At 35.5% G+C, this 72,089-nt stretch overlaps 1 protein-coding gene across 1 annotated transcript; it reads right to left on the minus strand.

The window, feature by feature from the left end:
• Nucleotides 1-18,887: 18,887 nt before the first annotated feature.
• Nucleotides 18,888-54,259, minus strand: LOC135202544 (MAM and LDL-receptor class A domain-containing protein 1-like). Its single transcript, XM_064232025.1, has 22 exons — nucleotides 54,031-54,259; nucleotides 51,742-51,900; nucleotides 51,219-51,291; nucleotides 50,115-50,263; nucleotides 49,277-49,425; nucleotides 46,841-46,976; nucleotides 46,337-46,612; nucleotides 45,022-45,178; nucleotides 44,680-44,797; nucleotides 43,708-43,951; nucleotides 41,415-41,581; nucleotides 41,056-41,193; nucleotides 40,160-40,276; nucleotides 36,982-37,164; nucleotides 34,845-34,989; nucleotides 34,450-34,620; nucleotides 31,819-31,991; nucleotides 31,432-31,573; nucleotides 26,545-26,676; nucleotides 25,818-26,022; nucleotides 21,648-21,794; nucleotides 18,888-19,114 (listed from the first exon to the last, which is right to left on the minus strand). The coding sequence occupies exons 1-22, from the start codon at nucleotides 54,101-54,103 to the stop codon at nucleotides 19,072-19,074; spliced, it is 3,297 nt and encodes a 1,098-aa protein (XP_064088095.1). The 5' UTR covers nucleotides 54,104-54,259; the 3' UTR covers nucleotides 18,888-19,071.
• Nucleotides 54,260-72,089: the final 17,830 nt, after the last annotated feature.

Here is a 72,089-nt window from a genome sequence, read left to right on the forward strand (position 1 = left end):
AATGACCTTGTTTCTTAGACTCTTAGGTACTAACCTTTTGTGCAGTACACCTAAAAATTGACCAAATGGATCATATTCGTGACACATCCATATTAATACGCCATCTATGTCCGTTAGTGCATCTGTGGGACATCCAACCTTCCTACCTAGTTCGGTTAATTCTTGTTGGCTGTGTTTTCTTTCGTTTCTAACGTATTTGAACAGTTCCCTTATATCTTCATCTCTTTCTTGTTCTTTTATGAAATTTTGCCGGGAAAGCTCCTCTGTATAATGCATGGTGAGTACATTTACGTCACTGCACATTGTTTCATTCTTTTTTTCTTCTTGACTTATCATATTTATACTATCACCTTGTGACACATATCTTGATAATGCATCTGCTACCTTGTTCGTCTTCCCCGGGACATATTTCACCTCTATATCATAATCTTGGGCTGTCATGAACCAACGGGCTCTTCGTCCAGAAAAATATGGGTTCTTTAGCATTTCTACTGCAGCTGAATGATCCGTGAACACGGTTATCTTGTAACCAAAAATGATATATCTGAAATGCTTTAAAGCGTCTATAATAGCTAGAGACTCGAGGTCTGTTACTGAGTAGTTCACTTCTGAGGGCTTTAATTTCCTACTGTAATAAGCTATGGCATTATACTTATTATCTTGTTTTTGCATTAAGCATGCTCCTATACCAATGCGGCTTGCGTCCGTGGCTAAAAAGAATTCTTTGCCAAAGTCTGGGAAGCTAAGTACTGGGGGATGTGTTAATCTTTCTTTCAATTCATCAAATGCTTCTTGCTGCTTGTCTGTCCATGTGATGACGTGTTCCTTTAAAAGTTCAGTTAGTGGAGCTGATATGACTGCAAAGTTCCCTATGAACTTGCGGTAAAAACCTGCTAAACCTAAGAATGACTTTACGTCCTTCTTGCACTGAGGTGTAGGATATTCCTTGATTGATTTAATCTTTAAGTCGTTTACTTCTACGCCCTTTTCACTTAGTGTATGACCAAGGTAGTCTATTTTCCTTTTAAGGAAGTTACATTTCTTCAGTTTAAGCTTCAGGTTGGCTTTTCTTAATCTCTTTAGGACTTCTCTGACTAAGTCTATGTGTTCCTCTATAGTGTCTGTTGCCTAGTAAATCGCCCAAAATTTTATCCATTAATCTTACAAAAGTTACCGGGCTTGACTTTAGACCAAAGGGCATTCTTACATACTGGTATCTGCCGTTACTAGTGGAAAAAGCAGTCAAAGGTTTACTTTCTTCGTCTAGAGGAATTTGCAAGAATCCCTGCAATAAATCTATAGTGGTGAAGTATCTCTTGGACCCTATAGTGGCGATAAGATCTCGCATTGACGGCATTGGATAAGGATCATTTTCAGTAATTTGGTTCAATTTTCTGAAATCCACAACTATTCTATAAGTTTTGTCCCTTTTAGGAACTAGCAAAAGTGGAAAAGACCAGGGGGATTTAGATGGTTCTATTATTCCTTGCCTATTCATTCTTTGTACTTCTCTTTCAATGATCTCCTTCTGGGAATGTGCTACTCTATAGGCTGATATGTAGATTGGCTTTGTGTTTGATGGAATGTCTATCTTGTGCGTTATTTCGCGTGTATTTCCCAAGGTGTCGCCGTCTAGAGCGACTATATCATTATATTCGCACAGTAAGTCTATGAATTCTTCTCTAACATGGTTTTCCTTAATGTCCTTTAAATGAGATTCTATCTTAGCTCTTCTCAGTTTTATGTCCTGAGCATAATTTTCATTTCCTTTACTGATCGCGGCTACTGTTTCCCTTTCTACAACTCGTATAGGTATGGAGTATACTTCTGCTAGGCCTATCTCTGTACCTGGTGTTAATTTCACCTTTCCTCCTCTGTTATTGGTAATCTGTAAAGCTATTTTGCCCTGTCTGACTTCATGTAAACTAGAAGAATAATGTATTCCATTTACTTGCGACTTTTCAGTAAGCGTGAGAATTTCCTTCCCTTCAAAAATCGGATTTACTGTACATTCTACCCACGTACCTTCTCCTGGTTTAAGTCTTAATTCCCTTTCTAACTTTAAATAAGTGCATTGATTTGATTCTAAGAGGTTAATGATCTGTTGTGAACTCGTGATGCATTCTGGATATCTTCCCTTTGTCTTATCCTTCTTTAAGGTACCTTTCAGTGTGGGATTCTCTTGAGTCTGGGTTCGTTTAATTGACTTGCATAATGGTATTCTAGAAATCTCACGACCGTTGTTAATCACTAGTTGTTCTCTAGGGGCATCAATGCTTATCCCTTGTCTAGCCATAGTTGGATAACCTATCAGCAAATGAGCAAAAGCTAATTGTATATCTCTGGCTACCAGAACATTTTCTCTTAGAGCAATTCTTCCTAGCCTAAATGGAAAATCTAACTGTCCAATTACGTGGATATCATTACCCTGGACGTCTGTGATTCTACAATCTACTGCTGGATTCAAACTTAAGTGAGAAAAATACAATCGATACACCTTTTCTGACATTATATTCTTAGGACTTCCTGTATCAAAGAATGTAACAATAGGTTTCTCTAGACCGACATGTGCGGGAAATAATGGTCTATAATTATATTCATTCCCTACATCAACTTTGCTAACCTGTGTAGCTGGGCTTAGCCTTGACATTCCGGACGTTCTCTCTGTTATAGAGGAAGATTCATTGTACCAATAAGCAGAAAATTTCCCATTGCGTCGTCTGACATTGGCTGAACTGATTGATACCCTATACTTGCTGTTTGATTGGAATATCTATTTGGGACGGAATCCCTATTTTCTCTAGCTGGGGGAGATTGACTATTGTTTCTACTTCTGCCTCTCGACTGAGGTCTACCTCTAGGAGCTGAAACAAATTTATTCCTGCATTCTCGAGCACTATGTCCTGTGATCTTATGGAAAGGACAGAAGGCCATCCCTCGGCAGTCACTGGCATAATGTCCTCTCTTCTGACAGTTATAACACGTGACTGTCGAAAATCCTCCTTGAGAAGATTTACCTGGCATCTTATTCTGATTTCTAGATGGTGTCCTAGATCTATTTGGACCTCTTTCCTTTTGTCCTATAGCGACTAAAGGTCTGTATATAGGATTCCCTTCAGGTCTTCTACCTAGGATTTTTGTTTCCTCCTCTTCAATCTCTGTTACATCATCGGATGTCTCCCACTTACGTGTCATCCTTGCAATAACTTCCGTAGGCAGGCTTCCAATCATTATTGCTAGTCTAAATATTTTTTTAACATGACTCATTAGCATTTTTTGCTTGCCTCCTTCTACCTCTATCCAACCTGTGGATTCCATGAAGTTACCCCATTCATTCATATTGTTATACAACTGAGAGCTAAACTCTTGATAACGTCTTTCGTCTAACTTAAATTGACGCACTATCCTTGCCAAGCTAGTAACTGGATCCCTTTCACCAACTGTGGAATAAACCTTCCTAAAATACCGTTTCAGTTCTTCCCAATTCTTAAGATCTCGGTAAGTCTCGGAGTGGACGTAGCGTTCTAAGTCTCCTCCGGCTTCCAAATCAAGATAACTCTTGGCTTCAATAAGCTTTTCTCTATCTGTCCCCGTTATGCTATCTAGGCGTGTCTCCACTTGCTCTATCCAGTTCTCTAAGTTACAAGCTAACTGACCATCCTTTCTTCCGCAAAATTTAGCTATGTGATTAATCACATGTCCCTTATGTGTTCCCATTACTGCTGCGTTCGAATTCGCGGACTGTGTACCTTCCGGCATGGTTAATTTCCTTGTTTGATTCTTCCGTGAGCACAGGCGTTCTTACGTTCTGATAAGGAGTCGGTCTCTCTTTCATGACCATCGACTCCGTTAATGGAAATTTTCTTAAGTACTGAGTATCATTAAAAGTATCAAAGTTATGACAGTAATATCCCGAAAAGAAAATGATAATAACAATGAATTATTTTTACTTAAGTATTCGATCACCAAAAAAAGTAAAAGAATTTTCCCCAGAAATATTCTCAAAGTCTTACGTTACCGGTAAGCGATTCTTAAACAACAACAAAAACCCTCTTAACAGTTCTGGTAAAACGATACTGAAACTGACCGTAAAGTGTACGCTAACGAGAGACCTCCCGTGAATTACCCTTGTTATCCTAAACAAACAAAATAAAAACAAGTAAACATTCACTCGACGTAACAAATAAAAAGCAAACACTAAAGCAAAAAAAAATCAAAGTATAAGAAATCACAAAAAACAACTAAAATCACAAAAAATAACATAAAATGACACAATCAAAATTCAAATTAAAATTTAAAGTTATTGGTTAGTAAATACAAATGTTCGGGAAAAGGTCTTAGTAGCTGATTAGTTATAATTAGTAAAATTAAGAAATATCGTGAGGTTTCGTTGCCAAAAAAAAAGTTCAGGGTGAAAATCTTTTAATCTTGAAATACCAGAAATTGTTTAACTGAAATGTTAATCGCGTAATTTACTTTTAATAAAGTTTAATGTTATGTAAGTGTGGGGACATTTATTTGGACTTAACTTCTTTCGTCGTCTTCGACATCCGGGGTTACGTCTGACCGCTTGCGTTCGCCTACCAGCGCGTTGAATGATGTGTTGGTTCCCCCTCTCTTTCTCTCTCTTCTTCTCTTCGGGAAAGGGGACCTCTCTCTCTCTCTTCTTTCCTCTCAGAGCAGGATTGCGTTGACTGATGCGTTTTCGGGATTGTTTTCTTTCCTCTTGATATTTGCCTTATGCTTTCGACATCTTGTTCTTCTGGTAAAACGCCTGTTCTTGTTCTTCGGAGTGGAGCTTTTCTTCGTGAAGTGTGGGTGCTTTTTTTTTGGAGCGCTTTTATTGTTACGACTCGATAACTGTCTTTGAATTTGGGGAAACACTGGTACTGTCTTAGGGGAGAACTTTCTTTTTCGAGTGGCGTGAATGGATTGAAATCTCTTATGCCGACATTGTTCGTATCACGTCGCTCTGCCACCAATTAATCTTGTTACTATATCAATCTTTATCTCATCGTATCCCATCGCTCTGCCACCAATTAATCTGTGACGGTACTTACTTTCTTCGCACAGATCTAAGGTAACGTGCGCCGTCTGGGAGGCTGTACTTTGGGGAATTTGACTTATATAATTTTTCTTACCTTGCTGAAAGCTCTTGATCTGGAGTTCGTCAAAAGGGTTCTAATTTTGGATGAGAAATTAATTGATATGTTTCTTTGCATTAAGTTTATTCTTCGTTAGGGGTTCTTACAAATGTTTTCCACCTTCTGAGTTACTGGGCTCTTGGTCTGATAAAACTTAATTGGCACTTGTTGCAATTACGAGTCTATAGGCACGAGGGAATTTTACTGAGTATTGATTGTCACTTTCACTGTCTTTGATTGATTCGCACACCACACCTTTGCACCTGTTCTTCTTCTGGGGATTCTTCTGTCTTTCTCTCTCTTCTCTGCCTGTTGCTGCGCCACTGGTTCTCCTCGTTCCCCTCTTTGTCGTTATCTTCTCTCGACTTCTCTGTTCCCCTTTTTTCTCTGCTCTCCTCCTTCTCTCTCTGTCTGCCCTTTTTGTTGGGTTGAAATCTCCTTAGCCCCGCCTTTGGATTTTTGGATTCTGACTGGGTGTGGCATTTTCTGAAAGACTTTTTGTGTCTTAGTGGCTACAGACATTATACAAGACCGCCTTCCTGTCATGCCTTCTACAATGATTCGTAGGCTCTGAATTTGTATACGCCTCCTTCTTCATGTCCTGGCTTCTTGGGGGCGTATCCCTTGGTAACCTCATAGGTCATTCGTTGATACTTCTTTTGGGCTGTCTTATGACCAACACTCATGGCTTTTGATTCGTCGAAGTCCTTAGGTCTATCTCGAGAGGATGGAGCACTTAAGAGTTCGGCACTCCCCTCCTTTGAACAACGGGTCATAGAATTCCTTTTTAACGTATGCCAGATGGCTCTCTCTGACCTGTTCACGAAGGGAACGCCGATTAGTCATAGGCGCTAATGAGAGTAGTTTCCAATTTCTCGAAGATGCCTGGGTGATATCCCTCGTCGGCTATAATCTCTTGTTGGTCACTAATCGCTGGTACGGACAGAGGCTTTTTGGGGGAGATGAAAACCAGATGTCTAATGGCTAAAAGCCTAATGTTTTGAGTAACAAAATCCCTTCTCTAAGAAAAATAATTATCTTATTCCCTTTTCTCGTTTCTTCCTTATCCGTTTTGTGCCTTTTTCTTAATTAGTATTATTAAGTTATTGTCTTTTGGAATAACGACACTGTGCCACACTACTGTTACAGCTATATATATATATATATATATATATAGAAAATATAATATACTATATATATATATATATATATATATATATATATATATATATATATATATATATATTATATATATATATACACACACACACACATATACACATATATATATATATATATATATATATATATATATTATATATATATATATATATATATATATATACTATATATATATATATATACATACATATATATATATATATATATATATATATATACATATAATATATATACATTTATACATATATATATATATATATATATATATCATATAATATACATTTACCATATATAATGTTTAATATATAATATCATTATACATATATAAAATATATATATATATATAATATATATAAAATATATATACATAATATATAAATTATATATAAATATAAAAATTAATATAATATAAATACACACACACACACACACACAACAATAGATATATTAATTTAATATATATATATATATATATATATAGATACATTACATAATATACATATTATATAATTAATACCATATAATATATATATATATAATATAGATATATAATATATATATATTATAATACATATGCATATACATACATATACATACACATATATATATATAGATATCGATATATATATATATATATATTATATTATATGTATATGATATGATATATATTATTATATATATATATATATATATAATATATATATATATATATAATGTGTGTGTGCGGGTGTGTATGATAACTTGTACTTTTTTCAGTTTAATTTTATTTGTCCAAACATTAAATAAAAAAAAAGGAAAGTTACTGTGGTTTCGTAGGGACAATATAAATAAGGAACCAGAAACGCGACTGTACGCGCGGGTTGTCTCGCCTGTCACTTCCGAGTTCCGTCTTCTCTCTCGGCCGGCGGCTAGGTACTGACATGCTCGAGAATTGGACATTCTGGTGTTAATGGAGGAAGTCCTCCTCAGTTTCCAAACGCTCTCGCTTATTTCTGCGTTATTTACACCGTTAGTGTTTCTGTGCACCACAGGTATAAGGTTTTTATGTCGTATTTCCTTTCGTGTGAGCTGATTTGGCGTAAAGTGTTCCAATAGTGGTATTTTAAGTCACTCAACAACTGGGTAGCCTACCAGTACAGCGTTGTGTGATAACGTGCTAAGTAGGTAACTGATTTATGTAGTGACTGCAACTTTCGTTTCTGTATTATCTTAAACACGTGGCAAGAATAAGTAACTGGATTTATATAGTGACTGTAACTTTCGTTTCGGTATTATCTTGCCTTGGATTAGGTAAGTTAACAGGACAACTTGAATGAATGATGGCTTGTTATAAAGAGACATTTATCGCGAAAAGTCTGTGAATGAAATATGACTAAGATAGTTTTAATCAAATATTGTCCACCGAGTTGGTAATATTAAATTACACAAATACCATAAATGTGTGTGTTTGTGTAAATTCCGGTGTTTTATGGACCATTAAGTAGGCCTGCATGGTGTGGTGTTCCCTGGTAAAGTAAAGTGTTCCCTGGAACGTGGTGTGGCCCCTGATAATGTGGGATGTTCCCTGGCAACGTGAAAAAACATGTCATTCAAAAATTACGTTCTGTATTTTCTTACTTGTAATCATCAATAAGAATGCCGTCATGCCGATTTATGTCAGCGGAAGGGAATATTCCGTAATTTGACAATTGGCCAATGACACCGTAGGACCTAGTGAAAATGGGAATTAGCCTAACCTCTTGTCTCAAAGTAACGAAAGGTAATGGTTGAAATTAGTAATTTAACCCTTGGCTTTAACGATTGGAGGTCAGTTGAATCTCTTATACAGTCAGTGATTTGAAGGTCCACTGTGAACCCTTAATGGGATAGTGCCGTCAATGCACCTCCTTTTACTGTACCTCCATTCTTATTCTCCTTGTTCCATCTCTTCACCTTTCCCTAATTTCTTGACCTCCTACTTAAGAAATGAGAGTTAACTAGGCGAATAGAGTAGTATTTGTGCATTGTTAGTAAATGAGTTTCTTCACCCCCTACATATTCAGCCCTTCGAGGACTGTCTAATTTATGAAGGTTTACTTTTGTAATAATTCGGTTTGCCATTTTCTAGCTATTTTTTTTTATCCTTCTTTGAGTGCTCCATCTTGTTCATTTGTGCTGCAGTGATCTAGCTCTTTGTGGCATACTGAAAAACCAGTGTGACCAAGATAATTAAAGTGTGAGAGAACCTGATTTGAATAGTACCAATACGAAATTTTGTAACGGTCGAAGAGTGGTAGTTACAATCAGAGTCAAAGTAATAGGGTCTGCTCAACTCGGCAGTGGGGGCGGAGCTAATACTGTGACGTCAGAAGAGTAACACTACTCGTGCTTCTCCATTGAATTACTTAAAGAAGCTTTAGTTTTTATACATTTAATCCATATCGCATGGTTTTTTTTGATAAAATCTGATAAAACCTGTAAAGAGGTAACATGCTTGATGGGTTTTTAATTAAACCATTCCAAAGTATTATAAGGGTCTGCTCAAATCTACGGCAGTGGGGGGGCGGGGAGCTAATACTGTGACGTCACAAGAGTAACACTCCAGTGTTTCTCCACTGAATTACTTAAAGAACCCTTAGTTTTTATACATATAATCCATGACGTGTGGTGTTTTTCATAAATCTTGATAATAAAATCTGTAGAGGTCACATGTTTGATTTTTTTAATACCCATTCTCTCATTTAGTCACCAAACCTTGTTTTATTGCACAAAATATACCAGTTTGAACACACAGCTACTCCAGCTTTCTTCATATGTTTATTCTTTACTTATTTATTTATTTACCTATATATTGGTTTGCTGTATTCTCTTCAAGTCCATTTCTTTTAACCATGACACCCTCTCTCTCTCTCCTCTCTCTCTCTCTCTCTCGTCTCTCCTCCTCTCTCTCTCTCTCTCTCTCTCTCTCTCTTTCAGGTAGTAATATTATCAAGATTTTAAATAATTCTTAAGAAATGTATTTAGTTCTGTCACTGTGTTCATACCTCACTTTGAAAAGCAACTTTTTTTATGATAAAGGTTAGAATGATAGATTAATTAAATTTTCCAAATCTTATTGTGAATACTTATTGTTATGCAATAAATATAAAGAAAATGTGGTACAGGCAGTGTAAAAAATGGCAGTTGCATTTCCACGACTTGGCCACAAAAAAGAAAACAATATCAAAAGTATAAGAATTACATCATATACGATATAAGGTATCAAAGGAATAAATGATGAAGAAAATGATAAAGGGAACACATTTCCAGCAAATTTCTCATTAGCACTTCATATCACATAAATATACTTCCGAACACATAAGTTTACATATAACACAAACTGTATACATAAAGGTATTAATTATGCATGCCTCAAACGATTATAATATTTTCGAAAAAAGTACAGTAAGTCATTCGTCAGTCTGGCTGGATGTATCTGATGACGTTTCACAAGGGGCGGGGTTAGATTTCAGATCTCCCACGAACGCTTACGTAATAAGATGAAAAATTATGTAAGAAAAATGTGGTAAATATTTACATAAAATTTAAAAATTTTGGTCCGTCTTTGACCTAGAATTCCTCGAAAATTTCTGAGAACACCTATCAATTTTATTTATGCATTATATAGTAAATTTTATCAGCTTATCAGCTTTCTAATCCATTTTTCAGTTTCTTTCTATCATCATCCCTTAGTCAGATAAGCTACGAAACGTGAATGTATGTAGGTTGACGGATGAAGTATTGCACATTTTTGTGTGCGTAGATAATTTTTTCTGTGCGCGTTTGTGGGTTTGAAAGTAATCGTAATTGTAATGTGCTATACATCATTTGAAAGAGCATTCTTTGTACTTTAACGTAGTATACGGCAATATGCATTAAAAGGAAAATTTATATAAAAAAAACACCATCGCAATAATAGTTATATGAAAATGTTATCGTAAATATAGTTTCATAAAGATATGGTCCTTTTGTAACTGATGACGTTTCACAAGGGGCGGGGATAGATTTTAGTACCGCCTCTTGAGCAGACAATGTATATTTTGACTGGTTACAATTGTCGGCCTTACCAGGATCAAGCTGTAGTACAATTGTGATTGAGGAAGAACTCAAAGTGAAGGCATCTTGTTGATTGATTAGTTTGTAGGCAACTAAGACAGGTCCCAAGGGAAAAAAATGTTCCTTGAGGATTAGGATTGAAGGGAGCAGAATGTATATGATCTCAAACGGGATCAGTAATGGTAGATTGCGTAATTTCTAAATTTATAATTATCAACAGAAATAAGGAAGGGACGGCTCTTGTGGGCGGTAAAAGCCTACAAGGAGACTGAATGTCAAAGATAAAGGGGGAAACGAAAATGGAGAGAGTGGGAAAGAACAGGATAATGAAGAGGATATGAAACAGGTAAAATCTAGTGGTGAGGTTGAGGAACTAGTTGTAGGCAGTATTGAAATTGCTAATAGGGCGAGTTACGATTTAATATTTTAATTTAAAGGAGCAAGTCAAAATAAAGGAAGTGGAGTAAAAGGCTTTGATGTTACAGGCAGAAGGAAGAGTAATAGAGACAGAGCACGAAAATCAATTACTGAAGCTGCAATTACCAGCAGTTAATCATAATAGTAGTTATTGTAACAATAGTGGTGAGATAGGTTCAATGAGCTGAACACATTGAAATTAGTTCCTGTGTATATTGAGGAAGGTGTCTTGTGTTTTTCATATCTTTTGAGAGAAAGCGTAAGAAATTGAATTGGCCTAAGGATGTGTTAGGGTTAAATTCACCTAAACTACACTAATGATAAATCTTAAAACGTCCAGAGGCCTAAAACAAGTAATTCATTATGATGAATCACTTGTTTTTAGACCTCTCGACATTTTGACTGACATGTCTCGTCTAGTCCACGACACTGTAACTTCAAGTTTTTTTTTTTTTGGGGGGGGTTTTTTTTTTTAACTATATCATCATATGGTCAGAAACTCCAAATGCTTATCAATTTTTCCCACATTCACTGCCAAAGACGCGCATGGATTATGTATAATGTATACAAGAAAATAGCTAAGATACAAACGAATGTGGTTCAAATTTTGATCGCCGATATAGATTTCAGTAAAATGAAGCATAATGTCTCCATAATAAAACTTAGGGATTGCACAAGATTAAATAAACACTAGTCTGTTGCACGAATCCTCCAAGCTTTCATGGATAGATGGAAATAGTTTGTCCTTTTCACTATTTCAGCCAAATGTTAGTTTTCTCAAGATTTCCTGAATGAAAATTATTCCAAACAGCATTGCTCTTTTGATTTTTGTTTCTTATGACTAATTTGGAGAGAATAATCGCAATAAACAATTTGTTTCAAAGCTTTCTATAACCAACAGACATTCAAAGTAACAAGTTTTTGCGTAACAGTACAGTACAGTACAGTAATTGTATTTAGAACCGTAATTTAGTAATCCTTTAACTGTACTAGGCCAACTATTGCACATTTTAGGTAGCCAAGTTCAAACTCTTAGGAAACTGAGTAGTATTAAACCTGAAGATACAAAACTGTATTAAGTATTTGGGTGTACTAGTTTTAGGTACATGATGTTATTTTGTTAGGAAAATGCAATTGCTTTCCCCATTCAAGGGGCCTTGAGTTCTGGTGCGTAGCCATCTCATTCCTGAGAATACAATCTAAGGAATTACTAATAATGCATTTCATTTTACTCGAGACAGCTTACAAAAGAGGAGGAGTTTTGTTTTATCTTGAATCAGAGGCAGACAATTACTAGTTTTAATCTCTTGTTAAAAAAACTACAGTAGGAAAAAAGTTTGTAGCTATTTTAGTGTGAAGTTAAGGGCAACTGTCAGATTCCTGTGCATGCAAAGCTCACTCTTATTTTAGAGGCGTTAGATGTAACAACCCATGAGATGCAGACGTAATGTAGATAGTAAAGATAGCCTTTGCAAGTGTGACTGATAGATTCAATGGAATAAATTATATTTATTCCATTGCATCTTGTAGCTAATTCGTACAGCTTCAAAAAGCCTACTAGTTAAGTTATACGCCTGTGATATTATACATTATATATATATATATATATATATATATATATATATATATATATATATATATATATATAAAATTATAATGATGCTTGTTAGAGGAGTTGACATGGTAATGGTGGTATCATCTGAAAGTTTTATCAATTTTCCTTACTTGATGTGTATTGGGGAGACATTGCTCAAGAACTTTAGATGGAAATTGCTAAATACAAGAATTTCTGTACCATCTTGTCAGTATCTGATTAAATGTTTTCTTTTAGGCTGAGAACGGGTCACAATGAGCAATGAAGGTTGAGGAGTGGACTAAAGGTTTGTCACCTGGATCCAAGGCCTGTAAAGGTAAGACACGAATAAAACTAGAAATGTTCTGACTACCTTTGACCGACTGCATAAAGTTGATGTATTATTTTACTTTAAACCATTATTTGACATGAAAGCTTTTATGCTGCTATCGTAAGTCTCCCAAAAATGATTAGTACGAAACGCACGCTGAAAATGATCGTATATTTACTGTTACTGAGATATTTACCGTCATGTGTTTGCTTTACCGTTCGTTCCGATGGGGCGGGTACTGAAAGCGGCACTATAGGGACTTGTGCTGGTCGAGGTCTAAAGATTGCTATACAGATCTTTGGTGCTGGTATTCTATTAAACTTGACAACGAACGAAACGAACGCTAGAAACGTTTAAAGCACGCATTAACTGAAAATTATATTTTCAAGACCAAAATGTGGTAATGGTTAATTACAAAAGTTGAATTTGACGCCGTATGTAACACCTTTGTTTTCCACGAACACCAATGGAAAAACTGCAAACTATGTTGCACAATAGATAAAACATCACAGAATTTAGTTAATGGGTCTTTAGAAGTATTTGGAACCCAATAATGTGCTGTAAAGTCTACAGTAATGTGTACTAGTAATGAGACGTCTTGATAAACATTTCGTCAAATTAAGTACAGTCCCAAGAACTAAATGGATTTAGAACGAAAATAATCATTTACGTAAAATAAATTGCAGAGGGTAAAGTTGATAAATTGAGCGTAAATATGGGGAAAAATAGTTTGCGCATTGAAGTTTGAAACTGACAGATTCTGGACGTAAAATCGAGCCTCGTAGAAGAAGAAGAGTGTGGTTAACGAAATTAAGAATATTTATTATAGTTCTTTTATTTCTCAATAATATAAAGGATATTATTCCCGTATTTTTCTTGCGTATTTGATTCGTGTCCATAGTCTATAAATTTAGAGGTGTTTATTTGTATGTGAATATTGGTACACGTATTCCCAATGAGCGGCGCACACATCTTGATATAGATAATTAGATTTCGCTTGTGGCATTTAATGTTCAACGAATTAGTTTTATCAACTCATCAAAATACAGGAGTAGTGTGAAATTCTAAAAAAAAAAAAAAAAAGCACCAAATTAAGTGAGTCTACACTAGGTCCGTTATCCCATTTTTAAGTTGACACTGGCGTAGGTACGCCAATAACTTGCAAGGCAAAACTTGATATGATTATTTATATTTTTTAAATATTTAAACCACTTTTGTTTCCTAGATAGTAGAGACAGGGTTAGTTTAAACTTCCTAAGTACCCTTAAACCTTATCTAGTTTTTTCTTTCAAGTTAATGAAGAATGTCTTCAAAAGCTTAAAGAAAACGAGGGTAGACAGACAATAATAGAAAATAGACTACGAGGCCAAACTATCGTAATCCGTACTTAAACTTGTGTAAAAGTTTAGTTGAATAAGAGGGATATGGCATCGTAAAGTGCGTAGATGTTTCCATTTAATGATGGATTTTTTAGGTTAATTTATTAGTTTTTAATCTTTATTTGTTGATAAACAGAACTTTTCGGCTCTTGCATTCCACTTTTTGATAGTAAATCCGAAAAAATTACCTATTCATCTGCCTACAGAAGCAGAGATTTACGAATTTTGAAAATTCTTTGGGTCCGTATCCCCTAAGACATGTTGTTTAGGCCTATTTGCGTTTCCCCTTCATTTTTCTTGTTGGTTTGATCGATTGTTTGTATTTATACAATCTTTGCCTCTGTAAGCAAATAAAATGTAAAATTTTTCTTTATTTTCCACTATTCATTAAATATTTGATAAATGCGTGTGCAGATCTGGACTTTATGTAACAGTGTACGTAGACTCCTAAACTGTAGGCTTATCCGCCATGTGTTTTTGTTATGTTAATGGTATTTATTGCTATTACTCCATGTTTTAGGTTCACACCCCAAGGGGCTCGGACTGTAGATTTAAGTTTTACATTCATCCAGAAGGGGCTGGTACTGTAGTTTCAAGTTTTACCGTTTGAATATGTGCTTTGAATGTTTGATGCTTGCTTCTTTGGCATTCTAACCTAACCTATTTTAGGGTAAAACTGTGCTTTGAATGCTTCTGATGTTTCATTTAGCATTGTGACATTGGGTAATTGATCTCATTCTTATGAAGTTCTTGGCCAAGGTTAAATATGGTTGGCATTATATTCAGACCATCCACATTCACCGCCTTGAGAGGCAGATTGGATATGTTACTCACCAATGCCATTTTTCCGTTTTAATGTGCACTTTGAACATTTATGATGTTCACTTCTATAGCAAATGACCTGCCCAATCATACCTAACCTAGAAAACCAGATCGTTACCAGAGTACATTTGTTTGAAAATTTTCCATTAACATACCTGAACTTGAATAAAAATTGTCCTTGAGATAAGCATCCTTGTGTTCCACTAGTTTTGTCTATTCCCAACTCTAAAACCCTATTTTCCCACAGGCCCCAAAATTTTAGGATATAAGAGTATGGTTCACTATCTAAAATGATTTATTTGCAAATGAAAGGAATGTCTAGTGTCCAAAGAACTCATTAAAACAGGAAAAGTTTATTTTGAAGTTCAAAATACCACAGTGGCTTTAAGTAGAATATTCCAAAATTTATCAAAATTCACCAAGGTTGCCTAGGCATAGGTTATAGTGAGGTATATTCTAAACTAACCTAACTTAGGGTGTCCCCATTATTATTGAGTTCTTGGCCAAGGCTGAGTATGCTCGGCATTGTCTTCAAAGGATCCCCTCGTCATTGCGACACCAGGAAGAACCAATCAATCAATCAGAGGATCATCAGTCACCTTTTTGAGGGGGGGGCAGGATGTGTGTCTCACCAATGTATGTAGCCTAAGTTTACAGTCCAAGTGCAGAAGAGCTGTGCAAGTTTTTTTCCCCAAGTTGCATCCTGCATAAAAACTCTGCCCTGAGCTGGTTTGGGGCTCACTCCCCCCCCCTGGTTCCCCAAAATGCGATATGAGGCTTAGCTAAACTATATACAGTATTACCAAGTCTGAGCCAGGTTTATTCCCCAGACCCCTATCGCAGAAAACCTGGAACTCCTGGAACCTCAGTAACTTTATTAGTAAAGATATTTTTGATACTAAAGCATCATTGTGAAAGTAAAGTTCACAGCTTTAATTCGATGCATCATTTATTGGCTCTTATATGCAAGTGGTATTTGCACCCCCAATAATACTAATTAGTGCATGCGTACAGGCATGTAAACTGATATTTGAAGTAAACTCAAAACTCATGAAACCATTATTTATTTCGTCTGAATGGGTTTGTTGAAATGTGGTCTTAATTTTGAGGAGGTATTTATGTCAAAGTGGTCTTTAAGGGAGGTTTTACTGTATATGTATGTACATATATATATTAGAAGCAATGACAGTTAGAGAGTGGACCAAGAGAGCATGTCAAACAGAGCACGCTTGGAGATCAATTACTACACACAAGTACTACACTGAGTATAGACAACAGTTTTGCATGGGTAAATGATGGTAAAGTGCAACACGTAACAAAAACCAAAATGTATTTTAAACTGATTGATGTGCCACAGGTTGCTATGTGATTTATTTTTCCTGATTCTTTACCAAGTACAAAATTTGCATAACCATATGAATGAAGATTCATGTACATTTACGCGGTTTTTTGAAGCCATTTTATTTTACATTTTTTGTCAGTAAATCTGCAGGTGCAATAAACTTTTAACTCTATTATTTTCCAGCTCTTCTATTGGCATATTTGGCATTTTTTCTATTTTTAGGAAAAAGTTAAAATTTTTTGTTTACAAAAAAGTTATCAAAAGTTTCCGCAACAACGGTATATCATACCATATTTTAGAAAAGTTTACTTTAAAGTTTTATATATTAATTCAGTTAATTCGCAGTTGTAAACACTCCACAACTGGAACCATTCGTTTGACTAACGGTATACATCTAGAATCTGAACATCTAACTGATCTGCTTGATTTCATATTGTCAACAATATAGATTGCACCATTTGCCTCACAATGAAACGATAATAACTAGTGATTAGCCTTTTATGATGAATTTGTGCTGTTGGTGACCCTTGTAAATTTGAATTAGCATTTATTTTCCAGTAGCCCTTGTGTTTTATGAAATGCGATGTGTGTATATTTTGCATTTGGGAGGCCAAAAATTGTTGGGACCAAGGCTGCTGGTAAATTTTGAGCTGCATTTATTATAGTTTTATCGTTTATCCACTTCTCGTTATATTTGTAACAAGTTTGTTGTCTGTTTCAGTAAGATTTAAAGATTCCAGCCATAGAGCAGACTTATATGTTGGGGTTAAACTTTCATCTGATAAGATTACCTCGTCCCTGATTGGACTTAAATTTACTGAAAACGGTAAATCATAGAAAAAAAAAAGCTGGTAAGATAAATAATGGGCATTTTTTCTACAAATTGACGACACAGAAAGAAAAAGAAACTCACCGATAACCAAGTCAAACACTTTATATCCAAAATATCTTAAACTAACAATTCTGTCATTGGTTAAGTACTCACTAAAGTACTTAACCTGTGAGTTTTATTCAAATAGCAGTTTACATGGTTCTAGAGATGCGCTAATTATTATTGGGGTTTTTAGATGCCATTTGCAAGTAAAAACCAACAAATGATATATCAGATTAAAGCTGAGAACTTTACCTTCAAAACTGTCTTATTATAAAAATATTTTTACAAATAAAAGTTATTGTGGTTTCCGTGAGTTCCAAGTTTTTCGTGATAGGGTTCCAAGGATTAAACCTGGCCCAAGTTTGGTGCATAAAGGTAGAATTAGTGAGCCCCTTACAATTGGCTGAATAGCCAATGATTGGCGGATTTATTCCCATGCACGTAGTACAGGTTAATTAGGGTTAGGAACTTGAAGAATTATGGTTTGCCGTAAGTTATCTAGAAAATATTCAAGTGCAGGATATAATATAGTTTGTTCTTATTTAATGGATTTTTTTTTTACTTATTAGAAAGCCAGGTCCCTGAAGTATCTGTCAAGCAAACCAAGACCTTTTGTGTCTGGAATTCCACAGGATAGTGTTCTTGGTCCACTGTTATTTTTAGTATATACAAGTGATATGTTTGTTGACCTGGAAAACATGATTGTTCAGTATGTCAATGATGCAACACTTGTGGGTGTAATCAAGTATCCTCTTATGAAAATTGAAGCTACTATTAGTCTCAGTCATGACATGGAGTGGATTAGTGAATGGTGTAGTCAGTGGGGTATGAGGCTGAACACTAAAATTGAAACATTGATTAGCAGATCTTGTTCAGATTTTCCACCTCATCCTCCCCTTCAGGTGGATGATAGACTGCTGAATGAGTCTGAGACTTGAACTATTCTTGGTGTGATTTATGAATCATCATACGTTTGAAAGACTTATAATGAAAGTGTCAGCAAACGCCGCATGGAACTTAGGTATTGTATGCAAGGCATCATATATTTGTAACAGTGAAAAAATCAGTGGAAAATGTTTTAAGTCATTTGTCTCTCTTATACTAGAATACTGTTGGGCAGTGTGGATGTCTGCTTCCACCAGGGATTTATCTCATTTAGACAGTGGTTTGTGGTGGTAGGTTTCTGTATCCCAACATTAGCAATTACGACTTGAATCATCAACAGATGGTCTCTTGTTAGTTAATTTTTCGCAAGTTTTATTTTAACAGAGGTTTTTTACATTCTCAATTAATCCCTGATCCTCATTTCCTTACGAGAGTGACCAGATTTATTTTCCAAACAGCAGCACCAATATGTAGTGAATGTATTACCAAACCAAATGAGTCCGCATTCAACCAATCTAAAAGTGGTGATACATCCAAAGCAGACCAATGTCCACTCCCATTATCTGGTTGAATAAAGACATAGATAATCAAAGCAGTGTTAATTGAATCAGTTTCACATTAAGATTGTACAACAATTCAAAAACAAAGATAAAAATTTCAACACTGTAATTACATGACAAGGAATGTACTGTGGAACATTTACTGGAGATTATTTGAATTTTTTGTATAAGTAGTACATATTTTTATATCACTTGTTTCCCAGAGCATAATCTTAATTTAGACTGAAAAGCTGTTAAATAAAATAACAATGCTGCCACCTTCTAAACTTTCAGTATATACATATAAGGTGTAGTACTATACCAATTCTGAATTAAAAACTTTTTATTAACAAAAACAATATAATCTCATATCAGAAAATACTATTATCCACAAAAATACAAATGAAAGGAAGCTGTAAGTAACAAATGAAAAGTTTTGCTTCAACAGTAGTCATAAGGGTGCCATCTTGGGAGCTAGCTTACTTCCTTAAGTAGCTGTAGAAATGCACCTACTTCAGTTGATTTAGGATATATCCAGGAGAATTTGATATCCTGTAAATTAAAAGTTAATACCATTTACTGAGCAACCTGTGACAAATCGGGAGGAGATATTTAATTTCTAACCAGTTATCAAAAGTGACCCAAGTTCAATTTCGGAAACAATTTTTGCTAAACTCACTATTATCTCCCACTGTAGAGGTAAACAGAGCTCTCAACAGAGAAAAAGTTACATCAAGGTAATGAAACCATTGAAAATGATGGATACACCAATGTTTTCCTTTTATGGCTTGTTTTAGAAGCTTTCAGAAAGGAAGATTTTATCCTTGTGCTAGAGACTTGATTTAATGTGGAAACAACTTGTTCCAAGTTGGATTTCATTGCAGATAGTAACAATGCTTTTGGAGGATCTGAAGGATGCACATTTTTGGATGCTCATCTATCAGTCTTCCAGGAAGTACTAATGGTTTGTTTGCAATGGACTGTCTACCAGTTTAAAGCCCTGTGCTTTGGACTAGCAACCAAGTGTTCACTTTGGTGTCAGCTCAGCTCTAGCCATCTTGCTCAGGATGTCTTAAGGATTATGTTGATGACTGGCTGGTTCCAGTGTCACCAGATGCAGTTGGTCCCTAACAGACATACAGTACTTACCTTTTGTCATGATCTGGGGTTGCAGTAACCAAGGAGACACTGTGCCTTGGACGTCCAAACAGTAGGTAAATACAGGACAGGTTGCAAGAGACAGTAGCAGCAAGGAGTTTTGGTAAGCTCCTACTTCAGCAAGTTCAGGGAAATGGCAGCACAGTTCCTGTAGTGACACAAACAACCAGCTTGGCCTTGGCAGATTATCCTTGGTCACCTGTTGTCCTTGAAGACGCTCATGCCTCTCAAGGTACCGCCACTGATGTGCACTTCATTGGTAATTGAAGCAGCATTGGTTGGCCTCAAGCAACTCTTCCTCTTACCTTGTTCCCTTGAGTCACGAGTGAGTGAAGATCTTCCTTGGTGACAGGGTGATGGGAACCTCCTAGTGGGAGTTCTTTTAACTCCTCACATTTAAGAGATGGTTTTGTTGTCAGACACATCAAGAATGGTTGTGGCAAACATCTGCAACCTTCATCTGCATATTGACAACTTGTGAATGCTTGCAGCTTGGATAGTAGTAGTATTCTGAGATTGTATGATGATAATTGCAATGTCATTGAGCAACAGATGGCAATGCAGTTGCATAAGTGGGTTTTCCATGCTGTTGAGCCATTAGCCAGGGACATATGGCTAGGACCTTGTATTTCATCTCTTTCATTTTCTAGATCTCTATCTTGCTGTTCAGCCACTCCAATTCCCTCTTTACACTGCCTTAAGTGCTGAACAGCCGAAAGTGCCCCCAGACTGCCTTGGAAAATGCTTTCCAGGTGCTCCTAGGACAGCCTGGATATTTCTGCCTTACCTCCTGGTTTTATTTTCCAGGTCAGGTCTCTACCTTCTGGTTGGACCAATGCTGAGTGATATCCTGATTTACTAACTCTTCTGGTTGAGGCTTGGGTCTGCTGCATATTCCTCAATAACAGAAAACTGAAGCATTCCCCAAATGAAGCATGAGGCACTGAAGGGAAATTCATCAGACCCAAGACAAGGGAACACCTTATGGTAAGGTCCTTGAGCTGGGTGAGTATGAAAGACAGCCAGTCAATCAAGAGAGTGCAGATAAGGAGGTCAATGATTCTCTTAATAAATATATGTATCAAAGGTGAGCATGTAGATACTAATGCAGAGGGCTGCAACACTGTACACAAAAAAGTGACTGAAATTAAAAGTATACAAAAATGTACATGACCAGTACTGTATTTAAGTACACAAAAATATAAAAGTTGCAGCTACTGAACAGTCAGAGGAATGCTTACACCAACCGAGAAAATAAAGAAAAAAAATGAACAGAAAAGTTGTTCTGAAAAGAATATAAAAATTACAATAGCTGAGAGCAGAAGAGGGCAGGGTGCTTAGTGATATGTAACTATCCCAGACAATGGTTCAATGGTATGTAGTAGTAAAAAAGTTTATTACATTTATTAAATACTTCACCATTAAAGAATGAGCTTATATACTCTGCACAACTGAAAACTAGAGTGAAATATGATTGAGATGACAAGGATTGCAGAAAGCAATATATATATATTTGAAGAGAAGATTGCAGGCTTTGTACAAGACTAGACACTATAAAATGACAAAGTTTGTCAACACGGCCTATGAAGAACTTGGATGCATTTTCAGCTAGTTAGAACTGGAAGGATTTTTCTGTAGTGTGTCTGGAAGGGGTGTGGTAACACAAAAGGCAAATGTAAAGTTTAGGTTTGTAATGAAACAAATATATTTGGTTAACAAAAATATGGATAGTAGATAGTTATGTTTTACAAATTACTGATGTATTAATATAGTTCAGAGTATATATCAAACTATTAAAGCTTTATCATTCGTTGTCTCAAAATAAATTTGTATTTTTAGATATTTTTTATCGAAGTGGGATTCCAATTTGTGAAGTACAGTATGTTAATTATACCATGGTTATGAAATTCTAAACCAAAAAAATTACCTTGTTTTCTGTATGTAATAATAACTTATAACAGCTACAAGAGCAACAAAACCAAGACATCCAACAACTATTCCAGTAATCGCGCCAGCACTCAGACCTCCATCAGGCTCTATTTCACATCGGTTTCCTTTGTAGTCATCAACACATCTGCATCGAAATAAGTAGTTAAAAAGCTATGAAATTGCGGTGACAGACAAGTAGTATATATATAAAAAGTTCCCTTTACATATTTTTATCTTTTATTTTTCTTATCTTTTACTTAAAGGTAATAAGGCAGACAAACATACCAATTATATTTCAATGACTCATAAAAGCAAAAACCTCTACATAAATACTGATAAGCTTGCAAGTAAAGATTATAGAATGGTTTCCCTAATCTTTTTCCCCACCAGCACCCCTGAGTTATCAGGCAATAGTCCTGTGACCCCATGGAACCAGACAATGAATACATATGCGGTTTTATATTAAAAATAATTTCATGTAAAATGGTTTGATATACCTAACTTGTTAAATCAAAGATAAAAACTAATTTTCTTAATTACATAAATGTTGTATGCAGTCATTTTAAAGGTGTCACAACTGACCCCTAAGGGTTTTGCTAATCACAGGTTGAAAACAGTCTGGATTGGTTCATGGGAAAGGCAGAGTTTATTTGACAGGTTTCAGTCAATTTTAACATGAAAGCAACATTTTTAATAAACTGGGATGTAGCCCATAGGCATCAAATCAGGTTAAAATTGTTGGGAAATAAGCAGCTTCGAATAATGGTCATGCAGTGCAGATATTCATTTGCATAGGAATGACATCTGTTGGTAAGCTTTTGATTTATATTGCTTTCTGGTTCATATTCACTTCTAGCTCTGATATTGGAGGCCTATAATTCTAATGCTCCTCATTATGATATAGCTATGAAGGGAACTATGATTACAAAGAAATGGAGAGGTACATTTTCTGTTGTCAGAAATGGTATTAGTCCTTTGAGAATCCAGGTGAGAGGTGACCATAACTCATCTGTGGTAAAACTCATTAAGGTTTGGCTTTCAAGTTATATGCTTCTGAATAATTTTCTTTGTTTCCAGACATCAATTTTTCTTGATATAATGCTTGTGTTCATTTTTCCTAAATATGTAAACTTAATGTTATTACATATATGGAATACCTTCAGTGATAGCTTGTCTGATCAGTGAAATTTGGTAACAAGGTTGTTAAATGGTGCAACAAGTGAGAAGATGGGGGCACCCACCCACTGAACTCAGAAGTGTCACTTTCTTCATGCAGCAGGGTAATTGCTTTCTTAATGCAGCAGGGTAATTGCAGGGTTGGTTAGAGGTGGGCTTATGTGAAAAGATCACAGGTTTGTTTATCAAATGGAGCTTTGGTAACTGCACAACATGATGAGCAGTCACCACAGGTGCTAAGGTAAATTTGCCCCACCACACATCTGCTGCCCACATTACCATTGACAATGAGAAATTCTCCATGAATGCCATGGATGGAAAAGTGCCCCTGATTTCGTGAACTCCCATTGGGAGTATAGAGTCTGCTCCCTCACAGAGAATTTGTGCACCTATCTGATGACCTCCCAAAACCGGAATGAAATTTTATTCCTGGATATTTATTTCTTGTGCTTGTCAATACTACCAAGCAGTTGACATGTGGACCTGAGGTGTCAAATCCTGTAAAACTCACACTGAATGCACCACAATCTTATTTTGATTACCATCTACAAAGTCTTAAATGGATGGGACTGAGAAAGACTTTTATTTCTTCTCAGGAACTGATGGTTTTGAGTTTTTACCATGAACTCAGGAATGTACAAAGTAAGAGGATCCCCACCCATCTGAATGGCACATGGATTATGATAAACTTTAGTTTTTCTAGCCTTTTTGCCAATGCTAGTGTTTTCAAGTGTTGCATCTCTGGCTGTAACCTCCCTCAAGGACTTCTAAAGCTCTAGTTGAGACTGTAGGACGAGCTATGTCCCACTCTAGTAGACTTAGTTCTCAATAGCATGGACACCTTAACGAAAGCAGAGATGCCTATATCATTATACAGTATAACCTGGGAGGGAAAGGGGTAAGTGGTAGCCCTTGACCACAGACACAAAGAGAAGCTTATAGCAGAGCTTGACTAGAAACTGTGATCTGCTGAATAGTGACTCCAACCAGAGAAATAGTACCTCTTAGACAACACCAATCACAAAAAATGGTCCACTATGCCTCCTGGTCAACACTACCTTACATTTAACAGTACCAGATACCTCGTGTGTAACCTTGTTGTGAGTAAAGCCTCTATCTTACAAAAAATGCTTGATAGTCTCCAGACATGAAGTGGAAGATAAAGTACAACCATTTTTCCTCAACCTATCCCAAACACAAGTTTCTATATACTTTCCCATGTCTGCAGACATCCCAAAGGGACAGAAGTAGGAGCTGCCAGAACAGCTACAGCAGGAGTCATCACACATGGGCGAAGTGATGGGATCCTTAAGCACAGGCCCATGCAGGAAACTTTTAGCTGAAGTCAAATATTGCATGAAGGTACACAGGGAAGGTGCTCCCCTGGAATACCAAAGGAAGGCCATAGTGACTTCGGTAGCTCCTCTGTCTCTTAGGGATGTCTCGGAGTCAAACTATCAGAGGCCTGGAAGGTAGGCAAATTAGCAGGATGGAGGCAAGTAAGCTTCCCAGAACAGCACCATGCACAGGGTGAGCTTCTTGGTTGTCACCTGTCTGTGCATGTCCTCCAAGGACTAATATTGGTGGGGTGTTGCCCTTGGAAGACACTTAATGGAGTCACTTCTTCCACCTCCAAGCATATTTCTCCCACTGGGCAGGTGACCAAGATACACACTCACTATAATTAAATAGATGACAAACATTCACAGATTTTGTGGTATGAACACACAGATTATGGACTGATGGCATTTGCAGACATGAATCACACATGCACTCAACATGTCCAAGACCTACACAGATCATTATTACAAGGAGGAAAATTATTAACAGGCACCATCACTCCAAAAACCGTAAGAATAATTCACAAACAAGCCACCTTTAACAGCAGTAGTGGGTGAGTGTGCGTGCAATACGTACGCAGTAAGCTGGCTAAAGAAAAAGTGATGCTGACACTACCCAACCGAGTGAATGAACGGGTATCCCACACCCTCAATTACTGCTGCAAGTTAACCAAGTTGTTACTGAGCTTCAATGATAAGAAAAATTTTCACTGGAGGTACTCATTTGAAGATGGTTTGCATTTTCATAGGAATAGAGTACATACTACTGTAACAGTAAATTTACTTTGTTTTTTAAGGTTGCTATTATAAAAGTAAGCCAAGCAAATATGAAAAATTTGTTATGGCTATTTAGAACTACGTAAATTAGTAATAAATCCTCTATGAATTCCACTTACTTTTGATATGATTAAGTTAAATCATGCCTGCACCCTACATGTTCATCCATCGTTAAATGATTTTTAAAGATGTCAGACTCATGAAATTTGCATGATGTTATTGAATCTCCAGTTAGCCTTGTTAATCAGGATTGGGTAATGCAAAAACTTTGACATGTACCATAAATATACTGTAATACTACATAATGGTACATTATTACAGTAGCAGGAATATATTTATTACAATCCTCTTTGTAATCCATGATTTATCACTACATTTTTGTACCCCATGATTTTGTTATTCAATGAATGTTTCCTATCAGTACTATATAATATCTTAAGAAATGTATTTGCAAATGTATTTGCATATGCAGCTGGTACTTTATTAGCATAAGATGGATGGGTTATCTTATAAAAGGAAATATATTTTACCATTGCTTTATTGATGGAAAAATATTTTGTATATGAATTTTGAATGGCTGAATTTATAGTAAAGACTTCAAAACTAGTCTTTTATTGAAGCAAAGCCATGAAATGAATAGTAATTACTAAGCTTATGAAATTACATCTTATATTTAACTGATGCTAATTGTCCATTATATATGACAGTTTTTTTTTTTAGAAAAATAACTGTGTTCATTAATATAAACTATTGAGTAAATATAATTTCCAGTATTTTGCAACTCGCCTTGAATTTTTCCTAAACAACTCTTGCAATGAATACAGTATACCTAAATAGTAATGAAGGTACAATAATTCTGAACATGTATTACTCACCGACAAGAGGGTACATTATTTTCTTCAAGGACACATTCTGCTTTATTAAGGCACAGGTTTTCTGGACACACACCACACAAAGATTCATCTGCTTGGTAGGACTGGCAACTCACATTCTTATCACACATGTATTTAGCTACAAGGCAAGGTGGATTTAAATCTGGATCACCACAATAAATAGATCCAGGATTACAAGGCGTTCCATCTGAAATAAAATATGTACATATTCATGGTAATGTTTTTTTGAAGTTATGAAGTAATCTAAACTACAAATAACCAATCTCTAATACTTTCATAATAAAAAAATTTGGTTGTAGTTATCTTCATGGAATCAATTTTAAATGCATGGTCATACAACAGTTTATTTTAAAGAGTACTGCATGTCCACTGCATCATAATTTTCTCTTATTGAAGAAAGTGTTGGCTGATGCTGGCACACAGTGATTGAGGTAGACTTATGAAGAAAATAATTAAGAACATAGTCATAAGCAGGTTAGCAGAATCAAAATATTACCTTAAAATATATTTCAGAGCATTCACCAAAACAAGTCTAACCTTGCACTATGGCATTTTGATAGATATAAATGTATTATGTCATCTGCTTCTAGTTTCTGCCAGATGAATATGTGTGTGTACATCTTAACTAAGTGATAGGTCTCTCTCTCTCTCTCTCTTTCTCTCTCTCTCTCTCACACTACCAGTTCAAGAAAAACCTAGTTTCACATACCTGGACAGTTCTCTTCATCGGAGTTGCCTGGGCAATCATCAATGCCATCACACAGTAGGGCAGCAGGTATACACGTCTTATCTACGTCTCCACAATTAAATTCTGTCTCTTTACAAGTAGGAGGTGGATCAGCTGTTTGAAAAAAAATACCTTGATAGTATTATGTTATGTTGGAAATAGTCATATGTTAAAGCCAAATAACATGAACTATATTCTCTGCCAAGAAAGTAAAAAAAAAATAGTACATATACAATAATGTCAGATATTAACTAAGATGCGTTGGTAACTGCCATGGCAAAAATGAATCTTTATTTGTACAACATAATTTATTGTCTTTTTTTTTTTAAATAATTGATCTCTTCTTTCTGTATTTCCAGTTGTCTTTGTAATTTCTGACAGATTGTAATTTCTTTCAGATGAACACCATATTCCTTGTAAGCTTGAATTTCAAGTCAATGGCCCCTGGCAGGCTTGATCTATATGAATAAATAGGGTTTATTCTGTGAATGATAATAATAATAATAATAATAATAATAATAATAATAATAATAATAATAATAATAATAATATAATAATAATAATAATACTGTAACAGCAAACCACATTACAGTATTTAAAGAAATAACGCTGCTGTAGATATTGTGCACCTTCCCAAGATTATGGGCAACTACAATGTTGACAACATCTATGGCAGCTTAAAAGCTCACAAAGCCAACAATCATTTACACCCCACAATTAGCCAGTGCCCAACACCACCTCACCAACTGGCTAACATTAAATTCATTTTAACACCATACATCCAGAATGAACTTTGCATTGTACAGTAGAGAGTTTCTTCAACGTTCTTATCAACAAGACCATATAGATGATCCTCGACAAGGTCTATAGGGATTAATCATCCCCAATTTTAAATAATAGTAATATAATGTCTTTTATCTTTATGATAAAATGTCTTACCTCTGACCATGGAATTTTTTTTAAAATTCTCATACCTCACTCAACTGATATAATAATATTCTGACTAAATTGTATATTTTGGTTACTGTTAGACGAATGCTATCATAAGAATTTTGCTTAGTGTACATCCTCACCAATCTAATCTTGAATTACTTTTAATTAAAATTCCTTTGGGTAAAAATGGCTGAAATTTCTTCATAAGTACATAAAATAAATTAATTCTTTCCAAACTAATTAAAAATGTCTGAAATAGCCAATTTTCAATTATAAACAAAATTTTTCAATAGTATATTGCAAGTAACTTATAAGCATAAATGAGATTCTAGCATGAACTATTTTTGGCATGACTACCTACTAACTTGTCAAACAATCAAATATTTTGTCCAGGTCAAGTAGTACTGAATGACACACGACGTCTGTTTCTTACTTATGCCTGACAGGAGTTCACCATAGCCTATTTTATGACTTAGCCTCATTTGCATTTTAAAATGTGCCCACCTATGTCAGAGCCTTAATGGTGCAAAGTCTGGATAATATGGATAATGGGAATAATAATGTATGCAGTAGTCCAAATCATAAAATACTATTCCTCAATAGCTGAAATTATGACAGCTGGGTACTTTACGTGTATACATACCCCAAATCCTCTATATTTTTACTCAGCTTCTAGTGGGAAAGCACTGGTACTAGGAAATATATCATGCCAGAAAAGAAGGACTTTCAATTGCATATCACTATAAAGTCATATAACTTAAAACTGTGAAAAGGATGATGTGGGAGTTATGGAGAGGCAATAGAAAAATTATATTTTGCCTGGGAGGATGTAAAGGCAGGTGTGCTGGAGAGTCTCATAATTGCAAACTTGTAAAATTTCTTATCCAGACAAATTCAACTTGGACAAAATTATAGTAATCATTGTATACAGAAGGCTGCTATACAAAGGGAGCAGTTGGACTGTAACCTGTTATATAAGGTTATCCTCCCCAACTAACGAAATGGAAGATAAATCACACTGGTTTATCAAAAGACAGGCTTGTTGAGAGCCTTCAATATTTTAAATGTCAGACTTGTGACTAAAGGCCAACTCTAGTGGCATTGCCAGTCCCTATTACGGAGTGGTGTGTGTATAGGAAGAACCTTTAAATGCCTATTACGTACATATGGACGACTTGGGAAAAATCTCTCACAAGGGCCTGTGCCTGACAGAAAGTAGCAAAGGACTGCCAAAGAACAATTTATATTAAAATATGTAAGTGTACCAGAATTGTAAGCTGGCAGTCGTTAATAAGAGATCTCAAATTCCAAACGACGAAGTAGTTTGTCACTGGGGAGCCTTAAAAATTCCAGTTAAAGTTTTGAAATAGTTTTAGGTCATGTGAAATTATGAATTCCTCATTTAGACAGGAGACTGCATTATCTATTCTGGGACAACTTGCTAGGTATGCCTTTAAAATCATTCAGTCCACAAGAATATTTTTTGGCTGGTGTTGGAAGAAAGCACTGTCTCAAAGCCTTTGGAAGAAGAAATTGGAAGGCCATGAAAAGCTGACAGGCAAGGAAAAAAAAGCCCAAAGACATGAGGAAAACAAATGCTTGTAGAATTTTTTCTACATAATTTTCTATACCCTTAAGAAAAAATCCTTCAGAAATTAAAATTACTTTATATATAATAAAGTGTGGAGTAAAGGTGACCAACAACACTACACCTTTTCACCCTCGGTTTAAAAAAAATTAACATTTAAAAAAAATTGAACTTCAAATTAAAAAGTTGAAAGTTCAACCTAAAAAAAATTTACCCTCAATTTAAAAAAGCTGGATTTCAAATTAAAAAAAATTTACTTTCAATTTAAAACAAAAGGAAACTTGCAATCATGTGCAAAAACATTTTCCTGGTGTGATGTAGATGAAAGACAGACATGGGTGATAACTGACTGAATGCAGTAATTTTAAGTAGGCCTACATTTATATCTGTACCATTGTGAGGTACTTTTTTAATTTCAATTTAGTATAAGGAATTGCCATACTACGTTAACTTTCTGATTTTCATTTAATAGCATAATTCATATTTATTTTTAGTAATTATAACTAGACATTGTTTTTATTTCCCTTTGTAAATAATAACGGACTTGATTACCATGGAATGCCTTACAATGAAAAAGGGTACAAATATTGCCTTTTTTTTATCTGCAAAGATGATACCTGACAATACTAAAAGCTTCAAATTAAAATTTTTATGCAATTGTAAGTTTGTAAGTAGTAATGCTAATTTATACTGTCTGCTAAGGAATGCAGCTAGCTCCAAAAATGAGCTTGGGACATTCTATTAGACATTTATTTTTTTATAATTGGGAGTCATTTAGACTTCTCATCAGCTTACTTGGTAAAGCGTCACTTTGCCAGCTGACAGATCATGGGTTCAATCCCGACACCCGTCACAGACCCCACTAACCCTTGTGCAAGGATGCAGTTAACTGTGGGAAAACGCAGGTCACTCCATAGCACTTAATAAAAGCACTCCATAGTAGGGTTGGAAAACCTTTCTTCCTGGAGTTGTACCTTTTGATTCCTCAGCGCTTTCAGTGCAAATACAGTACAGAGACAGTGCTCACCACCTCCAGGTCGCAACGCTTGGAGAAGGGAGGCAAGGAACGACCTTACAGCACATGGCCAACCAAAGTGTAAACATTGGGCTTTGAAAGGGCTTAATGGCTCACAAGAGCCTCAGCTCAACTCCGTACCCAAGTGCGGACGGATCGAGCTTAAATAGGGTTACCCCAAGGCGGGTGAAATGTAAACTTACCAACATAGTACTTTCAAGTCGACTTTTTAAAATTGATTCACACTTTCAAGTCGACTTTTTAAAATTGATAGTAAATTTTGAAATTTGAAATCTATCTTTTTTTTTAAATTGAAGGTCAACATATTTATTTTGAACTTCAACTTTTAATTTGTAAGTCACTTTTTTTATATGAGCGTCAACTTTTTTAAATTTTAATTTGAAGTTCAACTTTTTTAAAATAGTTAATTTTTTATATGGAATTCAATTTCTTAAAATATAAAAGTCCACTTTCTAATAATGAACTTCAATTTTTTGCACTGGAAGGTGAAAAGGTGTAGAGACAACAGTGGCTTGTTTGCACAGGCTTTAGGTCTTTTCAAGTCGCGTCCATCTCTTATGTGGTGGTTGTTAATTATTTTAGCAGCCTACTGTATTTGTGCTTAAAGCACATCACGAGGGTTGCTTCAACAGAATTTAGCACAATGTGTTGTTCTAGCAAGGCATTTTCAGACCCTACAATCACCTATTAATGGGCAATTATTTTTGTTTTTGCTTTATATGTAAGAATTTTACTCAGGATGATTCAGTAGTTTTTATGAATTCAGATGCAAATTATACTTAAAAGCCATCTAAAATAATAAAATATCTTACAAATACAGCAGTTTGTGGGAACGCATTTAGCCTAGGCTCGTCCAATCTTCATTTTCCGGCGAAAAATCTAAGTTACCTGATAAAATCATGTAAAATCATGCAATTATAAGTGTAATCATTGCTCTCTTCAAGAAAACTCTTAACTATTCCACATTAAATACCTGAAGACCCCCATCTCATCTCTCAAACTGAATTGTCTGTGCTGTTTGTTTGCTCTGTCCTAAACTCATGACAACACTACACCCTGATGGAGCATCCCATGTAATGCTGCTTTTAGTATATATTACAAGTGACTTGAATGATAAATAATTGTGGTTAAAATTTAGTTTAAACACAGCAAAACAAAAAGACCAACAAAAACAGATGAAAAGTAAGACAGAAAAAATAATGCAGCTGAGGACCACAGTAATGCTGCAAAGAACAATTTAGTACCAGCAACGATGTATTAGTATAGTACAAGGCACACTGTAAGAGGTGATAAGAATAAAGAAAGAACTTACGACAGTCTATTTCATCGCTTCCATCCTTACAGTCATTGAAGAAATTACAGTGGAGCCTTTGAGGAATGCACTGGCTATCTTCACATTCAAATTCATGAGGTAGGCAGGTTGAGTTAGGTGGAGGAACTCCTGTTACACATTCCTGACAAAAATTAACAAGATACTTCATACTACAATTACAAGTACTACAAATATTTACACTATAACATACTACACAGGTAGTTATATATACAAAGCAGTGTATGTATATTCTTTACTAATATAGCTGTCCACATTCTCGTGCGGAAAAAGAGAAATTTTTGATTGTATTTACAGTTAATAGGAAAATCTCGGGGCTTACTTCGCTACACAAAGGTGTTATGAGAATTTGTACCTTTTATCACTCACCCGGGTAAAGGAGACATCATCAAGAGCAATATATGTATGTTCACGGTCACCAGTTTCTGCTTCAAATAAAACCTTAAAATTCTTGTCTGACGACAACTGCAATATGTCCTCTTGCCATTTAGGAGGTCGCCTTGCCTTATGAGATGACACCAGTGATTTGAGTCCACTTTCATCTGGAGATTATAGTGTATACCATGCTCTGAATATACTAAACAAAAGTACTGATTAAAGTATTAATTTTTCAAAACTGAAACTTTACTTTAGTAGATTACAAAATTTTGCTACAAGAAAAATTTGGTAATCTTTGAACTAAACATTGAGTTGTTTGCGATTGATATACAGTATTTGTTATTGGTTCCTCAAATACAGAAATCAAATCCTGTCATATCTGCTTCATATGCATCACAATTCTATTGTATTAAGATAAGGCATCATGCAGGCAATACTTTGTACACAAATTAGATGCATGTCTTAAAAACTTCCTGAAAAAGAAAGAGGTCTGACTTGGTAAAATATTTGAAGTAAGTGTACTAGACAAATTTGTCTGTTAAACCTGAAAAATTTGTCTAATATTTCAGATAATTTGTTCTGTTAAAAGTTGTTACATCTCTATGGCTGTCTAACATCCATATGAGAAAAATGGTAAATGTCTGCAAAGGAACAGCGAATAGATGTGGTAAAAATTTTGATGGTTAATTCTTGTAGATGAGACAAGGCCGAGTGTGATAATTGAAATAAATTGCAGGGGCTATTGAAAGTAACATGAGTAAATGAGGACTGACATCAAAGGCCTTTAAGCAAAAGTTGAACATGTCACATTAATACGTAGTCATCTTTACAGATGTAAAACGACAAATTTTCTAAGACAATTTGTATTTTTCATAGCTACAAACCTGAGGTCTTAACAACAGGATAATTTTCTAGCGCCTAGCTGGATCCGGTTAAAAATCGGAGATGAAAAAGCAAGGAATCTTGTGAGATCTAGCAGCCTGGGTAAGAGTCGAGGTTGCCCTCTCTCGGCCTTTTACCCAGTTCTTTGCCCGTTCTCGCTATTTTGATTGTTTGTGTGTGTGTTTGCTTGTGTTATGGCTTCGTCTCGGCCTTGCCAACGTATGTGCCCGGGAACTCGCGGTTTCCCGTGTTCTTGTTTCCTGGCTTCTTCAGCTACAGACCCACACTCCACATGCAGTAGGTGTCGTGCTAATGTTTGTACCATAACGAATCCCTACCCGGAAGTTGTTTTATAGTACGAGGGAGCATCTTTCCTTTACATTAGTAGTTGATTAATACAGTCCTCTGAAATTTCAAAATTTATTTCATGCCTTCAATTACCCAGCACCTCACTTGCAATAAGCTTTTACTTCAGGATAAGCTCTACTTTGTCTGGCTGGCACATTTTTCTGTGCAATGAGGCTTGTGAGTTTGGGCTGCTGGGGAGATCCAAAGCACCACCTCACTTCTTCTGTTATTGACCAGATCGCTTAATGGCGCTGCTTTACCTTCCCCATAACTTGTCACAGTGTTCAACACTGATGGCATATCATCTATGTTTTTCCAATTCAGTTAACAGTGTGGTAACTTATGAACATAAATAATTTTAGGGACAAGCCCATTAATTAAAAGCCTCAACTTAGAAGTATGACAGAGAGTGAACTTCTTCCATTAACTCAACACTTCATGATTAGCCTGGCACAGGAGAACTGTGGTCCACATCTGTGGCATTTAAAGGACTCAACAAGAGAATGTTGCATGAGTGATTAATTGCAATCACTTTAGATACATTGCAATGTTTTTCTGTAGGTACTAATTCCCATTTATAAATCAGGAGTAGTACACTGGTTTAACACAAGATAATTGACAAAGTGAGAAAATCTGTTCATTCTGGGGGGTTAAAATTCTCATGCATATAGCAATGGACGGGTATGGAGACTAAGAATTGATTAATTTACTAATCTGATTAACTGGCAACACAACTCCAATTGTTATTAATGCTGATACCATCATCAAGGGAAATGGTTTACATAATTATTTTAAAACCATCCACTCATAAATAATGTTAAAATGTCCAAACAAATTCCCATATATGTAGTAACCAGCAAAACTGTTTAACCATACATAACTCAGTTTACCGATTCATGAAACTACAAATAAAAAATTATAAAAAACATTGAGAGAATATTGAATTTGAAATACTGTAATAGGACTGTCATAGACATTAAGAAAAATTGCCAGCAATATGGAGGTGAATGATGGACTGAATGTGAATCAGAGATGTGCTGCTGATAAGTCTTTGTCTAAATGTGCAAAGTGGTTTTGCTTGTTGAAGTTTTCTCTGAATGATTTTCATCTTTCATTTGGCAGCTGAATGATAAATGAGGCAATCATTGCTACTGTGTGTTTTTACAAAGCTTCATGGTTAGAAGGAAAATTATCCTTTTCTGATAAGACAGGTCAAGGATATCTTGAATAAAATTTTTTTAACTCAAGTCCAACAGGAAATTAACATTTTTATACATAAAATGAGTGCTGTACATGAGATTAAATAACACATGATAGCCATTGCCTTTATGTAACTTAATAAAGTACTGACTAAATGTGCATAGCAAAATCATAACAAATTAAATAATGTACCTTGTAAGTAGACTCTAAGAGCTCCCAAGTTGAAATCTTCTTCGGATGTGTCACTTAGGTAATACCAATATCTGATGTAACATATCAAATTTGATGGTGGATACATAAAAACAGGACCAACTGTTGCTACCTTCCCTGGCTCTCCTGAATCACCTACGTAGATGTAATATCCTGGAAAATTAAAATATTAATCTTTTATACTGTTCCCAAATTTTGATACTAAAGAGGAATGTGTACGTATGTTCATTTTTATTTCATAAACAGTAAAATCAAGAAAAACATGAAGAAAGAACCTTTTAGCTTCCTTTTGTTAGAAAAACATGAAGAAAGAACCTTTTAGCTTCCTTTTGTTAATCAATTTACTACTTCAAATCATTAAAAAGATATCTTCAAACCTCCATCTCCAAATGTATGATCTTCAGAAGGTCCAACTATTGTAGCATTTGTCCGATTTGCTCGATTCCAATTAATGTCGTCATCTTCAGACTGTTCCCACTCACACAACAACAACCAGTCTTCATGGTCAAAATCACAGTCTCCCTAACAGGTGAGCAATATATACAGCATTTTTAATAAGACTACCATGGCAGTAGTACATCAACAAATACTATAATTGCAATAATCAACTTACATCAGCTGCTGCCACTCGAATGGTTTCACTAAAAATATATTCATACTCATTTAGCTAACGAAGAAGTAATGATCTCTAAGCAGAGCTCAGTTAAATTTGCAAAAAGTCTATACGTAGTTAATTTAATCTGTTCTTATACTTCAACAACATAATCCTTGTTCAAACACAAGGCATACACATTGTAAAAAGAATGCTTCAAATATCACATATATCCTTATCAATATTAACATTAGAAATTCTATAAAGCAATCTGAATAACATCTGAGAATTGAATGTCAGGGATTTGTAATATGCATAAGCTATTGTTCCACATTAACTCAAATTTGTGACAGAAATCTTTTCAATAACCATTACCAAATACTGTCATAAAAACTATACCAGTGCCATGAGGGAATTCACTGTACCCATTGAAAGAATGCGGAATACAGTTTTAGAATAAAATACCAAGAATCCAAAAATATTGAACACAGCACTAAAATATGAAAATCAAAACCTTTTCAATACCTGAAATACCAAATTTTTCAAATTGTCTTTTCTTAGGCACACAAACATCTTGGAAAACAGTCCACATAATTCATCCTAGCCTACTACTCCATTGTCCTTTGCTGATCTCCATACCTGCATGATGCATTAGACTTGTCCTAGCATCCATAGTTTGAACTACAGCACCTACGCTCATTAACTTCATTACCTCGAAAAATGTACCTTTGGCATAAGTTTGAATAATATGGCTCCAAAGTATATACAAGATGCTTAGTAATGTTGGTAATTCTACCAAACCCAAGAGAGCCCATAAGCACGTTCTTTAAACCCAAAATAAAAAATGCAAAATGGAAAAATCTTATATCTGAAATAATCAGACTTTTTATTAAGAATGAGCCCAGCACATGAGAGAGAGAGAGAGAGAGAGAGAGAGAGAGAGAGAGAGAGAGAGAGAGAATGCTGCCTTTGCCTTTTCAGCAACCAAAGTTATGTCCATGTGAGAGAGAAATGTTTAGTGAAGACGTAAGGGGCATTAAACTTGCAGTTGAAAGACGAACGGAAAACATGTTCTGGTGGACTTGCGGTGAGTCACGGGAATTTGTCACAGGAAACAGAATATGGCAAGTAAAGGATTGCAAATATAGTTCATCAAGGAAAAGAAAATAAACCACTTCCAACTATGAACACACACATGGTCTTAACTTGGAGGAGAGTTACAAAACTTGCATCCATACTATACTATCATTTACAATAGTTCCTCAGCCACCTGCTGTGAATCATTTAGTAAGAATGCAATCCCATTTTTTTTTTTACTAAAAACTTAAGTTACATTACAAGACTAGGATTAATTACATAAATTTCCAGTAGTAGACAGTGAAGTAATACTCTTTTTGACAGTGCATAAAAGTTGATAACACTACGCATACTAAAGGAAAAAAGTATCAATTGAATTATTAATTTCTACAAACAGAAAATGCATACCTGGTTTCTTTTCATTCAATTAATTTCTACAAACAGAAAATGCATACCTGGTTTCTTTTCATTCAATTAATTTCTACAAACAGAAAATGCATACCTGGTTTCTTTTTTTTTCATTCATTAATTTCTACAAACAGAATATGCATATCTGGTTTTCTTTTCATTTCATTTAATTAATTTCTACAAACAGAAAATGCATTATCTGGGGTTTCTTTTCAGTTCAATTAATTTCTACAAACAGAAAATGCATATCTGGTTTCTTTTCATTCAATTAATTTCTACAAACAGAAAATGCATATCTGGTTTCTTTTCATTCAATTAATTTCTACAAACAGAAAATGCATACCTGGTTTCTTTTCATTCAATTAATTTCTACAAACAGAAAATGCATACCTGGTTTCTTTTCATTCAATTAATTTCTACAAACAGAAAATGCATACCTGGTTTCTTTTCAAGTTGCAAGATTCTTCATCCGTTTTATCATGGCAATCATACTTTCCATCACAGACTACATAATAAGGTACACAGTTTTCTTCGTCGATACACTGAAACTCAGTGCGAGTACATTTCTTAGTCTCGGTTGAACAGTTTTTGAAATTTATGTCATCCAAAGCAGTATAGACCTAGAATAAAAAAATTATAAGTCCTCCAATAAAAAGTTAGTAATTCTTATGTCAAGCCATTTTACATATCATTAGGGCAATGAAATAAATACAATAACCAATGCAGTAACGGAGCGTAGTCCCTATACTGCCCCTTGTGGGACAACTTTCATCAGTACTACTAAGAATCTCTGCAGGGTTCTCCATGTTCCTAGTTGCTTTACTTTGTCTTATGCTTTTTGTGTGTTTACTTTTCTCTTTTCACAATTGGCTATATAATTACTACAACTTTTGCCTATTTTTTCTAAATTTTGCCACTAGCCACAGAACCAATCTTTCTTACTAGCCCTCTTATGTATGTTTAAAAATTTGAATCTTTGAATCAATAGCCTGGTTAACCTACGTACATTAATCCCTCTCCCGACTAGTTATTTGAACAAAACATTTAATTTGTGGGAATTAGATTAAATTTTGATAACTTAAGTTCAAGCTGTATGGGAACAGGAATAACAGATATCTTTGATTCAAATTTCTCTACATTAAAATCTCGGATTAACTTATGTTAACTTGAGCTCTGCAGTGCTAATAAATAGTAAAAAATAAAATAAGCATGATACAAGAAATTTATCACTAATGTCAATCAAATTTTCACTCCCTATTTTAGGAAATACATATGTTAAAACTGTAGCACCTCAACTTTAACAGACAGCCAGGGGGTCTGGCCTACTAATAAGTAGAATCCGCTAAATAATAAAGACCCAGTAGTACTGCCTATGCAATACCCAAGAGTCTGTGTAGACATCAGGTGAAAATACCCCATTCATGCCTTCTTCTCTGGTTCTCCATTGTTATTTCACTATATGTTTGAATAAAGGTAACACTTTACAGTATGCTGTTGTCAAATTTATATGTAGCTACACTATACGTACGACCTTCCAAAAGCAATCATATATGAATGCTTGTATGTCTCTTTACTCTTCCTTCCTTGTATTTTGTACGTATTGTTATTTTATTCCAAGTTTTGTTACAGTTAATATGTATCACTTAATGAAATATGATTAATATTACTGTTTATCAGAAATAGTATTGTGCATTACAAATTTAAACAATGTTTCAACACTTATACTCTGTTTTTTCCATCTGTCCATCCGCTTGTGGTGTTTGCACATGGTAACACTGCGTCCCGGGCTTTAAATAGTTGCGCTATGTGTAACTTTTAGGTAAATAAAAGGAGATCTGGGTGTACATTTGCAACTGAAAAGTGTTTTAATAATTTAATGTATGCGGATTACACTGTTAATATTTGAAATAGGATATTGTTATTATTGTTAAATGCAAGCTGACTTTTCGGGGTGGTGAATGGGACAGCCAGAGGCAGTGGCGGGAAAATGGCTTATCTCAATGTTCATTACAGCAAGATGTCAACTGTATTGGACCACACCTACTCTGCTACTGAGCTACGTGTTACTTCATTACACGTAAGTATCTCAGTATATACTTTTAATTTTTATAAAGTGTGTTTTAGCCAGATACGATATGACATAACTTGGTTTAGCATCTGTTTAATGGAATTTGCGTCTGGATGTTCCATTTGCCACCCCAAAAAGGCAGCTTGCATTCAACAATAATAACAATATCCTATTTCGAATATTAACGGTGTAATTCGCATACATTAAATTATTAAAACACTTTTCAGTTGCAAATGTACACCCAGATATCCTTTTATTTACCTAAAACTTACACAGCGTAACTATTTAAAGCCTGGGACGCAGTGTTACCATGCACAAACACCACAGGCGGATGGACAGATGAAAAAAAAAAACAGAGTAGTATAGGTTACATGATGTAAGGGTTTCAGAAATTTTTGTATGCCATATCACATAAACATAATAATTTTACTACGCCTGCAGACACAATAACACAAAAAAAATCTAACAAAATATTTTTCATATTTTTTATAAGAGATACTAAAGTTTGAGTACAACAGTCACTAATAACTCAGCACAACAGCAACACACGAATGTACATACACATTCACAAGTGAAGCATATGGCATTTTTCGCATTGCCATTATCATTATTGTTGCAATCAATACAGTACTGTATTTAATGGCTTGCAAGACACCTCCCTTCTTTAAACATTGTTATTACGTACTACCACCTAAACGGAAGACTAATTATAAAAAAAATGGATAACATAAAACAGTGGTTACTGTGCTTGTGGATAGATCAGTCAGTCAGAACATTTCGGCTTACTCTTTCTTCCAACTGTAACTTTTAGAAAATAGTGCATATGTTCTGAACTACACCGACTCTTGATTTACTGAATATTTCTAATTATTATTACTGATAGGTAATTTAACCAGTGCATTGTTAACTCTCACTGGGCTGGCAAAAAGGATCTGTTCTTGATGAACAATACATATTAGATCTTATTTAATATATACCAGCAATTCCTTAAAAAGTTAATGACTGGATAATGTTGAATATTCCAAACAAATTTCCTTGCAAAGACTTGTTTTAAATACCTCATGTACACTGTTGGTTGAAAATTGTACAATCATTAAAAATATGTTTAACTGTAAGTGTTAATCTGCATTTTCTGACTCAGGGATTGGGTTGTGTAAGTTATTCATCAAATACAGTACTTATGGGTCAGATGACTAAATAACTCAACTGTCTTTCCGATGCTCTTCATTTTGGAGATAAAGTATCAAGGACACTGTGTTTTGTTTCTGTAAAATTCCCACATCATCGACTGTTCAGGTTATGTGTTTTTAATTTGTCTTACAAACATGCCTATAATGCAATGGAGGCTCTTGATACTTATTGCTTTGAGGCCTGTACGTACTGGCCTTTAACAGCCTTGCTAGTTGGATGCTCCTTGTATTAATTTAAAATTTGCAAGGTAAACATATTCTAAAGTGACCAGTTAGCCAATTATTTGACTAAGCAAATGTTATATACACCAAATACGACTGGGTAAATACTAGACTATTAACAGGTATTGCACTTACTTTGTTTCCTCCCATTATAGCTTGGAAGTACAAAAGGAAATTCATTTCCGAGGATATGCTGACACTCATCAAGTCCCACTGTGATTTCACATCGGCTTCAAATATATGTTTTGAAACCTTTATTTTCAAAGAAAGAACAATTTTATTTCAGAAATAGTATTGCACTACATGTGTATACGGTTTTTGACTTATTCTAAAATGACATAAGAATATTAAACTTGGACAGAATTCTTAACTAGTAAATCTTCCAATTACTCTTCCAGTAGACAGCAAAAGCTTTTGCATCAAATTGCTGAATAAAGTTGGTGGTATGCCCAAGATGAATTCTTAGTTTATAAATTAAACATACAAAAACAACAGATTAAATCATGCCGGCCATGAAGGATTCCAAATTCAAAGGTTACTAACATGCAAAAATGAAGATATAACAAGTACTGATGCTTTGGGATGCAAGGCAACAGTGATTATAGTTGATGGTTTTAACTCCTCATAGCAGTGGCTCCTAACCCAAGGTCTTTACTCAAAGTTGTAATGCCAAATACTTGAGAAGGTCACCAGTGTTTAATGTATAGCAGTATTTCTATAATTGTTTCATTTATACTATTGCACGATAATTCATGTGCCAACCTTATTCATAGTTACTCTTACCATTTAATTTAGCTAACAAAACTTTAACACATCATTATCATTATACCAGGACGCATTTGAAAGAAATGAATACATGAAATTTTATATGAGTATTTTTGTGATGCAATACTCAAGCTTTACTGACATTTCATGGCATTTCAAGAACATTACATTACACCATTTCTCACTGACCATTTTGTATGAATCAAATAATTAAACTGTTTGATATACTTGTTTAAGTAAATCATGAATGTTCTGCTAATAATTACCTGCTCATCTTGCATGTAGAGAGAAAGGGAGCTGTCATCACCATCACTTGCCATATAATACCAGGCTTCCAATATACAATTCTTACTCACACCAGAATATGTACCAGACTGTAAAACTGCTTCTCGACCTTTTCCTCCCTGTTAAGGGTTTGATAACAAAGCTTTCATATCTAAACATAAAAGTAAGACTAAGATCTTAATCTGATATAACAATTGAAGTAACAACAACTACAAGAATTTATGCTATTTTTACTATTTCTAGCAGTAAGCTAGAACAATGTTTTACACAGGAAGAGTTTTGGACACCAATGAAATCTCAAGAAGGTTAACCCAAACTTCCTAGAAATCCTTTTACTTACAGTTTGCAATGAGACTGAAAGAGCATGAGCAGAACTATCTCCTTTATGATCTGCTGCTGGACCTGGTTCCTCAGCAGGAAATCCCTTTACAGCCCAGTGTACTGAGCTACCAGAATTTTCATACCATCCACAAAAGTCTCCCTCTGTCTCGAAGTCACAATTTTTAGCTGAAAATTAAATATAAAAATTTATGGATTCCATTTTTTTTGTTTTCTTAAATGCAACCTAGAGGCATTAAGACAGTCCTCAATAGGTAATGCAGAAAATATGATATGCAAACTATGAATCAGTCTCTCAAAACACACTAAACACAAGTATTTTGAGAGTTTCCAACAAAAACTAAAAAACAATTAGGTATATTAAGTATATGATATCTGATATAACTATGTAATACTATTCAACCAAAGGGTGGTGTGAGCATACTGCTCTGGAAATATGATTTCACTTCAATGGCATTACTCTCTCCTCCCCATAAACAATTGCATTTGAAGGACAAAGTAAGGAAAAAGTAAAAATTGTTTTGATCAGCAACTCCTTTTCTTACTGAAATTTTTGTCCACTTATGTCTGGAAGCCTCATATTCTCAACCTGTTCTCATTTTGCTGCAAATATTCATTTTTCCTTCTATCTTCAACTAAAGCCAATACTACAAATAACTCTCCTCTAAGATGTGTTGTATTCTCATTTTCTAATAGTTTTATAGAGTACGTATTACTACTCATGGTGTTAACACAATAAACTGCCTTACATTGATTAACTTTTCATCTACCCCACCTGTTTCCACCAACACTATTGCCCTCTGTCTTTTTAAGAAATTGCTAATTATCCCCATTTTCTTGCTACTAATTATGTATCATCTGCTAAATGTAAATACCATACCTGGTCCTGTCTTTACTCTCTTTCATTCGTCAGACTCATTGTAGCAGTTGCCTCTAGTGCCTGGGGAATCAGTGTTTCAATATGTTACTGCACAGTTTCTTTAGACTGAAATGCTCTAAAATTTCTACAAAACTTATATACATATTGTGAAAATTGCTTCAGAAACCAAACTTCACTGATGGGCATTGGGGGTTTTACAGGAACTTCAGGGACGATAATCTTCAGTAATTTTGTATAGGAATGAGGAGAGAGAGAGAGAGGGAGACAGACTGTAATGCGTCTACCAACCGTGTCTACATTAAACTGCCAAGTAGGCAGTGATAACTGTTAAGCTGCACTGCTTTCTGACTTTTACTTTTCACTTGTTATTCCCGGTCTCTTGTATTATATTGTATTACTTCTTTAACTATTTTTTTTTTGCTTTGATATTTACTCCATATTTAACACAAAACTCATACTAACCACCTTACTGAGTATAGAAATGACAGTGATAAAGTACGTATACTTTTCCTCAATAATAATTACCGTAACATAAAGTGAAAATGGCAATTTTATTGTATTCCATTATGCCTAGAACTTAATCTGCCACAAATTCTCTGTGGTGACAGCCTAGTACTCTAGACAGGATTCTCCTACTTAGAGGTCATTATGGATGGTACATTTGCTAATAGCAAAGACACCCAAATGGAAATCAGTCTCTACATACATATAACAAAGAGATAGTTCAAGCTTCAACATTTCGGATAAGGTTTTGCCTATCCACCATTAATGGCTTTGGAGACATCCTATTAATTTTAACTTTTATCTAACTGTATATCCCTGTCAAAATTCTTGTAACTGTCACTTTGTCTAAGAAAGGCAAACACTGAAAATCTTAATTAACATGTCTATGGAAGGCAATTACCACTGAAAATCTGTCATTATGTACTAAACAAGAACAAGTAAATTATGGTCACTTAAAATTAAAGATGCATGTTTTTGTTTTCAGCATATTACGCGTCATATTTATGTCAAATAGCATAACAAAATATATTACAGTGGTACCCCGTATTTGCGGGGGATGTGTACCAGACGCCCCGTGAATAGTTAGAACCCGCAAATAGTTGGAACCTTTATAAAGACGCTGAAAAAAGCCTATTTTGTTAGTTAAAACTCAAGAAAAACCCACTAAAAATTGTTATACTTGGTTTTTTAATAGTTTTATCACAAAAAGTGCGTTTTATGATGAAATTGATAAAAAAACCAGGAATTTGAGGATATTTCTCATAGAAAAATACCGCGAATATGCAAATTTTCTGCGAATAATGCGTGGAAACGTTCCTGAGAGAAATCCGTGAATGTGTAAGTCCACGAACCCGGAGAACGCGAATACAGGGGATCCACTGTACTTAATGCAATGAAAAAATGTGCTTACCACAACCCTGTTCATCAGTACCATCAGAACAGTCATTTTTGAAATTGCACCTGTCACTTGGATAGTAGCATTCACCGCTGTTACATGTCAACTGACCGGGAGGACAGACTGGCACAGGTGTTGAAATTGTGTCCTGACCTGGCAAAGTTTGGTCATCTGATACTTCACAACTAGGCGTCATTGACAGATCATCTATGACTAAGTTACCTTTACCAAATTTGTCATTTATACCTTCAATTACTACCTGCAAAGGAAAGGGGAAGTGACATTTCCTGGTAATAGGCAGCTAGCTCAAAGGATTAAAGAAAATTATAGTCCAGTGACACCGATTAATTTAACACTTTAGATTAAATACTGTTCAATTTCAACTTCCCTTTGATTCCTAGTTAGGAAAATCATATCAAGAACATTCTTACAAGCAAAAATTGCTTTGGAACTAATACAAAAGTATACTGAATACCAACACAAAAACCTGAAAACACAAAGTAGCCATAAAAGATATTGTACTACAGTGTAGTACTAAATGGTTTTTCAATACAAATCTACAATCATCACGATTTTATATTCTAAGAACATCTATCATTCTTCAGTTGAAAAATATATAGCACACCCAACTTCTCACTTCTGGTAATTTTGATAATAAATGTTTTCTGAACTTAACCAAAACTCAACGATGTGGCATCACAGGGGTTATCAATTTGTAAAAGTTAAAGCATATACTGTAGCTACATAATTTTCATATAAACTATAATTTCTTCTTTTCTAATATTAAAACCAGTACAGTACTGTAATCTTGAATTCCTTATTACTGTAATCCCAAATAGTTAAAATGTTGATACGCACTTAGATATCAAATGCCTATAAAATAGCTCTATTTTGATCCAGTCTAGTTCTTCTACTAACACCCACATAATATTATCTAAGCTACTTTGCTAATGATAAAAAGTTGATTAGGATCGCTGGAATGCTTACCCGGTAATTCTTTCCTTCAACATATGGACTAAAAGTAACAGTCTCTTTGATCCAAACATTCTTTGGTAAAGTGCGTTTAACCACTAGTCGCAAACCATCCTCATAATATGACACACGTCTGTAAAAAAAAAAATCCATCTGTCAGTAACTAAAGTAAAATGAAGTGAGCAATGGTTGGGTTCATATTTACCAGCAAATATCAGAGGGAGTTGTAATATGAAATTATTTTAATTTCCACCTACTTTAGTCAGCTCAGCGTGCCAGCGACAAAACTGTATTCATTTTCCAAATGAAAACAAATAAAATAGTACACAGTGCAACTGCAATAAAGAAAAAACCTACACATATATGTTCAAAGTTCCAGATTCCTCTCCAGTAAACTGATACCACAGCCTTAAGGCACACTCCATGCTACTATCCAGAAGAACAGGGGAAGAAATTCTACCATTTGCAATAACATGTTCTACTACTGGAACAGTATTTAGGAGAATATAATGACCTGGAAAATATATTAAATAGTAATTAGAAAATGAAGGTTACCCAATAATAAAAATGACTATAAATGAAAAAAATATATTTGAATGTTTAACACACCTTTAAGAAATACAGCAAATTAAAAAATTTCCTAAATATTCCCAAGAGGGAATGCATCACATAAGTGAAAGCACAAATAAAATACTTTCCTATCTATTTTCTTGTTTTCCTTAACATAAACATATATGTTCTAACCTTTACACAGATATAACTGTGGAAGTTCAACTGAAGGCAGAACGGTCAATGGATTTTGTCAAGTTAACAGAAATCCTTATCAAATTCAGGTACTAAGGTTGACATGACATAAAAGCAACTGCACTTAAATCAGATTACTGTAGTACTACATCCTATCATTATTATTACTGTATTATCACTATTAATATTATTATTCATAAGATGAACCCTATTCATATGGAACAAGGCCACAGGGGTTACTAACTTGAAATTCAAGCTTCCAAAGAAAATAAGGTGTTCTTTCGAAAGAGGTAACTGGGAATGTGAGAGTATCTACAGCCATCCTCTTAAAGAAACCACAGACATTAAACAAATCAAAGAAAATGTTAACCTCGAAAATTACCTCTAACTTTAGAAAATTAATGTACAAGAAATTCGGGGAAAATAATTACCAACCATAATAGTATGTACATAACTTGAAAGTTCATCAAAATCAGGCAAAAATAACATTTTGACCTTCAAACTCACTTGTGACCTTAAAGGACAAGGTTAATTACGCAAACATAATCAGCATGTTTGCTCTTAAAATTCATCTTTGTTAAAGAAAAATCGTTGACCTTTACATTTACCTTTGATGTTGGAAAATAGTTAAGGGTAAGAAATCATTAGGGATATATTCACCCTACCCCAAAAAGGTACCTGCCTACCAAGGTTCATAAATGTCAGAGAAAACTCACGTCTTAATGAGAAAAAATTTCAATCTTGACAGTGAAATTGACTCATGATCTTGAAAAATGCACCATGTAAAATAATAATAAATATAATATCTTTGACTCAGCTGGCAAGAGACAAATAATAATAAAATTGAACATTGTTCATTGGAAATTAAACAAAGGTAATTTTTTTGCTTTTCCTGCACATTCTCTGTTAAAGATTATCCTTCACTAACCGTCTCCTGTTAGTTCAGTATGATCGTTCTCGGGTGAAGTCCCCTCTACTTCAGCAGAAGCTTGCAAGTGAATCCAGTTTGTGGTGTCATCAGTATCCTGCTGCCAGTCATCACAGAATCCAATCTCAAAATCACAGCTGAATTTGTAATTGAGGCATGTAACTGGGTTCTCATCACTGAAGTCTGGACAATCCATACCATAATCACAGACAGCAGACTGCAAAGCACACATCCCATTTTTGCACTGGAACTGCTCAAAATCCATGCAGGTTTTGTCTTATGCCAAGAGAGAATAAATTGTGGTCAGATTTGGTTGAAGCCTTTACGATAAAAAGTTGGTGCGTAAATCATAAAACATGCTACACTCTTATGCAACACATTATACCATTACAAAACACAAATGCTTCCATCAAGAAATAAGAACAAAACACAAATACACATTGTTTTCATCAAGAAATCAGAACAAACACACTTTTAAGACTATTCTATTAATGCTGTACTCACTAGCAGGAGGATAAAAAGGGGTTTGACAGTCTACAAACATGAAGTCATCTAAGGCACCAACCCCACTGTAAGTCTCGCCCCTTCTTGCATTTATCGTCATGTTTTGGTTGACCATATTTCCTACGGCAGCCAAGTCCTACACAGAGAGGAATCAAGGTGTGAAATGTTGAAGTTGATAAGTATAACAGCAAATAGTGTATGGTCTTTCCCTCATTCTCAATTTTTAGTTTGCAAGTTAAATTTTGTAAGATTCAAGTAGAAGAGTTTTCCAAATGCATAAAGCTCATCAGCACTCAAATGGTATTTCTACATACAGTATGTATTACAATCACTACACAGCAATGGAACTTACGAGCAAAAAACCGATGAATGAAAATTAATAGTATACAGAATTTAGCAAATGAAGAGGAAGGCCTAACAAACCTGTCTTGAATTCTCCATCTTTCTTTCACAAACATAAATTCACAGATTACCTTTTCAATTCAACTAGAAGACACAAACCTGGTCAAAATTCATGTTAGGTTACATTACACATATTCACAAAAATCAATTGAAATTCTCATGCTCTTGCTGAAAGGATATATCCCTTCAATATATGAGAATCTGGATTTTAAATATCTGTGTCATAATAGGAAACATGACAGCTATCAGTGTGGGAAAATCAGAACCTATACTCGGTTTTTTTCCATCTGTCCATCCGCCTGTGGTGTTTTCGTATGGTAACACTGCATCCCGGGCTTTAAATAGTTACTCTATGTGTAAGTTTTAGGTAAATAAAAGGATATCTGGGTGTACATTTGCAACTGAAAAGTGTTTTAATAATTTACTGTATACGAATTACACCGTTAATACCATTAATATTGGAAATAAGATATTATTTAAAGCCCGGGACGCAGTGTTACCATGCGCAAACACCACAGGCAGATGGACAGATGGAAAAAAAAGAGTATAGATAATTTATTGAATGAATTTTACTCTCTACATCTTGGGTTATTCTGAGTTCCTGTCAACTTTTACTCAGTGTTCCTTTCTTTGCATGAGCTGTATAACCATATTCTATAAGCAGTTACTCGATTTTTCAACAAAATCATGGTGTGCCTCAATAAAATGGATATCAATAAATTCTAAATGTTGAATTGCCTAAAATCATGTTCTGGAACAGGCCATCCTATGTAAATTCCAACTACTTCAATATATTTGATATGTACTTCTGGATTATTGAGGACTTCCCTACTTTATAACCCAAGATTATATTATATAATATATAATATATATATAATATATAATTACTATATAATAATATATATATAATATAATATATATGATAATTATTAGATATATTATTATTATATATATATATTAAATATATACATACATATATATTATATATTATATATATATATATTATTATTAAAGATTAAATACATACTACATATTATATATATATATCTATATAACATTAATTATAAATATATATATATATATATAATTATATATCATATATTATATATATATATATATCATATAAAAAAAAATATACATATATATATGTTATTATTTAATATAATTATTCTATTTATACTATATATAATATATATATATCTATATATATATATATATATATATCTATATCTGGTTATAAAGTAGGGAAGTCCTCAATAATCCAGAAGTACATATCAAATATATTAAAGTAGTTGGAATTTACATAGGATGGCCTGTTCCAGAACATGATTTTAGGCAATTCAACATTTAGAATTTATTGATATCCAATTTTTCCATTTGTATTATACCATCTTTCATGGCCATTGTTCTATATTTGTAAGCATTTTATTTAGCTCTTCCCTTTGAAAGAATAATTTGGAATGTTTAATTTAATCATGTAAATTTGTAAACATTAATCCATATACTATGTATATGTAAATTAATATAATAATATAATAATAATATATATATATATATATATAGATATAATTTAGATATATATATATAGATATATATACAAAATATATTATATATATATATATATATTTACATATACATAGTATATGGATTAATGTTTACAAATTTACATGATTATTAAATTAAACATTCCAAATTATTCTTTCAAAGGGAAGAGCTAAATAAAATGCTTACAAAATATAGAACAATGGCCATGAAAGATGGTATAATACAAATGGAAAATTGGCTACTGGAAAACAAAGGATATGAAAGATGGTATTAAAAATGTAAAAATTATTGATGGTTATATATAAAATGGTATAAAAATTGACTGTTTGACTGATTAGTTGCATCCTCCTGGCATAGACATGAATGAGAGAGTGGAACATGTATAGTATGTCATTCAACCTGAAAAAAAAAAAGTCAAGTTACAATGTTATGTTTATCAGAGAGAGAGAGAGAGAGAGAGAGAGAGAGAGAGAGAGAGAGTGTCTCTACCGAATGCCATTCTTCTCCTTGGTTTCCATCAGCCATCCATATTTCGCGGCTTTCTCCTTTCTCATCTGTTTTCACCAAGTGGAGAGATCCAGGACTGTCACCAGCGAGCCAGTACCAGAACTTGAGTTGGCAGCTGTCAGAAGTTCGCCCTGTCACAAAAGAATTTGGGTGAACAAAGCGTTTGGCTGTGTCAATTAATTTTTTTTTTCTTTTACCTATCCAAGAATTTGTATTTTGGGTATCAGAAAAGTTTAATTTTTCCTAGATCGTTGACCCCAAGGGTTTTTTGGGTCGTTATCTAGGGCTAACATTGCTTAGGGGTAATTAAATGATATTTAGTCTTTTGTTTATGTTTTTACATAGTTTTGCTAAACACGTCGCAAAGGTGGATACTACATGCATAACCTTGGGGGTCACTATCTAGGAAAGATTCGAAAAGTTGTAGTGTTTACTTTAAGATACTCTCGTTGTAAGAATTGACATTTTTTTCGCTGAAATTCAAATTTAACATTCAACATCTGTCCTTTTTCCTTGGGATAGGTAAAGGTAATTTCCTCATTACGGAAACTAATATCATAATACTTTTATCCTTTATCATTTTTTTATTTATTTGATTACTGCTTTTATCACTATAAAAATATTTCCTCCGAGCAAATAATGATCAGATATACTTCTAAAGGAACCTCTGCCTTCATAAAATCCTCTAATGTAATCTGAAAGGCTCTAAACTAACTCGCTGTATAATCCATCAAAACCACAAATCCTTTAATTAAGAACCGATACCAACAACGCATTTGCCAACATATCTGAAATACATATATCTTCTTTGCGTATTTACCCGGTGGGATCTCTGGGTAAAGCCACGTTTCTGCTTCCTGCGATACTCCAGATTTTGCGAGAAGATACCAACCAGATTCATCTCCCAACGTATGATCCACAGGAGGGGATTTCTCGACAGGCTTGTCTTTAGCTTGAGTATCATTCCATCTGCAAATATATACATCTTGATTAGTTCGCAGACTTAGTGAAAGACCATGGTTATCATTTTCCAGTTCTGAATGAACATTCACCACGTCAAACAGAAAGTCTATCAAAGGTAGTTAGGCTCCAAAATATACTTTGCTAATTGCATAAATATTTTCATTCGCCTACTTCTATTTTTACTGAAAACTAATAACTACTATCCCTCACCTCAGACATTCTCTACCTCTCTGACTCTATATACGTCAATTACTGCTTAGCACAAGCACTAGAGATTTATTCTCCGGTAAAGAGAAATGACCTCAGGTCTGTCATTGGTGAAGCTTTGATGTAACCAGAATCATTGATAAGTACCTCAGGCAACAATATCTGACGGAGGCTATACCTTTCGACATGCAGTGCAGCTATGAGTGAGTCTATAGTCCATGCCGTAAACCAAATGTTTTTATAAAACTTAAAAAATGAATATATGCAGCACTTGACACTCTCATATAGAAGCACACGTTGCGGTTGAGTGGCCTCCCATTGGACTAAAGAAAAGCTCATATTCATATGCGATACGTTTTTTTATATATATATTTTTTTTTTAGCGCACTACGTAATGCTGATCACTGCTGAAGTCTCTGAAACTTCTTGAACGTGCAGTCGTGATTTTATCGATGCACTGCACAACAAATGAAGTCACATTTCCCGACACTTCTCCACTATAGCTGGTTCACTTAAGGTAGATTCTTGGGTGAGCCCTATGCCTACGAGACGTTTGTTTGGCGGCCGCTGATTGGCTGGGAGCTGCCTACCTCCCGGTACCAGCTAATCAGCGGCCACCAAACAAATGTCTCGTAAGCATACGGCTCATCCAAGAATCTACCTTAAGTGAACCAGTTATAGTGAAGTTCGTTGAAAGAAGAGAGAGAGAGAGAGAGAGAGAGAGAGAGAGAGAGAGAGAGAGAGAGAGACTTACGCGAATCCTCCTGTATCGGCGTGCACGCTCCATCCACAGTAGTGTCCGTTTTCAAAGGAACACGAAATTTCCACTGGAAGACATTGACAGCATTACATTGAAATATGGAATATAAGATTTACTTTTATCCTCCAAAGTTCACTTCAAACGAAAGAACGCTCATATGATTCAAACAAAGAACCTATCTTTATGGGAGAATGTTGCTTAAACTAAAAATAAAATAGCTTTTGAAATAGTTGTCATTAAATTAAGATACAGCGCATATTTAACGGTGATAACATACTGAGCAGTTATAATAATTTACTAAAGTCAACAATAATAATAATAATAAGTACTCACACGGGACCAAACATGAAGAAAAAATATTAAAATTGCAAGGTTAATCTAATCGACAATTTTTACATGGCTAGAACAAATATGCCATACACACAAAGCATAACGCACACGTAGGTACACACACAGAGCAAGCAGGCTTGCATACACATACCACACACACACACACACACACGCGCGCACAACTTACAGCATCCAGTTTCGTCGCCTCGGAGAAATTCGCCAAAATGCGGACAGTCCTGGAAGAAGTTGCAACGTTGTTCCAAGGGAATGCAGGTTCCATCGGGACACTCAAACTCCTGCTCTGAGCAGTTACCAGATGTTGCTGCTTTGGTGGTAGTCGTTTCACCTACACCGAAACATGAATGTGTTTATTTAAAATATACACGAGACCTCACGAAACGTATACAGTGCTTAGTTTATGGGTGGGACATAACGTAGCCTATAGTCAAACTTGAAATGGCGGGCACCGTCCCCTCCCCCCCCAAAAAACGGCAACGTTACGAGTACATATAATGATAATTGTCACACAATTACAGTAACTAATCCTCACTAGATTCGCAGATTCTGTATCGATACAGAATTAGATATTAAATCACTCTGCATTACTATTAGGCCTACTTCTCTGACCACTGAAACAACACCTTAGGATTCTCCACAAACAGACTTTTTGTAGTGTTGAATAGCATAGTTTCTGAAGTGTTAATAAAAAAAAATCATAAATCCTAGACTCTTCAAAGTCAAAAGGTCAGTCCCACATCATCGAATAGCGTGGTTGGGGTATCAATTCCTTTGGAGTAGGGCGGCCGATTCCTTTCTCCAATACCCCCCCACCCCCCCACAACACCCTCTTTGACTCCTACATTTACATTTGGACGGACTAACTGTGTTTGTATGTTTTTATGGTATTTTTACGTTGTATGGAACCAGTGGTTATTCATCAACGGGACCAACGTGACTTCCGAACCACGTCGAGAGTGAACTTCCATCAACATAAATACACATCTCTCACACCTCAATGGAATGCCCGAGAATCGACCTCGCGGCCACCGAGGTGGCAGGCCAAGACCATACCGATCACACCACTGAGGCGCTATCGGACTAGGTGTGGTGATAGCGATCCCCAAACATTATAAGTGTCAGCTCAGAGATCTGGCAAGAGAGCCTCCCTGAGCCTCACTTTTCACAAAAAAGCAATAACATCCCACCTCCCAAATTATAAAATGTTTGCAAGTCAAATCATGGTAGTACAAAATGAAGTGGCATAGAATACGTTGTCACCTGGCATAAAAACACTTTGACCTTGAAAAGTAGGTCAAGGTCACTCAAACTGGATGGCTGAAGTCATGGGTCCCTACTTCTCAATGATAATCGAGATCTGAAGAAAAGAATGGGATGAGGGAAGTAGTACCATTAGAGTACCTCATAAAACTAGGAGCTTCTAAGATGCTTAAGAAGAATTCCATTATGGATTCTGCTATAAAGAAAAAAAAAGTTTAAAAAACCCAGCGGAAGGTGTAGTGTAGAAATCCAGCTCAGCTTCTATTATCTATCATCGACAACTGATGTAATCCGATTGAGTTAGCAGTGCTACATTTGCAAAACATGAAATCCATCTTTTACCATGTAAAATGTTTAATGAGCTTTCAATATTAAATTTGAAAACAATAGTTGAGAAATGTGCTTATTCAATCCTTCAATACTTGCTAATTCCCTTAAGCTTCCCGCAACACCTGACGCGTACACACACACACACACACAGAGGCACTTCAATTTACAACGCAAAGTGAATATCGAAAACTTTCCCATTTTTTTTTAATAATACGAAAACGACTACATCACGTAAAAACCGAGACGACTGTTAGGGGGCGGGGAGAACAGGGTAACTGGAAAACTAAAAATAAACTGACATTATCAGAAGTAGAAGCGCGGCCCATTTGCAAAGATTTCCCGTCCTCTAGTTTAAGTGCACAAAAAAAAAAAAAAAAAAAAAAAAAAAAAAATTTAGTAGTTTCCAAGGCAACACGGAAAAAGAAAGTAAGGAAATCAGTGAATGTTTTTGGAATTCGGAAGCCTGAGAATCAATAAAACATTAGGCGAGTCTTGTTTTCATTACCCTCGTTTCAGAGTGCACAAACAACATTCATCTCTTGACATGACTGATCTTGTGTGTTATAAAGCCAGTTTTATTTACTTCGGGACATTATATATATATATATATATATATGATATATATATATATATATATATATATATATATATATATATATATATATATATACGTGTATGTGTGAACAACAACGAAGGAAAAAATGGCTCCACCAACCGAATAACGAAAATTCATTGCAAAACTCACAGCACCAGACGAAAGTTCAGGTAAATCATATTAACAATGATACTTGAATGTTTAAGCACATGATATGAAATATATTAATAAATGAAAAAAATGTACCTTCAAATGGTCGTTATTTAAACTTACCTACATCAATGACTCCTCCACAAAAGAAGTACCCAAGCACCAAGCATATTACCACTGGATCAAAACGACTCATGATTTAAAAAGATATGAACAGAGCTTCTCTGATGCTCCAAGGCTGACAAGAAATCAAGCATTAACGATAATGAACAGCACAATGCAACACCACCAATGCGAGATAAAACTGTTGTAACCCAGATCCAAATCAGCAAAGGTGACATCTGTTGGCAACAGGTACCAAGTTAATTCAAGTTTTCGTGGTGATGAAACACCCAAATGAATATTATCTTTACGGAGGTGGATCCTACAATGTTGACAGTGGCCTGACCTCAACCACATTCGTGTCATTATCTTCAAAACAATCACTTCCACCAAACATATCTGACTTCACACAACAATACGCATTTGTGTGCTCACCCTACCCCACCTGCAAACAGAAACGCACGAACGTATGTACTCGGCACTAAAATCCTTTCCCGTGTTATTAGCTTCTCTAGGAGCAAGACTTCGCGCCTACACAAGGCTGGCCTAAACTTAAACAACAGCATTTTCCGTCCAAACGACAACGGGTCGATCAGGGGGTTTCTAATGGTTGAGTTGAGTTGAATATAAAATTGAGGCCAAAGGCCAAGCACTGGGGCCTATGAGGTCATTCAGCGCTGAAATGGAAATTGACAGTAAAAGGTTTGAAAGGCGTAACAGGAGGAAAACCTCAAAGCAGTTGCACTATGAATCAAGTGTTAGGAGAGGGTGGAAAGTAAGATGAAGGAAGAGAATATGAAAAAAGGTACATTACATGAAACGAAAGTGGTTGCAGCTAGGTGCCGAAGGCACGCTGCAAAGAACCTTAAGTAATGCCTACAGTGCACCGCATGAGTTCCACTGACGGTACTAATCCCCTACGGAGAGGATTTATAATGGTTCCATGCAGTGTTAACAAGGAAATTTTAACTGCTATGGGTCCTTCAGTAGATTTTCACCAGTCCTAATAATATTGCAGTTATTGGCCATTACAGTTGCAGCTACGGCTACTTGTTTTTTACGACAAAAGACAGAAAGCAGTTGTCTAGAAGCCCCTTTGAGCTGATGGACTCTAAGGTCATGACGTCAACTTGCATGTAGTCAAATAAATGGCGATAGAATAAGAGCTTGGCAAAAGGGGAAATGATTCTTCATCCAGGGTTGATACGAACGCTGCTGTATCAGTTAAAAAAGACGGGTCTGCATATGTTTCTTACTTCTAGTTTCGTTCATAAATGTTACCCCATTCGATACAGTAACTGAAGAAACTGACTGACTCCATCTTTAGGCAATGTCCCTAAGTGAAAATATAACTCATATAGCAAAATAATTGTGAAAGTTAATAAACTTCCTAAGTGTGTTTATGTATGTTGTATGATATATATATATAATATATATAATATAATATATATATATATATATATATATATATATATATATATATACACTTAAACCACAAAATTGTTTTGTTGTTGCAGGTCACCACTCCACCTTATCATCCTTTTAGTACAATAGTATCTAAACACGCTTCTACGATAACGGCATCCACTAAATTCTTCTCTATCTATGTGGCTTTTTTGCTCTAGTTTGGTACTTATCAAAAAAGCCGAGTAAGGCTTCATACATCATACATACATACATGATTATTTATATAAATCAACTATATACATATACCATATACCATATATATATAAATATATATATATATATATATATATATATATATATATATATAAATGTATATAGTACACACACATACAGCAGTTACTACCACACTCTCACTTAAATTGCTGGATCGTGGCTGAAATCCTAAGCAATAATTTCAGTATGAATATGGCAACGAACGCTAAACATACTTTGGAGCCGCCGCCTGTTCAGGAAAATAGTTTACGTATATATATTATTATATATATATATATATATATATATATATATATATATATATATATATATATATATATAATATCTCATGACAGACAGCCCCACTGTACAAACACGATATAAATATTCTGAGCCAGCGTCCGGCAATCCCACTGAGATGCGCTGACCTGCGTTTCAATTTCCTTAATCGAATAAGCATTATTTTGACTTCATCGCCGCCAACACACAGGGGAACTTCTTTTGTATTCACTGTCCCCCACTGCTGGGAATTGCTTTTCCTCGGAATCACATCGGCGGGAAATGTTATTGGTGAGCCGCGACGGAATTAAGTTTCCGCGGTGTTTTGTCTTACTGAGGTGGTAAGGGGAAAGCGGGAGGGAGGGGGGAGGAAGGGGAATCAAGGGGAGAGGGAGGCGGAAGATTTACACTCTCTTAGACCCGCTTAAATGCGCCATGTTGACAAATCGCGAGCGAATCTTGGCGGACTTTATCGTCAAACGCGCGAAATATTACGTTAGGAATACGGAAACGCGCCAAAGCAGTCCGTCTTAACGGCATTACAACTTCTTGTTTTTAAATACTGTTACACAAGGCAAATAAATGAAGTTGGTGCCGCTTTAGCCAGAGGGCGAAGAATTCTCTTGGGGAATCTTTCCTTCTTATTTTTTGCGAGCTGATCAAATCACTTGTAATTCTAGCTGACAATACAAACTTTACGTGTAAAGGGTCGGTATTGGGAGAGTCAGGTGTGAAGACCAAAGACGAATCTTTTGGGACGGAGGTTTTAAGTTTGGATGCTCTCTCTCTCTCTCTCTCTCTCTCTCTCTCTCTCTCTCTCTCTCTCTCGTACAAAAAGAACATGAACACAATACTGCAGATCCAATATTAAATTAAATACCACTATAACTACTATCAACAAAGTTGATAACTGGTTTTGGCTAATTGTGCCACAAAAGAGGAGCACTTTCATTGCGCCTAGCTTTCATAAAGGACGCTTTCAATTAATCAACGATCGTAAGTTTATTTTCTTATTTTTTACTACTTCAGCACGCACTGCGTACATTTAGCGATTACCAGCTAAGACTGGTAACGATAGTGAAACTGCGAATGGAAGAATGAAGTAAGCGAGGTCAATAAAAAGACACAAAAAGAATCAGAATCCTCAAGACAGCAAAGGGGGTGACGACGACCAAGTCTGACATGATCCTCATATCTAGTAACCGAATATCGGCCTAATTGTTGCCACTCCCACGGCCCCTAACCCCTTCTCTCCCTCATTCCCCCCCTCTCTCTCTCCTCTCCCATAAGTGCATTGGCTTGCGTGTGTGTAGGTTTCCACCTAATGTTAGTCGCCCCCACCCTCTCTCTCTCTCTCTCTCTCTCTCTCTCCAAGAAGTGCATTGGCTTGTGTGTGTTGGTTTCCTCTTTATACGTATTTATAGTTTCATCTCTCTCTCTCTCTCTCTCTCTCTCTCTCCAAGAAGTGCATGAGCTCTCGGTGTGTACGTAGGTTTCCATCTCATCTTCGTTTCCTCTTTCTCGCTCTCTTTCTCTCTAGGTTTCCATCTCATATTAGTCTCTCTCTCTCTCTCTCTCTGCAATGAATCACATAAGCATGAGCATCCCCTGCTTACACAACTCTCACGACATGTGTTGACAACTCATATAATTTTGAATGACACGTCGAGGTTGGGGGGATGAAGAGTGGCTCACCAGTATTTATGTTCGTTTGGAGACACTAATCTCTCTCTCTCTACACACACACACACAACCACACACACATAATACATATGTAATATAATTATATCAGCAACAATAACAAATGAGCAACACTACTAAGGATGGTACTAATGAGAAATATTTACCGGTAAACCTTACGAAACACAAGACCCAACCCACAAACACATGAGGTTACACACGAAAGCATTTCACCAAATTATTCAGCCACTTTCGAAATCAAATAAGAGCAACTTCACCATTTTCCTTAAGGATGTTGACATCGGAAGTTCCTAATGAAGTTTTCAAAAGTCGAGACTTCAAAGTAAAGGACCCTGTGCCATCGTGGGAAGAAATAGAAGAAAAACGTTCGCTTCATTACATCCAAGCGTCGAGTCATCATTGCTTCTCGGTCGCGTTCGTAGTCATTACCCCCAACAGACAAATCTGGGCCCAACAGCTAGAAGATGATCTCCTGTTTATTGTTTTAAGGAGTGTACGAGGCAAAAGGATTTCTCTCTCTCTCTCTCTCTCTCTCTCGCTCTCTCTCTCTCTCTTCTCTCTCTCTCTCTCTATATATATATATATAAAAATATATTGATATACACATATACATATCATATACTATAAATAATATATATATCTAATACATTTATAGATATAAACATATATCTATTATATGTATAATGCATGTCATCAGCTAGGAATTGGAAGCCTTGGCTACTCTTCAGTGTTGACATTTTTAAGTCATAAAATGATGCGCGGCGAATGATCCGAGCATTTAAAAAAATACAGGGTACAAAAGTTTCGTTGTCAATACTTCCGATCTTCTAACACTTGAATGCTGCCTTGCATGCATTCCTCTTTATCAAAAACATTGAAATACGGATAGTATATTACGAATAGCAGAAGAGAGTGGAAATATTTTTATCCATTCTGTGTGGGTTTGAAAAGTTTTTTTTGTGTGGGGGGGGGGGGGGTGGGGGGGGGGGGGGGGGGGGCGGGGGTGGGTGTATCGAACCTGTTACTTTGACGGGTTCTTATAATTATAGCTGGAAACCATAATAAGAATAAGAATACGTTTGACATGGCACAATTTATTATAAAAAAATCATTCTACAATTGTTTTTGTTTGTTTGTTTGTATAGTGTTTTACGTTGCATGGAACCAGTGGTTATTCAGCAACGGGACCAACGGCTTTACGTGACTTCCGAACCACGTCGAGAGTGAACTTCTATCACCAGAAATACACATCCCTAACCCCTCACTGGAATGCCCGAGAATCGAACTCGCGGCCACCGAGGTGGCAGGCTTCTAAAATTGTTGGACAGTGATTACCTCTACGCAATTGATGCCTTCAAACGCCCAGCACTGAACCTGCGAATACAATATCTTTCAATTGTAAAATTTCAATATTACTGCAGGGAACACAAATGGTTTCTTACAACCCACGTCCGTTACCAAAATATAAAAGGGAGCAAACATCTCGCAAACATCCCAAGTTATGAAATGAAACCGTTCAACTATAATCTGTTTTTTTTTCATCTGTCCATCCGCCTGTGGTGTTTTTGTATGGTAACGCTGCGATCCCGGGCTTTTGATAGTTACATTCAACGATTATAATAATATCCTATTTCGAATATTAACGGTGTAATTCGCATATAGTAAATTACTAAAACACTTTTCAGTTACAAATCTACACCCAGATATCCTTTTATTTACCTAAAACTTACAATTAGCATAACTATCTAAAGCCCGGGACGCAGTGTTACCATACAAAAACACCACAGGCGGATGGACAGATTAAAAAAAAAAAACAGAGTATAGTTATCTTTAAATCTGGCTACCTACAAATCACGATTTAGCAACCAAGGCAACTAACTGCACCATTTATTTCAACAAGCAATAGTAGATTCAACCTAACTAGACTGCAAACATTGCAACAATTCTCTCAGCTTATGGTACATTCAGTGTCAATTTACAAATTGCATGGTTCATCTCTAAATTCCAAAGAGGCAATATCAATAAAAAAAAAAGTTGCCAAAAAAGCAGGGTAATCTTGGTGGATTAAAGAATTATTTGATAAACCACCGACAATTCCTATTTTCTCTTTTATAAATTCATTATTACCAACCAAACATCTTATTGGTTCCCATCACCACAAGTCTGAATTTGATATTGGCATACAAAGTGTGTTAGTATTACTTTCCCTTGAAACTTTATGTACCAATGAGCATATATGTAAAGAAGTACCTATTAATATATAATTTGAAGTTGTAATAAAATTAATAATTAATGTAAAGAAGTAACTATTAATATATATTCGAAGTTATAATATAATATTAATAATAATAATGACAAAAGTAATGATTATAAAATACCGTTTAATTTACTTCAATGTCATTTTAGCGTTAACTAGTTTCAGAACAACTTGCGCGCGCGAACGTGAAGGCGCGCATGCGTAGACGCAGAGTCCTGAAGGCGCATAAAAACCCAATCTGTTTATACCCGTATGCATTTGGCACGCATTTTGTACCTGTTTATACCCATATGCATTTGGCACGCATTTTACACTGCATAAGAAATACGAAGGTGACACAGACCAAAGTCTCCCTCCCTCTCTCTCTCTCTCTGTGACACGTAACCGAGTCCACAGATGGCAGCACAAGAGCAGGGAAGAGAAGACAAGGTGAGCAGATGGCGCGGGCGGGAAGCCATCTCGCAGTAGGAGGAAGTCCTCCTAATGGCCGGCCGGACGTCCCCTTTTGCCACTGCCTTCGAGAAACAAACTCAAACGCAAGTTTGTGAATATCGCGTTACCGTCGCGATGAGGCACCCCACCCACCTACCCTCCGCTGTGAGTGTCACGTTCCCCCCCGACGCCCTTTTCCCTTTATATCTCATCTTCTGGACCCCCCTCTGGAGGGCCGCTTTCCTTGGGGTACTGCCATATCCTCAAAAGGATGTGGATGCTACTGCAGGAGGAGGAAGTCGTCCGTAATTGTTGTCCATATCATGAAGGAAGCGACACTGTTACGAGGTTCCAGTTGTCAGACTCTCTCTCTCTCTCTCTCTCTCTCTCTCTCTCTCTCTCTCTCTCTCTCTCTGCTGTTTTTTCATTTCTGACGAGTTGCATCTCATATCACCTCCCTAGGGACGTGGTCCTACTCAAGTGGTGGGCGTTGTCACGTAAGAAAAGTGAAACTACACATGATGCAGAGGCATAACGAGGAATATGCAAATCATTCAATTCCAACCTCTCGATGATTTCTCCAACAGCAAAAATTTTCGTTACATATCGTGTCACTAACTGATGTGAGAAGGAAACTAAAAAAAATCATTAGCAAACTGATACCAAGAGAAAATCAAGAAAACTATACGCAAGATTTGCAGAAAAATGCCTATTTAATCTGTCTTCCAATTCTCAACGATAACAAATACAAGTGGGTCGACGTTCAATTCTTCTTGACGGTAGTATATCGATGAATCTCATTTGACAAGCGGCCAAATAACACATTAACACAAGCTCCGGGGAGAAGTTTACTTTGGATCAGAGGACAAATACTGTATCATCAACATTATTCACCGCCAGAGAGAGATCCCCATTTACTCTCGAAGACAATCAAAGGCAGATCACTTCTTTGTCCATTAACCCATTGTCACAGCCGATGAGGAAGGAGACTTAAATACAAGATTGACACTTGAACATAATTAATGATCTGGTATTTGCCGAGATAAATATTGACCGTCCTCAAAATTAGCCTTCTATTAACAAACACATAGAAGCCACTACCATTCGTAACTGTAAACAATTCGGGGAGGGAAGACCACCAACAGACCACTGTCTCAAGTTACCCCTTTAATTCGAGCGTTTTCTATTCGATTCCGTTTTCTATAAGGGGCCCAAACATTGTGTGTCTGACTTCTAGCCTGTGTTTAAACGATGTGACATGTTTACAGAAACATTGGCGTAGGTTTAGTTTTAAGTAGGGGTGGCCTCAATACTTATATACATGTGTTCAAGCTTTTAAAGGGCCTATTTGTGTCGCGTTAAATACTGAGGTAATGTTATATATACCAGACATCAACGGAGGCGAGGCATTATGGCGCCAGGGAAAACGTCAAGGCGTTTTTTTAAGCAAGAACGAGGAAATTATTTTCATAATCACCAACAATAACAGTTATAATTGTAGTATCCGGAATAATAACTGTAGCAACACTGGAAATTAACCGGAGAAATAAAACTAATATCTACAGAAATATAAAGGAATTTATATTTTAATACTGGAGAACTTCTTAATTGAATACTTGCTATAAGGAAGGCAGTCCAAATACCCAATAATTGAAAGGCATTAAGTCTTCTATCAGCTGCGGAAGGCAAAAATGGGAAATGGCTGTCTTCCGTATTTCCCACCAAATAAAATGTATTTGTCAATTTTACATAGTCTAAATTTCTTCATTTTTAAAATTTCTACTATGACTTATTATGTCTCATCTTTGTTTAAAGCTCGACATAAAATAAAAAGAATAGCTAACACACATACGCACACAATATTTATATATATGTTATATATATATATATATATATATATATATATATATATATTATATATATATATATATATATATATGGTTTGATTTACCCATGTAAATTCCTATATCTATTAGGCACTGAACGAAACGGCAGCAATACATTTTATATCACCACATGCATACCTCCCAGATACTGTTATCTCTTGCGCTGAACCAGCGCAGGACAATAACACTAAAACGAAAAATAGAGAGAAAGAGACTCCCTATTTGCCTATAATGGAAAACTCACAGGTAAATCTCTTTGACCGTCTTAAGACTAAATTACCTACACTCATCATCTGTACACTTCACATTTTTTTTTAAAGAAATCCATAAATCATGGTCTTTAAAAGCCTATATGTTCATAGTCTTATCAAAAGTTTCTCTTGTAAAACTACACGAAATCACTTTACGGTTCAATAAATCACCTTTCAACCACCTGTCCAGCTGATGACAATTGTTTTCTGTCGTATGAACTAAAACTGCATATCGTATACATTGTGCTTCTTTTTCCAAATAATGTTCCTACTTGATCGTTAAATGGTTTGTCACATGATATACATGAGATCTAATAATAAAAAGGAATTTAGCCCAAAGGCCAAGCGCTGGGACCTATGAAGTCAATCAGTGCTGAAACGGAAATTGACAGTGAAAGCTTTGAAAGGTGTAACAGGAGGAAAACCTCAAAGTAGTTGCACTATGAATCAAACGTTAGGAGAGGGTGGAAAGTCAGATGGAAGAAAGAGAATATGAACGGAGGCACAGTAAAAGGATAGTAAGGGCCTGCAGTTAGGAGTCGATGAGACGCTGCAAAGAACCTCAAGTACTACCTACAGTGCACCGCATGAGGCACACTGACGGCACTAGCCCTTACGGATAGAGATCGTATAAAAAAGCAACCTATCTTTTTGTCAGGCGCGTTGTTTTAAGTACTCTTATAAAATTATTACATGCCAAATTAATGATGAAGTTCTTAAGCAAAAAGATATAACTTGAAAGTTATTACTGCCTTTTGTTTGGATCATGAAGTAAATTTCCTCTAGAGAATAGTTAGTCATTTTACTGACAAAATTAGATAATTGTTAGTTCAAATTTGTCCACAAAGAGAGACCTAATGCAAAATATACAAAGTAGACAGTAATCTCTTTTGTTCTTGCAAGTACATGGCCTACAAAGAAAAATACAACAACAAGAAAAATACAACATCAAGTACAAATAACATAAGCCTATAAGATTATAAAAAACGAAAAAGGAACTTACTATAGAGAATAACGTAGTCATATAACTATCCAGTATCAAGTCCTAAGACACATATTGCTTAAATAAAGGGAAAGTTTATTTGAAGAAAAACGTAAAACAGAAGACAAAGCCGAACATTACTAATAAATATGAACTTCATAAACATACACTAAGTTGTGTCTACGTAGAGTCACCATCAGCATTAAACCGACATAAACAAAATCAACTGGAGGCCTTCAAGAACCACCTCGTTTGAGAAAATTAAGTTACAAAATTCTAAAAATACTCAGACGATGCACCTTTCATTAGTGGGAACAAGGCGTGATCCGACCTACAGCTTAATCGTGCAGCGTGCTAAAATCTATGGTCAAATAAGAGGTGTTTCACCAAAGAAAATCAAAATAAATATGCTATATTTCATCAGAAATAATTTTTCTGTGCTGTTTAACATGCACATTACTTATTTTTTACATTTTCATTCCAATTAATAAATCACAAATATCCTCTAGTAAAATTCCTGTTTCTTTAACTCGACGCGAAACACCTTTATCGGCTTTTCCGCAGACCTTTCCTACTCCCCCAAACAAGAACAACAACAAAAACAACAACAGCAACAAAGTAGTTTCTAGGCTTACTCCCCGAATAAGCGAAAAGTGAGTCCTTCCCTACAGCACGCAAAAACATACATGAAATTATTCTAAATCAACTTCTACTTTCCGTGTAGACAAAACTTAGGCACAAATATCCTGACTTTGGAGAATTAAAAATACACAACTTCAGTAAATTTTCCCCCTCGTGCATTATAAATGACCAACTTCCTTCGGATACTCTCTCTGAGTTTCAAAAACATAGGCATCCTAGATAATAATAAATAAACCAAAATTATTCATTTTCAATGTTCATACCCTTGAGTTATCAGCCCCTAAACATAAAGAATAGAAATAAACTCTGATACAATAAAATAATTTTTCCAGTGGCCTCGTACTACTATCATTTTGCATCTTAACAGCCGCAATTAAATTATACGTATATATATATATATATATATATATATATATATATATATATATATATATATATATATATATATATATATTGCCTTACGGAAATTTTAAAGAAGCCTTAGGGGTCTGGTTCGAGCAGCTAAAATAAGTGAGTGAGTGAGCCTAATCATCCTTAAGATATAGATTGGTATTTTCAAGCGCTGTTATTTATTTTCCTAGATCTTCAAAGTTAAGAGAGTATTAATGTCATTTCATTTATCTGTCCGTATTAACGAGCAACAAGTTTCTTATTTGTTCTTATGACAGGGTATGGCTTAACAACAAATAATAATTTATTCTTAAGAAGGATTCCTTTCAAGTTCTCCTTATTTCTTTACTGGATTTCATTTATACAAACTTCTTCGGATTTCGACCAGTTGATATTGTCACCTTCGCCTATAGTTGATTTTCAGGTTAACAATCCAACAAAACCACGACGACAAAACTAGTATTATTATTAAGAGAAAAACAATGTTTATATGAGACGAAGACTTAATACACAGAAAATCATATTCGGTGCACCAACAAGGAATAAGCGTCAATGGCAATTAGCAATGGCCACATTCGTCAAGATCGTACGAGACCAGATTTAAAAATAAAGTTGGAAGATTCCAAGTGAAATTCAGAGAACCTTCGTGAATACACAATAGGAGCATTCAATCTCGAGTCTCCATAATCCAGCGCAGGCAAAAACATTAAGGACACACAAAATTAAGCCCACACACAGACACATACACATACACATACACACACACACACAGGATACTGGGAGAGAGAGGTAAGGTTACAAAGCTAACAGAAGCCATCCAGATGAGCCTCCGATGTTGACTATCTCTGGGCAGAAACACGGAGATTGTCACATGGAGAGAGAGAGAGAGAGAGAGAGAGAGAGAGAGAGAGAGAGAGAGAGAATTAATGAGCTCAAGGCAAGTCTAGTCTGAGATAAGAAATTATACAATCGGATACAATAAAAAAAATATATACCTCACACTCTCCTACAGGACGAGGAAATCTAAGAGTAAAAATCAAAACTTGTAAATAAACAAAGCACTTTTACTCGTAAAACCCACCTAATTATCATTAAAAAGAAGGGGGGGACAACGAACACGAGCACGAGACCCCACACCCCATACAAACTTCCAGCGTGTTGATCGAAGCGTATAATATACATTGAAGAGGTTTCATCTCGGCCATCCATCTCAGATAAGTTGACGCCGGGCAAACGGTAATGTTATTCCCGCCAGATCAGATTTCCCGCCAAATCTTTATCACTGGATCCCGGATGCCCAGAATTACCTCGCGCCAAAAGCCAATTGTGGCGGATGCCCACATATACATAGTGTATATATCCGCGTACAAATATAAAGTGTGCATGCATATTATATACATTTCATGTTTAATATGCATGAAGAAACACGACGACTGCGAGGACAACTAATAGAAACAGTTAAAATACTGAAAAGCATAACAAAAGTAGACAGTAACCTATTTACATTAAACGAAAACCAGACAAGAAATAATGATTGGAAACTAGAACTGAGGAGATACAACACATCCCATTGTGGGAACTTCTTTACATATAAGATGTGACACGTGGAATAAACTGCCACCAGAAGTTGTAAACAGCAATAGTGTGGAAGAGTTTAAAAGAAAGTAAAACCTGCTCCTAGAGATGAGCCTTTGAGGCATCCTAATCCTTGTAACTCATTGTAACATACAGGTCTCTGAAATTTAAGTACTTTCTTATATTTTTCAATGGTTTCCCGTAAATTCGTCTCAAAGCGATGTCATTATTCTCATCCATTACTTTTTATTGCATTCTGTCTGCGTATACAGAAGTGGATGATTATTAGCGAGTCATATAAACGCCGTATGTCCCATTTAATCTCTCACGCCTTTCAATTACTGTAATTAAAACAAATTTCAATAACGTTTGAGTGATATGATGGATTGAAAAGATGTTTTGCGTGGATTTAATCTTTTTTTCTTTTACTCGTATTTTCATCATGGCTCGCTTGGAAACCCATAGTTACAACTCTGCTAAAAAGTGTTCAAACTGATTTTAATGAAAGCAGACTCCATTGGATTCAGACCAACGAGAAGTCATGTTGATCCAGATCCACGTCCAAGTGAAAGTGGTCTTCATCACAACAGAGAGAACATAGAATTTAGGCCAAAAGGCCAAGGGCTGGGACCTGTGAGGTCATTCAGAGCTGAGAGGAAAGGTTTGAAAGGTGTAAGAGGAGGAAAACTTGGCAGTTGCGAGTGAGGATAGTCTGATGGAAGAAAGAGAATATGAATGGAGATACAGTAAAAGGAATTGAAGAGGCTGCACCTAGGGGCGGAAGGGATGCTGCAAAGGCCCTCAAGTAATGCCTACAGTGCACCACGTGGGGTGCACTGACGGCACTACCCCAAGAATTCATCTACTCTGAACAACCCAACTGTCAACGAAATAAGTCTTGCCTTCACCACCAAGTCTTAACATGACATGAATCCAATAAAGTCTTATTCTGTATTCTCAGACTTTCCGAACAGTAGGTACCGATATTGCTTTTCTGTATATATATATATATATATATATATATATATATATATATATATATCTATATATATATATAAACTATTGAGATGGCATTTAGTCTCTCCGACCTTCCTAATATCTTAAAACTACTTGAGGCTAGAGGGCTGCAAATTGGTATGCTGATTATCCACCCTCCACTCATCAAACATAACAAATTGCAGCTCTCTTGTCTCAGTAGTTTTTTTTTCTATTTAAGGTTAGAGTTAGCCATGATCGTGCGTCTGGCACAGACCATCACCGGGCTGTGGCTGAGAGTTTCATTGGCCGTAGCTGAGAGTTTCATACAGCATTATACGTTATGCAGAAAATTCGATTGCGCCGAAGAAACTTAGAGGGACTTTTTATTTTTTTATTATTTTTCTCTTACTGTTATTCACTATTCAGTACCAAGGTCTAGAGGAAAGGTATATATTCTCGCTAGACGCTGGTCTTCAATTCGGCTGATTCTAAAAGGTACGAAAAAGGTGTTTCGCGTTGAGTTAAAAGACAACAATTTTGGGATAGGACATTTTTGATTTATTGGAATGAAAATGTAAAGATCAATACCGTGCATGTTAAACAGTACAGAACAATTGTTTCTAATAAAATATAACGCAATTTTTAAAATTTTCGTTGGTGAAAGAATGCTCTCTCTCTCTCTCTCTCTCTCCTCTCTCTCTCTCTCTCTCTCTCTCTCTCTCTCTCCTATATATATATATATATATATATATATATATATACGTATATAATATATATATATAATATATATATATATATATATATATATATATATATATATATATATTACCATAGATTTTAGCACGCACCCCGAGTAAGCTGGAGGTCGGATCACGCTTTGTTGTTAACAGGTTTCTGGTGAATGATATTCCGATATGATATTTCAATCAACTTTCCGAAAATGGTTCCCTAATAAATGAAGACGCCGCCGCGGTTCTGAAAACTGGAAGGCGGACTCACTGATTTACATGCGCTGGCGTCACAAGAACCGAGGTTATGATAGATAGATATAATATAGGATTTAGGTCAAAGGCCGAGGAGCGCTGGGACCTCTCTTATCTCTGTTTAATCAGTTATCACGGCGCTCATTCTAAGCAAACCACCACCCACCCGCCGAAAACTCGCGGTAATTGTATTTATCGGTATCAATTCACCATCGCTGAGAGGGGCGTCATACACAAGCGCTACAGATACGAAGATAAACCGCCAAGTGGCTTTGGTTGGAACTATCTTTTGTGGGTTGGTTGACAAACGTGCTTTCACCTCTGGCCTCAAAACAGAATTGGGATGATGGTCTACTGTGAAGACAGTTCACTTTTTAACCATTGTTTTTAGCAATTGTTTTAATGCATTAATACGTAAAGGATCGAATAAATTCATGTTTTAAATATACCAATACAATTATTCTTCCTGTTTGCAAAAACAAGCAGAAGCATCTCTCAAGGAGTCCATCCACTGGCAAACATGATAATTATCACTGCCAAATTTATACGGTTGTCAGAAAAAAAAAGCATTAGCATGCAAGTGAAGGTGGCCTCAATTGGAAACATGACAAATATCACTGACAAATGGAAAAATATGGTAAGCTAAAGATAAATTCTGAAAAAAAACCACATACACACACAATCAAACTCGCTACCACTACCTACATTTACATATAAACTCGCGGTAGGATGTTGGTGCAGACGGCATAAGATACACTCTCAAGTTTCGTAACTGGATGAAAATAATGTTGAAAAGGAGTTGGAGATTGGGTTGAACATGTCCTCCGTCCTCTGTACAACCCCGAGACGGTGTCTCCTGGGTTCCTATGGCCACTAGAGAAGCTGGAGGATCAGAACTATGGGGAAGGGTGGCTAAAGATAAGCGGAGATTTGTGAAAGATAAAGCACAAGGGAGTCAAGAGTTGGTAAATTTCACAAGAGGACTCTTTCGACATGCCGAGTTAAAGGTGATATAATATATATATATATATATATACTATAATATATATAATATATATATATATATATATATATAGATAAACATACATTATATGTATATATATACATATATGGAGATATACAAATTCAAATATATATTAACATATATTCCTTGCGTTTCACTTTTCCGACAGCCTCGAAACTCCGAACTCAATTATACCTCTTAACAAACTCGCAACAAAAATCTGCCAGTGTAACAAAGACTCAAATAATTAGCCGTAAAATTTCGCATTACATTACACCCAACTCCACGATGACTAATGAAAGTCCAAGCTCTCTCTCTCTCTCTTTCCAAGGTTTTGGAAACTGCGTGTGTGTGTACACGTATGTACATGTATGTGTATGAGTGTGCGTGTGTGAGCACATAACCTTTAGAGAGGACGATAAATCTGTGTCTCTATTAACTTCCCCGTCTATTTTTCTTTGACAACCATCCGAGGATTACGCACACACACGAAAAAAGGGAAGTGCGACGAATCTATTTGCGGTGAATCGTAAGCAATCATCATTAACGCCCGATATCGCATAAAGTAAGGAAGGACTGGCTGAGAGAGAGGAGGGCATTCTTCTTCTATCACTCTCGCAGACTCACAAACGAACACACACACACACAGTCGTACCTTTGACTTTGATGAGACGTTGACAAATGCCTAATGTACCTTAAAACATCCGCTGTGCTCTCTCTCTCTCTCTCTCGCTCTCTCTCTCTCTCTCTCTCTCGTCAAGCCGGGCTACATAGCGGCAAGACGGATATAGAAATGACGAGAGAGGAAAATAGGGCAACCATCTGAGAGACAAGTCGCATATGATGTTACCAAATCATATATATACATATACATATATAGTATATATATATATATATATATATATATATATATATATATATATGTATATATAAACCAATAATAATAATAGAAAAATAATAATAACAGATATGCAGTTAACGTGTAACCGTACCCAGGAAGTCGCTGTTGTTTAAAATCGTATGAAAATGAAACGAAAACACCCCAAGAATCTTACATAGCTCGTCTCGAACTTAACCTTCTAAGGAAACGGAATAGAAATTCTCTCAACAATGTTCCATCCAGGTTGTATTTAAATCATTTTTATTGCAAAGGAATAACTGAACCTAATCGGGACCAAGTGAAGCTAACCTCCCTAGAGACTAGGAAGTAAATCCTATATAATATATAATATATATATATATATATATATATATATATATATATATATATATATATATATATATATATATATATATATATATATATATATACATATATATATATATATATATATAGATATATATATCTATATATATAATCATTTTATTCATATCGTCGCACTTTTAACACCCGTACTACTATTTTTCAAGATTTGCCATTGCGAATTCCATTGCTGCTTCTGTTTTCCCGGATTCTTACACACTTCCATACTCAGAATGAATGTGTGTGTGTGTGTGTGTGTGTGTGTGTGTGTGTAACGGGTGAGGGGGGGTGGGGAGAAGAGGTCTAATGCTTTCCAAGGAGTTGAGAACTCTTTTATCTTTGTTTATTTCAAGAAACTCGGCTAAATCTATGCATCAGGCTGCCCCCTCTCCCTCAAAAAATTGTCCTCTACGCAACCAAAATAGATTAGAGGAACGGGAATTGAAAACCTCATCGCCCATTTTATTTCGCTTTCCTTGTTTATTATTTAATATTATAATTTCTTATATAAAAATATATGAAACAGCAACAACTGCACATGCGGCCGTTAACAGATGAATGACCTATTTCTTTCATTCATCTGCAAGGTTACCTAAACCTACTGTTCATAACCTTGACTCAATGACCACAATTATCCTTAAGTAATCTCTATTTTTGACCGGAATAAAATTAATCTGCGACATCAATTCAGGTTTGTTTTAAACACTTGAACTCAGGATTCACTATTTCTTTACTACTTTGATAACTATCATTATTGCTGCCGGTGTTCCTATAATTACAACCAACAAAGTTATTTCAAATTTTACTTAATTCCTAATTTAACCCTAACAATATCATCGTCATCGTGGTCATTATTATTATTATTATTATTATTATTATTATTATTATTATTATTATTATTATTATTATTATTATTATTATTATTATTATTATTATCATCATATGAAAAGAAAAGAGTGGTGGCCCCCGAGATGAAGTGTTCTCAATTACGGATGTACGTTTCAGTGGTAAAATAAATAGATCAATAAATAAATAGATATATGCATATTTATAACAATTTAAATAAAAAATAAATATGTAAATAAGCAAATACATAAATAAACAGTGAAAACGTAGGTCTGGCCAGCGATGACTTGCACCGGATCCTAGTTTCGTCGTGAATTTTGTCAAATTCGTCTGTATTCTTACGGCAAGTAACGATTAATTTCTGGACACCCTGCAATGAATGAAACATTATTACCATATTGTATTATTATCACTATTATTGTTGTTGCAATATCATAAGTTTATTCTTATATTAAAATAGTTATTATTGTAATTAATTTGCTTTAAAAACGGTAATTATAATATTGAAAATGGGGACAACAATGATAATGAGCTTTGTGACGGTCTGTGAGGCCTGTGTTATAAAAGTAGATAGTAAATAATGTTAAAGCAACATTACTTAGGCCAGGAGTACACGAGCCACTCTGTGGCGCCACAGAGTGGAGTCTGTGTGACCTTACCTTACAGACCTTACATCTTGTTCGGGTTGCCCCAGGTCCCTCAGTGTGAGGCACCTCTAATGTCTACCAGAGAGTTGCTAGTACATCTTCCGGTATATTTTGCATCTTTCAATCTTGGATGGTCTGGGATGCAGCTTAGATATTTGTCAAGCTTATTCTTAAACACATCTATGCTCACTCCTGATATATTCCTCAGATGAGCTGGCAACGCATTGAATAGACGCTGCATCATCGATGCTGGTGCGTAGTGGATTAATGTTCTGTGTGCTTTCCTTATTTTTCCTGGTATAGTTTTGGGCACTATTAATCTACCT

Source organism: Macrobrachium nipponense, chromosome 30, assembly GCF_015104395.2.
Source record: "Macrobrachium nipponense isolate FS-2020 chromosome 30, ASM1510439v2, whole genome shotgun sequence".
NCBI lineage: Eukaryota > Metazoa > Arthropoda > Malacostraca > Decapoda > Palaemonidae > Macrobrachium > Macrobrachium nipponense.

Coding starts and splice junctions, on each gene's coding strand:
- LOC135202544 (XM_064232025.1), bottom strand. CDS start 54,103: ATGAGTCGTTTTGATCCAGTGGTAATATGCTTGGTGCTTGGGTACTTC. Junction 41,582..43,707: donor TACTGATGAACAGGGTTGTG/GTAAGCACATTT, acceptor TTTAATTTTCAG/CTAAAAATTGTGACTTCGAG. Junction 40,277..41,055: donor TCTACATGCAAGATGAGCAG/GTAATTATTAGC, acceptor TTGAAAATAAAG/GTTTCAAAACATATATTTGA.